This window comes from Nelumbo nucifera, chromosome 3, assembly GCF_055504915.1.
Source record: "Nelumbo nucifera cultivar China Antique chromosome 3, China Antique-T2T, whole genome shotgun sequence".
In the NCBI taxonomy this organism is placed as follows: domain Eukaryota; kingdom Viridiplantae; phylum Streptophyta; class Magnoliopsida; order Proteales; family Nelumbonaceae; genus Nelumbo; species Nelumbo nucifera.
Genome location: NC_142651.1, coordinates 40,186,821 through 40,258,909, shown reverse-complemented (window position 1 = coordinate 40,258,909; position 72,089 = coordinate 40,186,821). Strand labels below are relative to the sequence as shown.

At 36.4% G+C, this 72,089-nt stretch overlaps 5 protein-coding genes and 1 non-coding gene across 8 annotated transcripts in view; 3 read left to right on the top strand and 3 right to left on the bottom strand.

Moving 5' to 3' along the window:
* The first annotated feature begins 14,032 nt into the window (after positions 1 to 14,032).
* On the top strand, positions 14,033 to 19,537 carry LOC104603995 (endoglucanase 19). The gene is made up of 9 exons (XM_010268196.3): positions 14,033 to 14,571; positions 14,993 to 15,205; positions 15,621 to 15,821; positions 16,519 to 16,608; positions 16,734 to 16,898; positions 17,173 to 17,457; positions 17,566 to 17,914; positions 18,019 to 18,093; positions 18,731 to 19,537. The coding sequence occupies exons 1-9, from the start codon at positions 14,359 to 14,361 to the stop codon at positions 19,027 to 19,029; spliced, it is 1,890 nt and encodes a 629-aa protein (XP_010266498.1). The 5' UTR covers positions 14,033 to 14,358; the 3' UTR covers positions 19,030 to 19,537.
* Positions 19,538 to 29,707: 10,170 nt separating this feature from the next.
* LOC104603997 (Leucine-rich repeat (LRR) family protein) lies at positions 29,708 to 38,048 on the top strand. Of its 2 annotated transcripts, XM_088901120.1 has the most exons (7): positions 29,950 to 30,263; positions 30,717 to 30,914; positions 32,863 to 33,017; positions 33,824 to 34,041; positions 35,409 to 36,027; positions 36,910 to 37,431; positions 37,514 to 38,048. In XM_088901120.1, exons 2-7 carry the CDS (start codon positions 30,868 to 30,870, stop codon positions 37,624 to 37,626), a joined length of 1,674 nt encoding a protein of 557 aa, XP_088757246.1. In that variant the 5' UTR covers positions 29,950 to 30,263; positions 30,717 to 30,867; the 3' UTR covers positions 37,627 to 38,048. The 2 variants fall into 2 exon arrangements, with proteins under 2 accessions (XP_010266500.1, XP_088757246.1); XM_010268198.3 differs by lacking the exon at positions 30,717 to 30,914 and having other exon boundaries at positions 29,708 to 30,263.
* Positions 38,049 to 38,863: 815 nt separating this feature from the next.
* On the bottom strand, positions 38,864 to 49,190 carry LOC104603996 (long chain acyl-CoA synthetase 4). The gene is made up of 19 exons (XM_010268197.2): positions 48,798 to 49,190; positions 46,954 to 47,017; positions 46,731 to 46,820; positions 45,471 to 45,527; positions 45,195 to 45,243; positions 44,888 to 44,964; positions 44,276 to 44,315; positions 44,101 to 44,195; positions 43,384 to 43,551; positions 43,191 to 43,301; positions 43,004 to 43,091; positions 42,835 to 42,901; positions 42,044 to 42,119; positions 41,804 to 41,921; positions 40,580 to 40,825; positions 40,357 to 40,496; positions 40,070 to 40,252; positions 39,837 to 39,956; positions 38,864 to 39,165 (listed from the first exon to the last, which is right to left on the bottom strand). The coding sequence occupies exons 1-19, from the start codon at positions 48,956 to 48,958 to the stop codon at positions 39,130 to 39,132; spliced, it is 1,986 nt and encodes a 661-aa protein (XP_010266499.1). The 5' UTR covers positions 48,959 to 49,190; the 3' UTR covers positions 38,864 to 39,129.
* TRNAC-GCA (transfer RNA cysteine (anticodon GCA)) lies at positions 48,240 to 48,311 on the top strand. Its single transcript has one exon. It is a non-coding gene; the product is annotated as a tRNA-Cys (tRNA).
* Positions 49,191 to 52,915: 3,725 nt separating the features above from the next.
* Positions 52,916 to 58,640, bottom strand: LOC104603999 (putative RING-H2 finger protein ATL21A). The gene is made up of 2 exons (XM_010268199.3): positions 57,241 to 58,640; positions 52,916 to 54,023 (listed from the first exon to the last, which is right to left on the bottom strand). Exons 1-2 carry the CDS (start codon positions 58,259 to 58,261, stop codon positions 53,566 to 53,568), a joined length of 1,479 nt encoding a protein of 492 aa, XP_010266501.2. The 5' UTR covers positions 58,262 to 58,640; the 3' UTR covers positions 52,916 to 53,565.
* A 10,599-nt stretch (positions 58,641 to 69,239) lies between these two features.
* Positions 69,240 to 72,089, bottom strand: part of LOC104604000 (putative RING-H2 finger protein ATL21A) — a 4,054-nt gene continuing 1,204 nt past the window's right edge. For both annotated transcript variants that reach the window (XM_010268200.3, XM_010268201.3), the window contains one exon: positions 69,240 to 69,897. In XM_010268200.3, the coding sequence (XP_010266502.1) occupies positions 69,458 to 69,897 (440 nt within the window). In that variant the 3' untranslated portion in view covers positions 69,240 to 69,457. The remainder of the gene's footprint in view (positions 69,898 to 72,089) is intronic.

The window sequence follows — 72,089 nt, the reverse complement described above, 5'->3', positions numbered from 1 at the left end:
CCAAGGTCCAGGGCAATACTGGAATTCCGGTCCAGTTCAGGGTTTCAAGAAAACCCACACTACATGTACCTCAGGTCTCACCCTGGCAGCTGAGACAAGCCACCCCAACCAACTTGACGGCACATTAGTGTCAGCCTTGGCAGGATAAATCTCCACAGATCTATCCAACGGCTATGGAGATTCCAAACTAACACGAGTCTCATATGTGTCTAGTTTAAGGGTGTTACGCAAAAACACACCATAATAACATGAATCAAATATGTACTTTATTCATTTATATTAAATGTCATAAGGTACATCATTCTGATTGGAGCTAAGGGCATACACTGTCTAACACTTGGGTGGGTTGGTTTTGTCTCCAATTCACTCAATTGAAAGTTAAAAGAGAAAAAATTGAGGGAAAGTTTTTGATGAATCAATTTTTCGTGCTAAGTATCTTGTCATTTGGTCTGCTTCCAAGTGGCTGATGACTCAAAGGCTGAAGTGGAGAACTTTTGCTGGATAAGGACCTGGATGCCAGGTTGAGTAGGCCGAGATGGGGGCAGATTAGGTGCCAAGCTGACTGAGCCGAGCTGGGCAGGTTAGGTGCCGAACTGACTGGGTCGAGCTGTATATTAGGTGACGAGCTTATCAGAGAGCCGAACTGCCTATTAGGTGTCGAGCTGACCAGAGTGCCAAGTTGCCTATTTAGGTGCCGAGCTTACCAGAGTGTTGAACTGCCTATTAGCCGAGCTGCCTATTAGTTGTCGAGCTGCCTATTAGTTGCCGAGCTGACTAGATTGTCGAGCTGCCTATTAGGTGCCGAGCTAACCAGAGGGTCAAGCTGCCTATTAGGTGCTGAGCTGACCAAAGGGCCGAGCTGGATTGATTGTTGAGCTTCGTAGTTCTTTAGAGATCTGTAAGGAATCAATGTCAGAAGACCTGGGGTGGCTAACCCGGCGAGGTCTCTCCAATGCTTAAGTCAGTATCCTCATGGTAGACTGCGAGCTAAAAATCATAGAGTATGAGAGATAGAATATGCTTACTTGCCCTCCTATGCCATTGGGGTTGGTGCCTCTATATAGACGTAGTTTGGCGTAGGCTTCACTCACCGCATCCGAGATTTCTGAGAAGTCGTCTAAGTGGTCCGAGATTCCCTGAGGCAACCGCCATGCTTGTTGACCACCCTCCGGATTGTTCGGTACGTGAGCCAACTTCCAAGGATCGTGGGAGTGTTGGGATATGCATGCCGAATTTGTCAGAGAGCACGTCTCGCAGGTCGCCAGGTCGGCGTCTGTGCCAGGTTGCCAGTTCGGCGCCTGTGCCAGGTTGCCAGTTCGGCGCCTGTGCCATGCCGCCAGGTCGGACACCATCATCTTGGCTAAGGCAAGTTGTTGCCTAAGTGGTTCCAGGTGCCACCTAATTGTTCCGAGGTGCCATGTGTCACAATGTGATTGGAGGGCCAAATCTGCCCTCGTCAGTTCTCATTTGATAAGGGCTCAAAATATGAATGAATTAATGTAAATGCAAATTTATTCAAATAAAATAATGCAAATCTGGTTCGATTTTACACCAATAAATTTTCTGTTGTCTTCTTTGTGATGGGTGTGACGTGTGAACATTATTCTCAAGACTGGACCCAACCTATTTTACATTGATCAAGTTAGAATGTAAATTTAGCTTCCAAAACAGTTGAAAAAACAAATGTATCTTCATTTTTCGGTATGAAAACACATTCTTACCAATCATCTGCAAAACCGAATCGGGATACAATGGTTTGACTGTCCGGGTCAATAGGTCATTGACTTATTCAATGGTTTTTGATCATGGATCAGGTTTGGGGTAAAATGAAACCAGTTGTTTAAACGGTTCCCAGGCTGAACAGTCTGACTGTCTAGACCAACCGCGGTTCAAAAACCATGCTATTTTCTATTATTATAATCCAATTTGCCCCAATTTATAACTAAACAAAAGAGACAAACAATATTGATTAAACAAAAATGTTTTTTTCTTGTGTGGTAGTTGTTCATTTCCAACTGATTGATAATTAAGACCTTAAAGAAAGCATCCATGTTGAAATGTTAGTTAATAATCCACAAATTCTGGCACTAAGGAAGATTAAAGCCCTGGAAGAATATTGGTTTACCAAAAGTCCAAATTGCCCATCGACCTAAAAAATAAAGTGTTTGACCTAGAAGGGTTTGCAATCATTGACCACGGCTTCTATCACCTATCTGGCCAAACCGGCTCTTGGTTCTTCTGTGTTCAGGGTTTACATAATTCGAAGTTCAACACCGAATCGGGAGTCGGGAGCCAATACAGTGTTTCATTTAAGAAAATATACTCCTGTTTCTTTGCTTCTTTGTTTGTTATTGTTTCTTTCTGCTGCTGGTTTTTGTGGAGAACTCTAGCTGAGTAGATTACCATTAACCCTCCTTGGTTTGACTAGCAGAACAAAACACTACAATTAGGTAGAGACTTTGGACTTTGGAAATCCAATATCTAAAGGTCAAAAGTGTGTGGATTAATCTTTTTTACAGTCAAAACTATATATTAAATTTAAGTTTCCAATTACCCAGATTTGTTAAAATAATTAAAACAAAAAAGAAAAAACAGCAAGATTTTAAAAATTAATTCAGAAATGGAACCGCTTTGACCATCATTTTTTAGGTTAATGGTTCAATTTAGGTCAAATAGTTTGACCTATAATGTTATAAATAAAATAAAACACAAAAATATTTATTAATACTCAAAATATACTATAAATATGTATAAATAATGAAAAATATCATCAAAATTAAATAAATATAAGGTAATGAGGCAGGAATGCCAGATCGGCTCCAGAGCGATTACCAATTCTTGGGTGGAATGGTCTGACCGTCTGGTCTGATCAGGTTTTCAAAACAGTGGAAGAAAGAATAAATGTTCATATTTAGGCAGCCTAACTCTTAAACTCATGGTTTTCAGAATCGGATTAGACCGGATGGTTGGACCGGAAAAACCAGAAATTGGTCAGGTGACTGATTCTGTTTTACCCCAGAACCGTTATTTCACAAAAAACCATTGATTTGATCAATAAACTTCTGACCCGAGCAATCAAACCATTTAATGATTTTGGCTGTTTTTTATTATTTTATTATTTTATCATTTTTATCAGAATGGGCCATGCATTCGATTTGAACTGTCAGACCATTTGACCAGGAACCGGACCCTGACCAATTCGTTGTCCGATTCTGTAAAACCTTGCTTAAACCAATGAAAACCGAACCCACCACGTATAGCCAGAAGATACCTGAAAGGTGAAGCAAAACCCGGGGATTATGCTATAAACTGGCTGGGAGTTTTCTTCATGTCTTTATTTTCACAAAGTCATTCTCATCTTCGCATGGCAATCTGAAAGGGACTGTTGTATTGCATCAAAAGTCAAGAACTCAAAATGCGTTCTAACCAATCAAGAAGGGAAAGAGTGTAAAGTAAAAGCAGAATTGCATAAACAAACAAACAAGTGCCAGAAAAGGGGGGACTAGTAGGCATAGAAGAGGAACGAACTGTTTCAAATTTCTATCATTTGTTTAGGGCCCCCACTCTGAGTCTCAACTCATTACTCACATTTCAACTACTCTCATTCTTTATTGCACCTTCTCCCAGACCCTTGCTTTCGACACCACCTACAATGTTACTGCCGATAGCCGGTGGCTGTCGCAGTGTGAGCTGCTGAGTGAGAACGCTCAAGAAACGGTCCCAAGCGGTCAGCGCGGGAAAACCCGATAAAATTCGTCTCGTCAATCGTCACATTTCTTTTTTATCTTTTTACTTCTTTTTTCGAGAATTGAGAGTTGAGACTTGAGAGCACTTCTCGCCGCGCAGGCGCAGGCCGTTGATTGCGGTTGGGTATTAAAGGTTGTCGTTAGGCCCTATGTTGGGCAGTAACCAACCTTTTGACTAATAAAGTGAGAATTTCTTCTCTTTCCCAAATACTTTTTAAATTTTAAACCACTATTATTTATTTATTTATTATATTGTTTATTTATATTATTTTCCACCGGGGGAGACGAGACAAGAATACGTGAAAGTAACTAAAACTACTACTACTAGACGAGGAATTACCGATATTACAGGATTTGCCATTGGTTAGAAAGTATATAGTGTTGACTACCCTATCGTAATCTTGTCGGTGGGCTTTCTAGTTTCTATGTATAGAATATATACAAACGATGAAAGTTCTGTAAATTATAATTTATAAAATAGAAAAAGAAATTAATAAATAGCCGTGAGTGGTGCTTGTCGGATTGTCGGGGCTTTTGGAATCTTCACTTGGGGAGCGTTTTTCCACACCGACTCGTCTGTGGGGATCCCTTCCTCCTTAAGTCCTCAGATGTACAGTGGGGTTGTTCGTTGTCCCAACCTCACAGATCACTTGGAACCATGTATTAGAAACATATTCCTATAAATAACAATTTATAAGTATGGAGATATTCTAAATGTGCGGCTCACAGTATTTGTGAGATTGGTGTAAAGCGTGTTTTGTGAGATTGTTTATTGTGCCAGCCTTACAAAGCACTTGGAGCCGTGCATTAGGAATATTTTCCTATGCATAGAAATGTTTTAAATGTTCGCAACAAAATACTCTCAATACTATACCAACTGTCCACTGCAGCTGCACGTTGAGAATATCTCCTTTATTATTCACGAAAATATTCTCAATGTGTAATTGCAATGGCTGATTGGAACATTATTGATACCATATGTTGGTAGTTGACCCGAACTCCCCTTGTCCTCCTCCTTGCACCGAACTCAATATTAGCCTCAAGCTAATATGGTACGTTGAAGCTCTAAGGTGAAAAGCACCTTCAACTAATCAGGTTAAAAATTCCAATACAAAGGTATTCATACGTATATTTTCGCACTAAATTCAGAGTCCCTTGCAATCATACATTGAGAGCATCTCTACCAGATTAACGCATTAGTGTACAGCTGTACAAATAAGCATATGAATCGTGTCTACATTACAAAACAAGACGAAATTTCAGAAGGATAATTTGGTAATTTTAAGAAGAAAAGTTAGTTGTTGGCCTAAAATGATTATCCTTTGCTCACCAGACTTTAAACGTGATTACCTGGACCCCGGCCCAAAGGTAACGAACAACAGATGGAGCCTCTCCTTGATTGATGGAAGAAGTAATAAAGAAATAATGAAATTCCGATATATATATAGAGAGAGAGAGAGAGAGACTAGTGGCTGGCGAGTCTTCATACCTCACATGCTCTAATGTCTCTCAATCTAGGGGATGGGCCGAGCTAATGGGGGCCACCGTTTGTATGCGTTGGAGATGATAAGAGGTGGCCCCCACAGTGATTTTTTGTTTTTTTAGTTTAAACCGGTGCTTTATTTTGTTCCTTGTTCTTTATTCCTGTTTATAATTGTAGGGTTTCACTGTTTCAGCGATAAAAGCGGAGATGATGCCGGAGTCTCAATAACTCTATAAACCCTCTGGTGTGTGAACTCATCAACCACGATAAAATCACACACCCTTCCACCGCTCTTATTTTAATGTCTGAATTATCCATCTGAGTGTTTCTCCTCCTCAGTCCTCCTCACCGTTCACATTTTTATAACTTAGACATGGGTGTGTGGAATCGTTGAGTCAGCGGAATTTGTGGGTTCTTCTCTATCCGACCAAACCTAATATTTATTCGGGCGGTTCGGATTACAGGGTGCGTGTGCCTGCCAACTGTATAGCACATCTTCCCAAAATACGTGTGGTGCCGTATAATATATACGGATATACCTCCTAGTGATCGAGGTGGATTCGGATCGGACCCAGACACATCCAAATTAGCTCAATCCGTATCTAAGGGTTGCAGATTAAATTCTGATTTAATCCGAATTCATTTTATTATTTTTAGATAAAAAGTTAAGGAATTGATTACTTTTTAGCTTATATATGCTGAATAAATTTATATAATATAAAACTTTAAATTACTGATTTATAAACTGCGTATACTGGCCTACGCAGAATTATAGTGGAAAGTGATTCTTATGGCATGGTGAGAGCAATTAATGAACATAAATCTCAGCACCTACTGATATGCTGAAGTATTATTGCATATTACAATTTAGAAAGCATGAATATATTAGGGGTGTTCATTGCACGGTCTAGCCAGTGAAATCAAACTGGATCAAGTTTATATATATATATATATATATTAAATGAAGGTTTTTTTGAGAAGCTGATATTAAAGTAAGGCTTTTAGGCTATAATTTTCTCCGTTCAGATATGTGGTTTTTTAAATTTAGACATATTATATTTTCTGAGAAATTGTTATTAAAACTCACAATCCACTACTACCATTCAGACAAGTGGTCTTGTCATTTTCTAGAAACTAGACATGTTAAAATTTTTGAGAAATTTCTGCTACAACTCTCCACCATTTAGACACATGGCCTTCTCATTTTTCTAAAAAGCTAAACATCTATCATTTTCTGATAAGTTGTTACTAAAGCCCACAACCCTCTACCAACATTTTTAATTCATTCCTAAAAAAATGCAGAAAATGCAAAAGTGTTTATCCACAACCACTTTCAATCCATATTTTAATAATTATTGAAAATCTATTTTTTTAAATAAATATTTCTTACAAATTTAACAATTATTTAAAATATTAATATATACAAATTTAATATGATTGATTCCATAATGTAAATTTAACATTACTGATTCCCCATACTTAATACAAGGTCATTCACTAGTTGATATTGGGTTCTCTAATTAGATCAAACTAATTGTAAAAAACAATTAGATTAAACCTAATAGATTGGCCCACACCGTATTAGAAACTAGACCAATCCATAATAAAACAGTTTGATTGGGCTTAGTTTCTATATAAAAATAGTTTGGTTTGATCTTAAATCTTCTCCAAATTTAACCAAACTGGAATGTGAACACCCTTAGATATGATTGTGTGATAATCTTCCCAAAATTCCAATAGTGTTACTCACAAGGGTTTGCCAAGGGAGATTGTCCACAAACGAAAAAAAAAAACCGTTTATGGATCAATTCCATTCATAATTGTATTTCTCGTGTCATTGAAACAAAAAAAGTATATATAAATATGTGTGACATATAATTAAATAAATGAACATTTCATATAGAATTTAATGAAACTTTTTCTTGTGTTTTAGATATCACCAAGTATCCATAAATATTGCATTGCATTGTAGCATATTACTATTGAAGATCATCAATACTCAAAATATGAGTATTTTGAATATTGATATCATATTAGGGTCCGTTTGGTTGTTGAGAAATAGTGGGATGAGAAAAGAAAATTTTATTTTCTTGTTTTTGGTCACTATGTTTGTTTGCTGAAACCCAATATCCTACAAAATATGTTTCTATCGTTTGGTTGATGAGATCTGGTAAGTCCAAGAGTAGATTGTAGGAGAAGTTCATGTTGTTATGACAAATAAATCATGAAAAAATTAAATTCATGTTAGATCTGTAACAAAACACTTCCGATTTAGTATGTCTATACAATGAGCAGGGGTTTATAGCAACAAAAAATAAAAGGGCATTAGATCCGGCAACCCAACGGCAAAGGGTTAGCAAACGGAGAAGATATGGGAAGAAGATGAGGATGAAACAGAATCCTATCTCCTTGTCATTTGGGAAGATGAAGACAATGTTACATTTGCCGGAGAAGATGAAGACAATATCTTGTCTCCTTGTCGTCTGAGATCTGACATCGAAGTTGATTGAGGAAAAGAAGGGTATTTTCGGTGGAATAAAATACCAAATAGCATGAAAAGGGGATGTGAGTACTTAATAGAGGCCGTAAACCTCGACGGAGATGAAAGATAAGGTGGTCGGAGTTCGGACCGAGGTGGGAGATGAGAATAGTCCACCCTCAACAAAATTTTCTCACACTCATCGCACAACTTTTGTTTTTCATTGGGGTCGCACCTATTTGGTGAGGTCCTGCATCCCTTATTTTGAGAATACTAATCCCATTTCATCGCATCATATCTCTCGAAATAAATATGAGAAAATACAAATATTTAGCAAATATTCCTATTTTTTTCATTCACGTCGTATGAACAAAATGGACTGTTAGTATCTGAAATGCATGGTATCGATATTTTTCTTTTATATCATGCATATCGATATTTAAAACCTTAAACAATACACGTTGTCGAAGATAAGCCCATCCCCACAATGGCACCTCGAAACAACTAGGTGACACCCAGAATCACTTTCGCAACAACTTGCCTTAGCCAAGTTGATGGTGTCCCACCTGGCGGCCTGGCCCTGGCGCGAACAGGTAGCCTGGCACAAGCGCGAGCTGGTAGCTTGGCACTGGCGCAACTTGGCAGCCTGGCCCAGGCGTGAACTGGCGGCCTAGCACAGGCGCTGACCTAGCGACCGGCGAGACGTGCTCGGCAACAAATTCGGCATGCATATCCAAACACTCCCACGATCCTTGGAAGTTGGCCCACGTGCCGAACAATTTGGAGGATGGTCAACGTGCATGGCGGTTACCTCAGGGAATCTCGAACCACTTAGAAATCTCGGATATAGTGCGTGAAGCCCACGCCAAACAATGCCTATATAAAGGCACCAAACCAAATGGCATAGGGGGGCAAGTAAACATATTCTAGCTCTTATACTGTGTGATTTTTAGCTCGCAATCTACTATGAGAGTGCTGACTTAAGCATCGGAGCGACCTCACCGAGTTAGCCACCCCAGGTCCTTTGACATTGATTCCTTGCAGGTTTCTAAAGAACTATTAAGCTCGGCACCTAATAGGCAGCTCGGTACTCTGGTCAGCTCGTCACCTAACCTACCTAGCTCAGCCCAGTCAGTTCGATACCTAACCTACCTAGCTCGGCCTAGTTAACTCGGCACCTAATCTGCCCCGAGCTCGGCCTGATTAGCTCAGCATCCAGGTCCTCATCCAGTAAAAGTTCACTTCGGCCTCTAAGTCATCGGCCACTTGGAACTCAAAGACTATGCAGGAAGTTGATGGCCAAAAGACTAAAGCCTCATCAGTCCTCTTCGTGAGGTACCCTCTACAAAGATGAACTCTTCGTGGCTTTCGCGGGAGTAGGCGGCCAACAGAATGCATGGACGCCCCTGCCGGTCGAGCCTTCCAAGGCTCCCATGCGAGATGGTGACCTAAAGTCAGTAGTGCTGCCCCCGTAGGTCGAGCTCCTAGTAGCTTCTTGTAGGAATGGGTAACTGACGTCATTAATGAGGCTGATGCAGCGCAGCCATTGCTCATAGGCGCGACCTGGCGGCCTGGCACAGGCTCGAACTGGAGGCCTGGCCCAGGCGTGACCTGGCGGCCTGGCCCAGGCACGAACTGGCAGCCTGGCCTTGGTGCGACCTGGCGTCCTGGCCTTGGCGCGACCTGACGGCTTGGCCCAGGTGCTGACCTGGCGGCCTCGACACCACATAAGTCCCAATCGCCTCGGCATGGGCATACAAGTCCCAGCCGCCTCCTCGGCGTGGGCACATAAGACCCAGTTTCCTCTTCGGCATGGGCAAAATCAAAGATCAAGGAGAGTGGACTACGAGTCACTCCCAGAGCCTAAGGGCTAAAGTGCCGAATTGATAAAAGACCTTGGCACTACATAAGACCCAGTCGCCTCTTCGGCATGGGCAAAAATTAAAGATCAAGGAGAGTGGACTACGAGTCGCTCCTAGAGCCTAAGGGCTAAAGTGCCAAACTGGCAAAGACTTCGGTACCACATAAGACCCAGTCGCATCTTCGGCATGGGCAAAATCAAAGACCATGGAGAGTGGAGTACGAGTCGCTCCCAGAGCCTAAGGGATAAAGTGCTGAATTCGCAAAGACTTCGGCTCCACATAAGACCCGGTCATCTCTTTGGCATGGGCAAAATCAATGGTAAGGAGAGTAGACAGCGAGTCTCTTCTAGAGCCTAAGGAATTGAATCGACGCTTACGAGCTCATCGAATTAGTCATTTTAGGGCAAAAGGAGCAAATCTACTCCCTTCGCCGAGTTACTTTCAGCTCGAGAGTGGGGGGCAAATGATGAGGGCGGATTTGACCCTCCAATGACATTGTGACACATGGCACCTCGGAACAACTAGGTGACACTCGAAACCACTTTGGCAACAACTTGCCTTAGCCAAGTTGATGGTGTCCCCCTTGGCGGTCTGGCCCAGGCGCGACCTGGCCCTGGCGCGAACTAGCAGCCTGGCACAGGCGCGAGCTGGCAGCCTGGCCTTGGCGTGACCTGGCGGCCTGGCACAGGCGCCAACCTAGCGACCTGCGAGAGGTGCTCGGTGACAAATTTGGCATGCATATCCAAACACTCCCACGACCCTTGGAAGTTGGCCCATGTGCCGAATGATCCGGAGGGTGGTCAACGTGCATGGCGAATACCTTAGGGAATCTCAGACCACTTAGACGACTTCTCAGAAATCTTGGAAATGGTGCATGAAACCCACACCAAACAATGCCTATATAAAGGCACCAACCCCAATGGCATAGGGGGACAAGTAAGCATATTCTAGCTCTAATACTTTGTGATTTTTAATTCGCAGTCTACTATGAGAGTACTGACTTAAGCATCGGGGCGACCTCGTCAGATTAGCCACCCCGGTTCCTCTGACATTGATTCCTTGTAGGTCTCTAAAGAACTACGAAACTCAACACCTAATAGGCAGGTCGACACTCTGGTCAACTCGTCACTTAACCTGCCTAGCTTGGCCCAGTCAACTCGTCACCTAACCTGCCTAGCTCGGCCCAGTCAGTTTGACACCTAACCTACCTAGCTTGGCCCAATTAACTCAGCAGCTAATCTACCCCTAGCTCGACTTGGTTTGCTCGGCATCTAGATCCTCATCCAGCAAAAATTCACTTCGGCCATTGAGTCATCGACCACTTAAAAACAAACTGAGATACTTAGTACAAAAAATTGATTCATCAATACGATTCAATCCCGAGTCTCTTAATCCCGTCTCAACTACAACCCATCAGTAAAGCTTACCAATTAGCCAAATGGCGCTTTGTTAGATTGGATTGAAGTTGCATGCAATCATATATCGAAGGGTACAAAGTTCATTAAACTCTGAATCTAATAAATTATATAAAAACATCATCCAAATCCAAAATAATCAGATATGATCAATATCAAACAAGTCTGCCCATCATCCACGAGGCCATGACTGTACTTATACATGCTTTAGGCTCACAAGATCCATTATAGATCTAATGTGTATGGTTGAAATGGGAGAAGAAATCTTAGTGACTGTCGGAAAATCCTTACCTGCTGGAATTTTTGCCCACACATCAAAGCATCACACTCAGTCACATAGGATATGGTTGCCTTTTGGCCTTTTCCTAGTGCTGACCAAATGATTCCAATCGCGTGGCTATTAAGCTCTCCGCTGATTTTGTTTTTCATCTACAACTTTGCAATACACCTATTGAAGTCCGGAGCTACTGGGTAGGGGTTTTCTATTCCGAGTCTTCCATTCCATACAAGTTGGTACAAGAAGAGGAAGCTTATTGGATCTTGTAGCCCTTGGAATGCAAATACGAGGCACGAAAATGTTAAATCCGATGATCTTGATATACACAATATTTCGAAATCGGAATCCTAGTATTTGTCATGGTTCTGAGAAACAGCTTAGCACTTCTCCCTATGAAATTCGCTGTTTACAAGTTGTCAACGCACAGTGGACTATATGTACTTGTCTCCTTTTGTATAATCTAATATATTAGAGCTCATAAAAGGGATTAACATAGGCAAGATCTAAAGGAGTACAAGTTGTTTGATAAAATGCCCGAGTGAAGCAAGAGACAAATAACGCACAGTGAGAAATATATAAAATATAAACAAATGAAAGAAGCAAAGATAGAAAGGTCACCATCCTCTACATATAATACGAATCACTGGTCCGTTTTTATAATATTTTGCGTATATAGTATTTTGTCTCCTTTTCATCATCTGGTACTTGTAATCTTGCATTTTAAGCCAGTGTTTGTTTGTGGGGTTCCAGAGAATAATCCAAAGGTGAAAAAAAAGAGGTAAAGGGCAAAAGTGCGAGATCTCTATCCTCACCCCTCCGTATCTTGTTCCAATCGCTTTGCGAGAGCAACTTCCATTTTTCAATTTTGATACGCTCTCGCGTGAAATATCTTATGCACCGCCTTCCGTTTTTCCGTTGCCGGCAACGGACTAGATGATGGATGGCAGAGAGATCATCTAAATGACCGGTCGGGCAACTGCAAATTTTGCACTCACCCTCGTGTTAGGGGTGCTCACGGTTAGATTAACTGAATTGTGGGTTTATTATTGAAACCGAACCGATATTATTGATTTTCTCGAAACTGATAATTAAAATCGAATCGAAGCCAATCATTTAATCGATAATTGACTGGTTTAATTAACTGTCAGTATGATTTATCAGTTTTTTGTTTTTTTGTTTTATATTTATAATATATTATAAATAATTATATAAATATATAATAAAAGTAAAAATACATATAAAACATTATATTTTAAATAATAAATAATAAATAATATATTATATATTTTAAACATATTTTTATATAATATATATTTATTAATTTATAATATGTGAATAATATAAAATATAATATACATAAATATATATAATGTATAGAAATATGTATATATACCAATTGGTTCAATTAACCATCGATTTTTTATATTGGTTAACTGAAACTGAACCGATTACCTTTAATTTTTTAAAAATATTGAATCAAAATTAAATCGGCTGATTCAATTAATCAGAAATTTCAATTCGATTTTTCTTGTTCACCCCTAAATTGTTCAATATGTCACCTTCTATCGTTATAAGTATCTAACCACAACTAACAGCACCCACCAAATGGTAGCAATTAAGAAAGAAAATCTCACCTGAACACCTGGTTAGCTAACTCTTTCTGTCTGCTGCTCCTCCAGTCAAAAGATAAAACTTTATTTCGAGTGGTTGTGGGGGTGCCCACATCCAACAGAGGGAATACCGAATACCCAAGTCTAGTGTTGTTTACTTTCATTTTTAAAAGTATCTTCTGAATAATCCAAGCAATTGGGATTGTTACCTGGAAGCTTCCACTTTCCATAGCATCTTCCTTGTGTTTTTGAAAAAAATTATGCCCCCTCTTACGGTACGAAACAAACATAGCCTTAGCAAAAATCATGGCGTGATTGAATTTACAGATGACTTATAGGTCAGCATATGCATGAACAGAGCGCATACCATCACAACCAGTGGTCCTCTAAACTGTAAGGTCTAGGGCAAGTAACAAGTTTACTCCACGAACCGAGCTCCTGTTTAGGCGCTATATGTACACGTGGCCAATCTAATTGTTTAAATTTGCCACGTGGCAAATCAGAAAAGCTTAGCTTCTGTTGCTGAGTCCCAGCCTTCCGGGTAATCTATTATCTACAGGGCTAATGACTCTAGTGCAGTGAGTCCACACGATCCAAGGGTCCAACTCCAAGGACATGTTTGGAGTAGTTTGGTTTGGTTTATTCTTATTCGAAAGTGGTTTCCCTCCCTCCGCTCGGAGTCGTAGATGTCGGGAGTCGGGACCACCAAAAAAGCAAAAAACGAAAAAAAATGTGTGAAAGAGAGACGGTTTCTCTGGCCTTCTTAACTCCATGGCCGCTGCCACGCTTCCCCTTTCCTGTTTTAGTAAATTTGTAACTTCGACAGTCAGTTAAAAGCTGCAAAGTGTTTCTCAGTTCCAAACCTGTAATTAATATATTTTTCGTTAATAGTAAGAAACAGTAAATTCTCAGCTACAAAATTAATTAAAACCCCACCGACCCTTTTCAGTAAATGCAGAAACCAAACACATGACACAGTACTTTCTCTCAAGTCTCAACTGTTTTTGGTCCAAACAAAAAAATTTTATAAAATAGAACAATTTCATTTACGAGGCAAATTTAATAAAAAGAAATACATTTATTATTCTCTGCCAAGTTTCTGAGCTATTGGGACCTTCCTTTCCCCCTCCATATATAGAGGATTGTGTTCCTCCACATTTCTCCCAACTATCTCTCTCTCTCTCCCTCTGCTTCTTTTCGTCCGAGACTCTGTTCTATCTCTGGGTTCTTTATTGGTTTATCAGAAGTTTTAGCTGATAAACCATAACAGCATTTGCATTTCCCCATTCCATCCACCATTTCGTGGTGCTTGTGAGGAGAAGGATTCATAGGTTCCTCACTTGAGTTTTAGATCCATTTTGTTTGTAGTGTTCGTCGCGGAACAGATCTGACTCTCTTGTTTGTTTACAGATCAGATCAAGTTCCTGGACTTGATTCTTCTTTTTATTTTTCTCTGTTGAAAGTACTCTTGTGTATTTTGGTTTATATGGAGAAGTTTCGCAGACCCATTGCCATGGCTCCCCTGTTTCTGCACGCCATACTTGTTTGGCTTCCTCTTGCTTTTGCTGGCCATGATTACGGCCAGGCTTTGAGTAAGGGCATTCTCTTCTTTGAAGCTCAGAGGTCTGGTTACCTCCCCGGGAACCAGAGAATCCAGTGGAGAGCCGATTCTGGTCTGCAAGACGGAAAGGCCAGTGGCGTAAGTTCTTTTTTCACTCCAACCCATTGATCTTTCTTTTGCTTTTCTCCCTTTTCACTACTTCCTCTTTTAGCTTTTTGTTTGACATTAATCCAGATGAGTATGATTTTAACCTGATCTTTCCCTTGTATTCTCCGTCCCCTTTTCATTTCTTCGAAACTGGGTTTTGCTGGAAATGGTTTGCTATAGTAATCAGCATCCACTGTAAATAAATTATTCAAGTCCAGTGGGGTAGTGGGAGAAATTTACTTTACCCTGTTCTTCCTTATTCGACTGGAATTCATTCATTGTTTCCAGTAACTTAAAAGAACTGGTCTCCTTGGATCTCTGTCTAATTTTCACTCATTTTCTTTCTTCTATAAGATGTGGGATATGAAATGTGCACCAAGTAGTAATTTCTTCATCCGCTTTTGTGTTTCAGGTTGATCTGGTAGGAGGGTACTATGATGCAGGAGACAATGTAAAGTTTGGCCTCCCAATGGCCTTCACCATTACCATGATGTCATGGAGCATCATCGAGTATGGAAAACAAATGGCTGCAACCGGAGAACTCGGACATGCCATGGATGCAGTGAAGTGGGGCACCGACTACCTCATTAAAGCTCACCCACAACCATATGTCCTCTACGGAGAGGTATTATCAAAGCCCTGTTTGGTTGGCTTCACATTTTAACTTTGTTGAAAGTTTTCTATTCTCTCCCCATTTTTTACCAATCACCATCAGAAAATACGAAAAATCCATAATGGTTGAAATAAAGCAGAAAGGAAATTCTGTCTATTCTCCTTGGAACCTGGTGTCTTTATTCTGATTTCTGAATATATTTAGTTCTCATTGGTTCTTCTTTCTGGTCCTATTCCCTCTGTCAACTTCGTTTCTTGCCGGGTTTTAATTTAACAACCACTAACCCAAAGTTCTAATAATTATAATTATTAGTTCTTAATTGGTGATTCAGATTGATTTATAACTAAAACTAGTGTGTCGTTTTCTCGAATCTTAACGAACTAATTCTGTTTAGCGATAACTGAGAACTTTTTGTTTGTTTGATTAGGTGGGTGATGGTAACACTGACCATTACTGCTGGCAACGGCCGGAGGACATGACGACCGACCGCCGGGCTTACAAGATCGACGCCAATAACCCGGGATCCGACCTCGCAGGGGAGACTGCAGCGGCAATGGCAGCAGCCTCTCTCGTCTTCCGGCACCATAATCCGTCTTACGCCAATGAACTGCTTTCCCATGCCAAGCAGGTTTGGCTTTCTCCTCCGTTTCATTTATGCAATTATGCTTCCCGCTTCGTATCAGTAACACAGTTGTATGGCGCATATTAGTACAGTCTAACGTGCGCTATGAATATTCTATTGTTATAACCGGGGCTAATAAAAAATCTGGTCAGTGTGGACTGCGCACTGCGGAGTTTTTCCGGCGAACGCCGGCTTTCGAGGTAGGGATCTGCGACCAAGAAAACGCTCCCAATAGATCTGCAGCCGCACATTGGGAATATCTCCCTTGTCATTCACGGGAGATGCTTCCGATATACGGCTGTAATTGCAGGTTGGGACGATGTTGGGACTGTGTGTGAGCTGATCCGGGCTTGGGAATCTATTTTGTCATTTTTTCTCTTAAAAAAAAGAAAACATCATGGATCGTGAATATTGACCGTCCAGTTCAGATCTGTACTTAAATCTATACCGTCTGTTTACGATCCGTCAAAAGCGCGATACGTTGGTTGTACCACGTGGTGATCTGTCGGTGCTAGAGTACGGCAGTCATAACTGCCTTCTTTGGTCTGGGAACATTTTATTTTACAATAATACCCTCACGTAATTTGTGAAATTTCTTAGGTTAAAAAGAAGATGAAACATGAAATCAAAGGCTCAAAGCACAGCTCAAGCTGCAACTGCTAGCTTGTATTCTTATGATCTTATCTTCATTTTTATTTTTCAGCTTTTCGATTTCGCGGACAAATACAGAGGCAAATATGACAGCAGCATTACGGTGGCGCAGAAGTACTATCAGTCTGTCAGCGGCTACGGGGTAAGAAATATCGTCTTCTCTCCTGTCTTCTATATTCATACATCCAAAGTGTTTGATCTATGGTCTCAACGACAGCAACAACATATGAAAGTTAAAATTTGAATTTCGATGTTTTTCTCTTCAAGGATGAATTGTTGTGGGCAGCCGCATGGATGTATCAGGCAACCAACGATGAGTATTACCTCAACTATCTTGGTAATAATGGTGATTCTTTGGGTGGGACTGGTTGGGCTATGACTGAATTTGGCTGGGACGTAAAGTATGCCGGAGCCCAAGTTCTTGTTTCCAAGGTGGGTAAAGCCCCAATAGACAGATTAATATTTCATTGGATTTACATGGCATCTTATGCATATCAGCGCATACTCTATGATAATTTCTGCAGAATTTCAAAATATTTTCTAGTCTTTGCCCATTGCGACCATTTTAACTTTGGCAATTTGAACCATTGAATCCCACGATTTCAAAATATTTTCTTCATGATTGGTTTACAATTAGTTGGTGACCCGAGTTCCCACATTCATTTCTCAGTACCCGTCTAAGGCCTTTTCACTTCACTTTTTGCAGTTACTCATGCAAGGAAAGGGAGGCCACTACTCGTCGGTCTTCGAGAGGTACCAACAGAAGGCCGAGTACTTCATGTGCTCTTGCCTCGGAAAGGGAACACGAAATGTTCAGAGGACCCCAGGAGGCCTTCTCTTCCGCCAAAGATGGAACAACTTGCAGTTCGTCACCAGTGCCTCTTTCTTACTAACTGTTTACTCTGATTATCTCTCTTCCGCTGGAAGAAACGTCAAGTGTGCTGCTGGCACTGTCTACCCATCTGAACTTCTTGGTTTTGCCAAGTCTCAGGTACTCAATTGATTTTTACTGAAGTATCTCTACTTAAAGCTAAAGCTTGTAGCATTCAAGTGTTTCTTTGAATGAGTTGATTGATTTCGATATTTTGTTAATTCTTAGGTGGACTACCTACTTGGGGACAACCCAAGAGCTACGAGTTATATGGTTGGCTATGGCAGCAATTATCCACGACAAGTCCACCACAGAGCATCCTCGATTGTCTCCATCAAGGTCGACTCTAAATTTGTTAGTTGCCGAGGGGGTTATGACACTTGGTTTAGCCGAAAAGCCAGTGACCCCAACCTCCTAACTGGTGCTGTCGTTGGTGGCCCTGATGCTTATGACAACTTTGCTGATCAGAGGGACAACTACGAGCAAACAGAGCCTGCCACCTACAACAATGCTCCCCTGCTTGGTGTGTTGGCACGGCTGGGCGGAGGCCATGGTGGCTATAATCAGCTCTTACCAGGTTCAGAAAACAATCTCTTCTTATAAATTTACAAAGTATAAGTTAGAAAGATTATCAATAGTTTTGTTTTAATCATTATTGACGAGCATTTTCATGTTTCACAGTGGTACTCCCGGCTCCTAAACCAGTGGTTAACCAACCAAGTCCAGCACCACAAGCCAAACCAACCCCTGCTCCAGGTATATACATCAAGTTTTCTTGTTATGGTTGTTTTGCTTTTATTTCTCTCTTACTATTCCTCTTTCCATGGAAATTAGAGTCATCTAGCTCTGATGTAACCAATGCCCGGGTTTACATACACAGGAGAGCAGGGAGACAACATTTCACTAAAGAGACTTTGATATTGAATACCAGTAATCTGTAAATTGCAGCTAAAAATTCTTTGACTTCAACATAAAATGGGGTGGAACTTTCTCAGGCTGAAATATTTCAGCTATACTTTTTGTTCATTATGACAGAAACATTGTTTTCTGAATAATTAACAGAGAAGCAAATTAAAATGGGTGGAAATAGTGGCTGAAATATTTTAGCATGAATTATGAAAGACTTCAGGAAAGAGGGTAAAAAATTCATTCCTCCCCCTGATTGCACATGGGTTTTTGTCTTTCCAAAATCATGATGTAGATAGGACCAGTTGGGTCATTCAGTTGGGTTGACCTTGAGATATTATGGGTGGGGCTTGGCAAAGGCATGCTGTAAAGACCTCCATGTGATTATGTCTCTCTCCTCGATTCCTTGGAAATGAGCAACTTGTGAAGATCCGGTTTTGGTTAAACAGGTAAACTAAACTCTGTAAGCTTATCTCGTCTTTGGCAGCTAAATCCTCAACTCCAATTGCAATTGAGCAAAAAGCAACAACCTCGTGGAACGCCAAGGGGAAAACTTACTACAGATATTCAACCATAGTGAAAAACAACTCTGGGAAAACTGTGAAGGACCTCAAGCTTTCAATATCCAAGCTATATGGTCCTCTCTGGGGCCTCACAAAGTCTGGTGAAGCTTATGGTTTTCCATCCTGGATCACGTATTTACCTGCTGGAAAAAGTCTTGAATTCGTTTACATTCATTCAGCCTCTCCTGCCGACATCGCAGTCTCAAGCTACACTTTATCTTGAGTGTATAGACAACTGGAACACGGAGAAGAGAAGGTTTGCTTGGTTTTTAGGGGGTTTGAAATGTAACAATTGTGCAGCTATAGTGCCATACGAAGTGAAGTCCAGAAAGGATCTTTTTTTATCCTTTATGTGGGTTCTGGGTGGGGTATTAGCTAAAACTTAGGCTCAATAAGATGAGAGTTTGGGGGAGAAAGGTGTGAAGAGACAAAGAAAAAGAGTGCTCATCCTCTTTCCCCTCCACTCTATTGTAGTTACATATTGCCGGAGGTTTGATAGTTTTAAGACATGGAAAGATGTGAGAGAGAGAGAGAGAGAGAGAGAGTTGGGAGGGTGATTGAGGCTCCTCTCAACTGATTTGAAGTCTTCTGTTTCTTTGTATTTAAGCGACTTTTGATGGGTTCTTTACTTCTTTTTGTGTACTGAGGTTGTATGCTCTGCAGCTTTGTTCTTTCCAATATGAATATAGTTTGTGCGAAGAACTGCATCTCTTCGCTTCTGATCTCTGTAAGAGAATGGTGTTACTCATTGCACTCCTATTTGTTTTGATTTGTGAATGACTGATGGTGCCAATGTCATGTAGATGTATGCAAGGTTCAAAATATCAATATAGTCTGATATCGGACAGTATCGGTTGTTGCTCTCCCTTTTTTTTTTTAGTTTTATTTCAGAGGGGTCAATTTAAGGCCGTCTACTGGGTTAGACCCCAAAACACTCTAAAGAGAGACGTATGGAAAGCTCCTACTACGATATGTATTGGCTGATGCAGCTTTATACGTATCAAAATTTCGAACCTCGGATGTATGCATTTTAAGGGGTCTTGGGGATACTGCTAAATGCTCCCTCTCTGGTGAGAAAAAGACAATATTGGTTTCATTGCCCACTTGCGACTCCATGGATTTTTCTATGGCTGTCTTTGTTTGCAGTGTAAATACTCCATCTGTGTTATTTTATATTTTGGTCTTGTTTCATACATGTTTCAATGAAGTATAAATGATAATCGAGAATTGATGTAATGCAGATCGAGTATTACATCGATAATCGAGAATTCTAATAAAAATTTTATAAAATTTTATCCATATTCTCCACTCTCCGGTTCCTATCAATTTTTTTAAACCAATCCGTGCAGAACTCCACTGGTCCGGTATTTACATCTTTTTCAAACGCAGCCAAATTGAGATTATTTTCAAAAATTTCCATGAAATTAGGGTCGATACATGATACAGAGTTCACTTTTGCTACGAATCATAACCTTTGATACATTGCTGTAATGCAGTGGCCTTACCATAACGTAACTTCATCTAATTCATGGTGAAAATGTTGTTGTGGTAAAAGTAGGAAACACAAGAAATTATCATCACGGTGTAAAAGCCAAAACGAATTTGAGACATTACGAATGGGAGTAAATAGCTATGGAGCATACATCTATCCACAGACAATGAAGTGCCTATGAATATGAATATCAATTATGAACCTGGACCAGACGGAAACAAGCAGGCCAAACAGATTTTTTTTTGGAATGCCCAGTTCTCAAAAATGTTCATTTGGTCAAAATGGTTTCGTACTAGGATGATTGTGTATCATGCATGGTTTTCGAACCGTCGTTCATCCGAACGGTCAGACTGTTCAGCCTGGGAACTGTCAAGGCAACTAGTTCCGTTTTACCCCAAATCTAACCCTTGAGCCCTAGCCAAAAATCATTAAATTGGTCAACGACCTGTTGATCTGAGTGATTGAACTGTCAATCTGTTTAATATTTTTCTGGCCATTTTTTTGGTTATTATTATTATTTTAATTTTTAAAATTTTGTCAGAATGGACCATCCATTCAAATAGAAGTCAAACTGTCAACCTAAAAACCAATGGCCAGAACAGTTCCAATTCCCAATCATTTTTAAAACATTGATATAATATAAGTGATGCAACTTGGGTCAGATCGAGTTGAGAATTTGTTAAATTTTTAATGGGCCTGAAACCTAACCGGAGCCCAATATAGTTGAAATGCTTCCCAATTTACAAATTAGTAATGATCAGAAAAATGAAAAAGGATCACCACGACTCCACGAGAGCTACAACCCCGTAGAAATCCGTTTCTTTCTGGGCCTAAGGTTAAGGTTAGTATTTAGCCCGGCGGTCCATATGCCAGATTGATGCAGGAATAAGCCGGGCTATGCGTGCCCACTTGAATCCCATGCTAAAAGCTTTTTTTTGTTCCCTTCTTTTCTTTTTTATTTATAATTTCATGTTCATGCTAAAAGATAGAACAGACAAGGCAGTTTAGTGCCATTTCATTTACAAATAGCAATTAGTCAATTTTTTTTGCACATTAAATTGGGGGTGTTCTATAACATAAATGTTTTTGTTTTCATTTATTTTTTGAATTGCCACATCAGAAAAAAAAAAAAGGGGCGGGGCTCTCCCCATCACTGCAGGGATCCCCATTTCTCATGATTTTTTATAATGTTAACCATTTTGTTTTTATTTTTTATTTTATTTAAAAAAATAAAATTAAAATAGTTAAAATTTACAATCCTATTAGAAAAGATTCAATCATACATTTAAAAATATTAATATATAGATGTATGTGTACATATATACATATATAACATATGCATATCTCCCACGGGGATTGGGGAAATGGGGAAAATTGCCATCCCTATCAAGTAAAGATATGGTATGAGAAGAGTTTTGACCAATCAAAACCCATCCATGAATTTTGATAAATAACACCTTATTTGCTACCACGTTTATGATTATAATTCATTGGTCAATTGTTTTTCCAATATCATATCTTTTCTATATCATATTCGAATTAGAGGTGTAAAACGGGCCGTACTGGGCCAGCACGATACAACCCATGTGTGGCCCACGCAAAGTGCAGGCCGGGTGGAACCCTCCCTTGGGATATTTTGATGGCTCGGCCCGCATGGGCCCGTGCCATGCCACGAGCCGGGCTAAAGCTACTTATTTAAAAAAATTGAAAAAATCTTAAAATGTTGATGCATATAATTGTTTATATACAATAATTAAATAAAATAGTATAATGAAATTGAAAACAATTATTTATTTTATTAATATATTATATACTATATTGTTATATAATTATAATCTATATAATATATATGTATAAATATATAATGTATAAATATTATATAAATATATAAATATATATGGGTCGTGCCAAGCCGGCCCACAGACCTGAAACCCCAAGAACTGCATGGCCCATACAATCGTGACGGGCCACGGCATGGTTCGTGACCATTGGGCCAGGCCGGTCCGGGCCATGGCAGGCCGAAGGCGTCACGCCCGATTTACACCTCTAAGTGGAACCCAGAAAATAAAATCACGTTCTTGAACTCTGTTTTTGTTTTAAGGGAAAAATAAGTTGGTTTTGTTTTAATAAATAATACATGTTTTTGGAACCAATAAAATATTGGTTTTTAAAACAAAAACAAATTTTCTAATACAGAAATTATATGATTTATGGAACATGATGTTCAATAATCAAATGATAACATGTTTTTTAAACCAGATTCAATAACTGTTTCAGGTTTCAGTTTTGAAAACAAAAACACATACACAAAAAATAACATGTTTCTTGTGTTTTTGTTTCAAGAAACAACTTGTTTTCAAACAAGATGGTTTTGATTTGTTTTTGGAATCGCTACATCAGCAAAACAAAATCTTGAACTCTAATTTTGTTTTCAAAGGAAAAACAAGTTGGTTTTATTAAAAAAAAAAGAATACATGTTTTTGAAACCAACAAAATATTAATTTTTAAAACAAGAACAAATTTTCTAGTATAGAAATTATATGATTTATAAAACATGATGTTGAATAATCAGATGAAAACATGTTTTTGAAACCAGATTCAAGAACATGCTTTTGGTTTTAGTTTTGAAAATAAAAACACATACACAACCAAGAGCATGTTTCTTATGTTTTAATAACAATTTTTTTCAAACAAAATGGTTTTGATTTGCTTTTGAAATCAGCAACAAGGAAAAAAATCAATATATTGTAGACCACCCACCTATAAGGGTTTGACTCAAATCAGGTTTTTGGTCGAGTCAACCAAACTCAACTTGAGAATAAGTCCGATTGCGATGATTGAAGGTTGGACTAGACTTACAATTGAAAAATATTAACCTGACCCAATCTAAATTTACCATGTTTTTAAATTTAAATATGTAAATATTTTTAAACAAGAAAATGATGTGGGAGTAGAAGAGGTAGGCTGTGTAGGTAAATGGTGTGAGAAGGTTTGGGTTTATTATAGATTTTTTTTAAAGAAAAAGTAAAAAAAGTTTTTAATTTGGGGAATTGGAGGAGCATTAGAGAATGATTCTTAAACATTTTAGTTCAAGTTTGGGGGGCCTAGTAAATATATATAAATATTGATTTAACAAAAAGTTTGGAGGGGGGGGAACCCTGCCAATATACTTGGCGATGCCGCTTGATTGGTTACTACTTTTATGATACTGATTGATTGATTACAAGTTATTTTAGTATGATACCCATAATGCCATAAAGTCATGATACCCAAAAGAATTATAACTAATCAACAACATCATAAAAAGTGGTAACCAATCAGGTGATTTTTTTTTATCAAAATTGATAGCGGCTTTGATCAATCTGGTATCACATCTTTCTAGCATTATAGATTTGGATAGTTTTAAATAGGAAAAAAAAAAGATTTTTGTAGTGTAGCATAAATATAATACTCATAATGTTTACTATTAAACAAGAAGAAAAACAAGAAACATCCTAAAAAGATGGAGGGGAAAACCAAACCACCTCCTGATCAAAAGATTTATGTTGTGTTTATTTGCACAGTACAAATGTATAGGAGTGTAAATGAAAAAAAATGTAAATTTTGGTTTAATTTTGTTTTGGATTTTACTTTATTCTGCTTTAGGTCTTATTTTATTTTATTTTTAATGCAATCAAAAACTTGCAGCCAAATCATTTGCACTATCATAGTTTTTGCATCAGTGCAAATTCATTTGCACTGCAACCAAACACTTACAAGCTATAGAGTGCAGTAATCTATTAAAATTAATGACCTATATCACAAATCTATAAAAACAAACTTAGAAGAAAGAAAAGAAAGATCATCCAAAAAAACGTAGAAGTCCAAGGCCAAGAAGAAGAAGCCCCATTTAAGGCTAGAACTGTCATCAAAGAGTCAGACTTAACAACAATAGAGTCATAAGTCAGATCCAAAGCCAATTGTATGTAAAGCACACCTGCTGGCAACCAAAAACATCAGTAATAGTTCCACACTGTCAAAAAAAAAGAAAAAGAAAAAGAAAAACTATAGAATCATCCAGCTGAAGAGGAACACAGGAGGGGTAGCTACAAGAGTTTGGAGTAATCGGAAAAGGAAAAGAGCAAAAATTCAGAACAGAAACACAGTCGGCAAAGATCTCTTAGGCTATGTTTGATTTGAAGGAAAAGGAAGGGAAAAACAGAGAAACCTATACAAGGTTTATAAAGGTTTTCCTACCTTTCCCTTTTCTTTTCCCTACTTTTTCCTTCAAACCAAACATAGCCTTAATTTTAAAAATGTGCTTATTTAAATCTATAGATTCATTTCTAAACAAATAACAATTCTTAATAGCCGATCATGATAACATATAATGGCTAACCAAGAAGGAAAACAAAATCCTTCTATTCTCATCCTTAGATTGAAAAAGCAACAAGTTTGCCAAAATTATATCTGGAACCGAAAAGGAAATATTTACATCAAACCTAAGGCTAAGACTGTGAGGAGAAGCAAACCAAACGGCTTGAATAGAAGGACATGAAAAAACAAAGATGAACTAGAGACTCTTCCCCCTATAAATAAAACACAAAATTTCTAGGAAATTCTAAAACCTCTATTAATCATAATAGAAGAAACAGAAGGAGCCTAAGAAGAAGTTTCAGCCTTCAAACCTGTCTAATTGAAGCTTTAATGTGAGGTGAAAGATGGTTGCCTCGAAGAGCCCAAAGAGTATTAATAGCAGCCTTAACTGAGAAAAAACCAGTTCTAGACTAGTCTAAACAAACGGAACACTGGGAACAGTTGTATATACATAAGTATTTAGAATGATATCAGCCCAATAATCAATATAACACTCCCCTGACTTTACCAACACCCTAGGAAGGCAGGAACCATCATTCTGCAACAAATCTTTAATAACTAAGCCACTATGACTTACATCTACAGGACCAACATTTGCTTGTAATGAAACTTTATAACCTAGGCTACATGAATTGAAAGGTCCTTAATATATATACAATTAGACTTCCAGATCATAGAGGAGCTTTTGTTTTATAGGAAAGGGAATATGCTTCTGAGACAAATTAATATGTAGCCCTATGGATTCTAACCCATAAAGCTAAGCCCCTATTAAAAAATAACCAAGTTAACTTCGACTAAAGATCTTTATTCACTTCAGTAGCCTTCCTAATTTCTAAACCACCCTCAGATTTATGAGAGCACAAATTGTCCCAACTAGTCCATTTAAAAGGAACTAATTTGAACAATTCGATCAATTGACCTGTTCACTGAAGTGGGTGTTTGGAATAAGGACATTGCATAATTGGGCACAACCTGGTAACACAGACTAAGGAGGAAAATGTAAGGAAAGGAAAGATAGAGAAACCAATACAAGGTTTGTAAAGGTTTCTTTACTTTTTCTTTCCTTTCCCTACATTTTCCTTCAAACCAAACATAGCCTAAAGAACTAATTTTCCTTCCTAGGACAAATTTGAAACTCTCCAACCATTAAGTTTAGTCTTCAAATTTTTCAATATATAAGACTAAGAATGGGCTTTATTTCAAGTCCAAAACAAAGGAACTCCTAAATATTTAGATTGACAATCCAGATTGCCCATCCTTATCCTTAACTACCTTTTCAAAAGTTTTTCACCTTATGACTAATATCCTACTATAAAAAATAGTAAAAACTATACTGCACTCCACCTCAGAATTCTAAATTCCACAGACCTACAACAATTCAAAATTTCAAATACCCCCACCTATAACATCAATACCGTCCCTTGTATTGGCATCAATTCCGAGCTGGCACCTACCCCAATTGTACGATGGCGATAAGATTTGTTGAGGTGGACTGAATAATAAAAACTTGTTACAATTAATTAGCTGTCCTAACATAGATTGAAACAACTCTATTGCATCTAACAAATTAGCAACATCCTCCCTAAAGGCTTTAAGAAAAAGAAACACATCATCAGCAAAAAATAAATGAGAAATAAATGGAGGATCTCGACAAACCTTGTTCCCATGAATAATGCCAGAGTTTTCAACTCGAACAAGAAGCCTAGAAATACAAATAAGGGGAAAGTGGATCCCCTACCTCAGCCCATAAGAAGGAGCAAAACTCTCCCGAGGTAAACCATTCACAAGAATAGAAAAAAAAGAAAAGAAAAATACAAACATAAATCAAATCATACCAGACATGAGAAAAACCTAGGGCCCTAAAAATGGCCAAAATATAATCCCATTCAATCCTATCATAGGCTTTCTTCCACAAATAAATGCTATTAATTAGATCCATGTCCAAAACTTTTAACAATATAAACCCATATATTTTAAAACTTACTAAAAAACAAAACCATTCTTTACCCAAACTAAGCAATTCAACCATCTGAATCAAATTGGTCAACCCACCATAGTTCAATAATAAAATTTTTAAATAGAAATAAATAAATATAGAAAATTATAAAAATGTAGAAAAAATAGACACATTTATGATATTTTATTAATCAAATTAAAAGATAAGTGTAATAAACAAAAATTATTTTTATTGATGATGAAAATGAAACACATAATCTAAAACTAACCAAAAAATTAAATTATTTTCCTGTTTAATGAAGATTAATAGTTCATAATAAAAATAATAATAATTAAATGTTGATAATTGATTATGTGATATGTTCCCGTGCTGAAGTAATAAAACATAAAAAAACACAAAAATGAAAAAAATACATAAATTTTACAAAAAAAAAACATTTGGACACGTACAATATCTTGTCATATTAAACAAAAAATAAGTGTACATAACAGTATTATTTTTACACACATAGAAATAAAAAAAAATGCACACATCTATAACTCCATATTTACACTGTTACTAAAAATATGAATAAGATTGTAGAACTTTCTTTTGACTAAAATACCCATTTTCAAATTTAATCACTATTTAATTATGAGGTTTAAAATATAGTTTGAAGTACAATTTTCATATCATTCAATTCCCTCTCTTTAAATCTTACATTTTTTTTTTTATAATTGAACAATAAAAATACACTAGTTAAAAAGATAAAACATTACAAAAAGAAGAATCCGCCAAGTAGGTAGGCTGTGAATGATACTCAAAACTTTGCAGCCCAATATGAGGTGCTTACATAATCAGATTCGGATTTTGCAATCTGCATCCAATTAATAGTGAAAAACAAAAAAAAAGTAAAAATTAAAAAATACATGAATTTTATAAAAAAAATTGGATACATTATCACTATCATTATCATTATCTAGAATTTCCACGTGCAAAGCACATGCATACGTACTAGTGTTTCATAAAATAAAGAATTTTCTGGGTAATTATAACATTATCCATAATAGATCTACCGGAAATAAAAGCATTCTAAAATGGAGAAATGCACTTATCCAATAAAGATTTCAATCTACTAGCTAAAATTTTAGTTATTACCTTATAGATCACATTACAACCACTAATATGTCTAAAATCCTTGACCTGAACTGCATATTCTTCTTAGGGATTAGAGAAATAAAAGTTCTATTAAACTTTCTCAAAAATTGATGATTGACAAAAAAAAAGATCTTACACATTATATAATATCATCTTTCATTTCATCACATCATAGTTAAAAAAAAACATTGGTTCAAGAGCCTTTAAATTAACATATGAAGAAAAGAATAGATTTAATGATCCTCCATAGGAATGAAAATAAGCCTATCATTTTCTTCATCATAAATCTATACTATTATAAAAAGTACCAATATGGTCTAAGATTTCTGGATTGTTTTTTTGGATTAAAATACCCATTTTTTAAATAGGATCCCTATCTATTATGAGGGCAGAAAGTGTAATTTGAATACTATTATTCATTGCATTCAATTCTCTCTCATTGAATTCCATTGAAGGTATTAACTCTCATTCACCCTCATTTAACCATATATTTAAGGCATTTTTGTTTTTTTAGTTTCTAAATTTCACTAATTAAATCCATACATATATAATTCTAATAACATAAAAACTTGTACTTTTGAAATTGACTTGGAAAAGCAGTATTTTTATGTGGTGGTAAGAAATTAAACAATTTAGGGTCAAATAGGCCACCCATGTCATTGTTGCCACAATTAAATAATAAAAAATTAAAACTTGATAAAATGCAAAAAAAAATATAGAAATTAAAGTACAAATAGGGTCTAAGATTTTTGGAATTTTTTGGACTAAAATACCCTTTTTTGAAATACGGTCCCTATCTATTATGAGGGCAAAAAAAGTAATTTGAATACTATTATTCATTGCATTCAATTCCCTCACATTAAATTCCATTTAAGGTATTAACTCTCATTCACTCTCATTTAACCATACATTTAAGGCATTTTTGTTTCTTTTAATTACTCTATTCCACCAACTAAATCCATGCCTAAATATTTCTAATAACATAAAAAAACTTGTGCTTTTGAAATTGATTTGTAAAAGCAGTATTTTTATGTGGTGGTAAGAAATTAAACAATTTTGGGTCAAATAGGCCAACCCATGCTACATTGTTGCCACAATTAAATAAACAAATTAAAACATGATAAAATGCAAAAAATATAGAAATTAAAGAAAATTTTGGGAACATCTTTAATATCATATATTTGTCATACTAGACAAGAATAAGTATGATAAATAAGAAATACTTTAATTAATGATGGAAATGGAATATAAAATTTAAAACCAATTGAAAATAAAATTATTTTCCTATTCTCTCTCATTAAGTCTCATATCTAAGGTATATATTTAAGATATATTTTTTCTCAGCATTAAATTCTATTAATTAAATCCACAACATTGATTTTAATAATATAAAAATAAATATTTTGAAAATAAAACCATTTTCTTCCCTCCCACTGGATAAGCAATTCAACCATTTGGGTTAAATGGGTTAATCAATAATGCCATAATCAAATAATAAAAATCAAAATAAATAATATATAAAAATATAAAAAAAGGAATTGGGCATATCTCTAATATTATATATTCATTATACTAAATAAAATTAAGTATGAAATGTAAGACATATTTTTATTAACGATGAATAATAAATATTTAAAAAAGATAGAACACAAAAAATGAAAAGTATACAATTTTATTGAAAACATTTGGGGACATTTCTAATGTTATATATTCACTATATTAAATAAAAATTATTTTTATTTATGATGAAAATAGAATACAAAATTAAACAACAACAGCAACAACAACAACAATAATAATAATATTAATAATTGTCATTGTAACTTAAAATTTCAACGTGCTTTACTAGTAATTGAAATTGGACCAAAAAGATCAGTCTTTCTAAATTATGACATCCCTTAGATTGGTATAATTTCTTAAAAGATCCACTATAATACTTAAATTCTGCTACTAATTATTTGTCCAGTTACCCTGATCATCCTTAGGACAATCAATTCTATTTCTCCCTTCTGACTGAGACTGCAAAAATGAAGCAATTGGACCAACACAGCCTAAACCCAACCTAAGCTCAATTTGATGTGTCATATGGGGCTCAACAACTCGTTAGGTTTGGTTTGCCACTTCACGGGCTCTCAGACAGTCGGGTGTCAGAGGCTCTGAAAAAAATTGTAATAAATTAATGATTCTTGCTGGAGAAGAAAAATGAGAAAAGAAAAGAAAAGAAGAAACCCGGTCGGCGATTCACTCGGCATAAAGGGTGTTGAGGTCGGAGTAGCTCTGTAGATCATCCTCGTTCATTCACGGCTGAAAGCAAGAGCCGAAACATGGCCAACGAAGGTATTGAGATTGAGAGCGGTCTCGTTCGTCTCTGCATCGAGGTTGCCAGCGAAAACGGAGAGAGTGTAGATAAGTGGCGGAGACAGCGAAGAACTCTCGAACGAATGCCCTCCCACCTCGCGGAAGCTCTTTTCCATCGTCTACTCCGTCGTCGGCTCCTCTATCCTTCCCTTCTTGAGTAGGATCTAATTCTTTTGTTTTGCTTTTTCCTGCTTAATTTCATATGTTACTCCTCAAAACAAGATTTACTTTCAGTTTGTTTCCGTTGAATTCGGATGTTTGTGGACCATTTGATTGGAAAAACCCCTCGGCTTGATTGGTATATTAGGATTTTTTTTTTCAGTTGGTGGAAAACCATAAATTAGAAATTCAAAGTTTCTCTTGTAATTGATTGACACTAAAGAAGTGGTTATTCTAATGTTAAATTAAGCGTCAAAGTGATAATTCCATGCCTATACTAGAAGCTTTTATTTCTTAATTGTAGTTAAGGTTCTGATGCGTGATATAGATGTTATTAGTTAGTTCGGTCGTCTGATGCAAATGACCGAATACAAATTTCTGAGAAACAAACCCAAATTTTGTATCATTCTTGGGAAAACCATTTACCATGGTACCGCACACTGTTCTGCAGAACTTCAGTCAATATCATTTTGTATTCAGCGTGACAGAGGTGATGGAGGCTTGGCTCGTATACCGAATATCAAGCACTTATTACTTGTTTTCGGAGATGGATTGCTATATTTTGGGACTTTAGGAAATCTCATTGGTGGCTAGACTAAATTATGTTTCTAATGGTTTCATCTTCGTGTTTCTTACAAGCACAAATCAGGTACTTCGAAATAGGCTACCCTTTTTGCTTTATTTTCTTATTAAACACGTACTAAAATTACACAAGTGGGACACTTAGATAGGGAATCACCTGTCTGATCCTTAATTGCATAAGTGAGATATGGGTCATCTCAACACGAGTGGTTATCCTGAATAATCCACTGTATTCTCCAAAATGGAGCTTTTTGAAATGGAAACCTTGTTAATTTGGGTGTTTCATCGACATATATGTGACTTTATATTGGGTTAATCAGGCAGCCCTAGTCACCTATAGCATAGTGTTAACCTAGGTGACCAAAGCTTATTTTGACAACTCATCTAATGTCTAAAATGAGTTGGTAGGTGTTATGACCCAGCCTTGCCTCTCCACATGACTTAAGTTGTTCTAGGTGACTGAACTGAATGAAGCCTTCATTAACAATTTGGGGGTTGGCTACACAAGTCCTATGTTTGTGTTCCACTCTAGAAAGGACCATATTACTTCGTTGAATTGTCATCTATTAGGCTTTTTCTCCCTACTTCAACCACACCCTTTTCAGCCTCCCTAGCTTTTTTTTTGGAACCATTAACTAGAAAATTGGCATAAATGACTAAAAGTCTTATAATTCATAGTTGTCAAGGCATTGCCTAGGCAACTAGGCGCCCTTGTTTGGGTGCCTCGCCCAAATGCCTTGACTTTTAGCAACTAGGCGCCTGCCTAGGCGACAAAAATGACAAGGCGGGCACCTTTTATAATATCATTTATGTTGCTGTATCTTATTAATGTATGTGTTAATACATTTTATTATATGCTATATATATCAATTATACTTTGTTTTAATGTTTTACTATTGAAATTTAAAAGATCAAAGGGTTTTGAGAAGAGAAAAATAAAGAAAGAAAAGAAAGAGGAAAGAAAGAATAGAATAATAAAGTTATTTTTTCTATTCTCTCTCTCTAATTAAATAAAACAGAAACTCCATCCTTGTTTTTTTTTTTCTATTTTTCTTTCTATCTTGAATATTTATCATATAAAGTTGATAACCATCCTTAGCTGCTAATTAATATGAATTTTCTCTATTAAATACTTATTATAGTAGTATTATTTTTGAAAATAATGAAATTAATATATGTAAAAGATTTTTATCTTTTAGATGTGATGATTTTCCACATTTTTGGAGGAAATTTAATGTTCTTAATAAAGAGAATTGCTATTTTTTCAATTAACATACATGCTGAATGGTATATAAAACTAGGAAACTAGCCAAAAGCCAGATTTTTATATTATAAAATTTTTATCGCCTAGGCGCCCACCTAGACGACTAGGTGACTAGGTGCCCCCGTGTCGCCCAGAATCGCCTAGACGCCTTGAAAACTATGCTTATAATGTTTTGTTTCCCAAATGTCCTAACAATGTAATTTCATCTAGATAGTTCTTTTATTATGATTTTTAACCTTGAATGAGTAGTGCCCTAAATTGGTCTTAGGGAGATCACTGATCATTTAGAATCCTTGTCCCAGGTTCTCATTCGTAGGTAACCAGGCAGTCAGCTTCTGATGAAGATTGTTGGACACAGAATATATCCTAAGTTGTTCATAGGTGCCTTGTATCTACCAATTTAGGTGATTTTAAATTGCTAATTACTTGATAAGGAATTTAGATGAACTTTGTGTCCACATATCATTTTTGATGAAAACTTACACTTTGAGATGGATTGCCAGGTGACTGGGTTGTAGCGTCAATGAGTTCATGGCATGGATAAACTGACTGGATATATTGTTCATATGTATTTTAAAACAGTTCCATCTTTTTTGCTTCATATTTGAATTGTTGTATTAATTATATGTAAGTTTGGGCTGTTCTTTTGTTACTCATAGAGTTCTGCATTCTTTCTTAGAGTGGGTTTGGTTTCTGTCTGTTCTTTTTCCATCTGTGATCTGATCTTTTATTATCTTATTTTCTTTTATAGAGTTTTCCAACATTGTATAGAGGATATTGATTTGAAAGGTGAACATTTGGTGGACGCTGAGTGGATGGCATACTTGGGTGCATTTCGTCACCTTCGGTCTTTAAATATTGCAGATTGCCGGGCTATCAATAGCTCTGCTTTATGGGCTATCACTGGTATGTACCTTACTAAGTTTTCTATTCCAATGAGTTTTTTGGGATATGAAGAATTTGTGCTGCATTCTCTTTAGTGGGTTGGATGGTCTTCTTAGTTCATATTTGTTTCTGGTGCAATGAACAATCTGAAGATACACGATATTCAATCTAAGAAATTCATAAAGGCATCAAAAGTGATTCTTCCTCATTCTATACCCTTTACACATCACCCAATGATTGATCTGTCTCTTAGTCAATAGGCAGTACTTTGAATAGGGCATGGCCCTGAAAAAAATACTGGTTTAGTGCTGAGAAGAGTGATCTTAACCCTTCCATTCTGTTACAAGTATTTGGATGGCTGTATGTCAATGAAATTGACTGTAAGGAAGAAGGTCTATTATCATCTGGTTGATTACATGTTCCGTCTTCCATCAAATAAAACATATCCACTTGGTCTGGTTCCTTTTTGATTCCTCATTGGATAGCATATCAATGAGTGATATGTGTGATGATTGAGCATCTTTGATTCTCCCAGACAGCACATAATGTGACATGTTTATTTTTTCATATGCATGTGCCTGCAGTAGATCAAGAAGGACATGGGTTGAAATAGTTGGGATAAGTCTTGGATGATGATGGTGATGAATTTAACAATGGATATAGCACTAAACGGAATGTTAAAAGTGGATTCATGTAGCCGACCTCATATAGTTGGGATAAAGCTTAGGTCATGATGATGATGCATGTGCCTATGGTTTGAAGATGTTTAATGTTCAGTGCTTGGAAGGAATTACCTACTTATCTTTTTCTGTTTTTTCTGGTTTTAGGGATGACTAGTTTGAAGGAGATTGACCTTTCTAGATGCATAAGGGTTACTGATGCTGGTATTGTGCATCTTCTATCAATTCCAAATTTGGAGAAATTATGTGTCTCAGAAACAGGTCTCACTGCTGATGGAATTACAAGGATTTCTGCCCTTAAGAATCTGTCTATGTTGGATTTGGGAGGTCTACCTGTCACTGATCTGGCATTGAGTTCACTCCAGGTATGCTGTTTCTATTCTTTGAATTCACTACTCTTGGACTCTTCGCATGCCCTTCTTGGGCTGGTTGATTTGGAGCTTTGCTTTTGTCTTTCACTTGGTGGATGTTTATCATGAATTTCTCTCTATTGTTAGTCAATGATAAACATTGGGCTTATAGATTTGTGCTAATTGTAAACTAAATAAACCTTAAAAGATGTAGATAGTAATATAGTTTTGACTTTTGACCTATAGTGTGTTTACTCTGCTATGGTGTTGGGGGAAGGGGGATTGTCAACCATCTATTTCTTTCTTTTTTTTTGATAATTAACCATCTATTTCTTTCTTGTCCCTACTCATCTATGGTGTGGACTGTGGAATCATTTTTTCACCTTTTTCGGGTATTTGGTCCAGCCTGACTAACACATAGGAGCTGTTCAGTGACCATATTTGACCTCTAAATACTAAAAGGGGAAGAATTTTGTGGTCATGCACTAGAGCAGCTGTGTGGGAAAGGAATGCAAGAGTCTTTGATAACAAATCAAGAGATGGGCACAATATAATAGAGAATACTGGGGTGAAGACAACTCATGGTGCTAACTACCAAGGAGTTAAAAAGACTAAAACCTGGTGATATATTACGATGTTGGGTGAAAGTGGCTAGATTCTCCCTTATAACCATATTTAGAGTACATGATCTGCACCAGAGATGGGGAAACTGAAACTCAACTTTGATGGGTGCAGTCTAGGAAACCTGGGACCCTCAGGCATAGGTGTGGCAAGAAGCCATCATGAAAATATCATGATGAGTTTTACAGGGTCAATTTGTATAAGGAACTCATTAAAGGCTGAGATATATGCACTTCAACAAGAATTAAAATTAGCCCAACCACTGGGATGGTCTAATCTGATGATTGAAAGGGACTGCAAGGTGGTTTCTGATGGCTGATGAACAAAAATGAGGATCCTTGGAAGCTTTGATAGGACCCTTATTGCTTTGGCATCCAATCTGAACTGCTTGTTTAGATAGGCTCCTCGATCGGCTAATTCAATAGCTGATGATTTGGCTAAGACTGGAGTGACTAGGAGCAGTTTCTATTGGGAACACCAGGTCCACTGGTCCAGGCATTGCTTTTAATCTGAATTAATGAAAACTCTTCCCTTGGTTCCTCAGCTTCATGATGCTTGTACAGTCTCCTTATATCTTTCTTGATGCATTGATGTTCTGAGTTAATACAGATATTTATTATTAGCAAGAAATTATACCAAAAAGCAACAATTTAGTGCTATTTAAAACCTGTTTCTTTCCAATATATACTGTTATTTTCAACTAAAACTCTAATTTGAATTCAGTACCGAGGTTCATAATACTTTCATTTTTTGCTTGTTAGGTATTGACAAAACTGGCATACCTTGATTTGTGGGGAAGCAAAATATCCAACAAAGGAATTTCTGTTCTTGAAATGTTCCCGAAGTTGAGTTTCTTGAATCTAGCTTGGACCAATGTTACTAAATTGCCAAATATACCTTCTCTTAGATGCCTAAACATGAGTAACTGTACAATCCATTCTATATTTGAAGTGGGAAACAGTGAAGTTAAAGTTCCTCTTCTAAGAAAGCTTCTTCTCACTGGGGCGACATTAGTTGATGTTGATGAGGCATTCTCTCATATTGAAACGAATTACCTGTCCTTCTTGGATTTATCACAGTCTTTGCTTGACAAGTTTCAGTTTTTGGCTGGTATGGGTTCTTTGGAACATTTGGAACTCAGCTTTAGCAGGATGGGAGACGATTCTATTGAACTGGTTGCACATGTTGGAGCAAATCTTAGATATCTGAATCTCAGCAACACAAGAATTAGCTCAGCAGGGGTAGAGATTTTAGCTGGACATGTTCCAAACCTTGAGAGCTTATCGTTATCTCAGACAGCTATTGATGATGTTGCCCTCTCATACATCAGCATGATGCCTTCTTTGAAGGTTATCAATTTAAGCAACACAAATATTAAAGGTATAACCTTTTTAGTGGATAAATGTCACAAGTTTTTCTTTTCCACATCCGCAACATGTTGACGTAACGGAGGGGTGTCTATAGGTCATCCTTTTTCATGAGGATCAGTCAAGTGGGTTGATTGTAGCTGTCAGATGCATTTACTGTTTCTAGGTCAAAAAAGCACTACATTTCTCACAGGGAAATTCTGGGTGCTGGGTTATGATGTGTAGACTACCAGCAATATACTAGCTTACTTGGCACTGGTACATGTACAATGGTGCGAGCGAGGAGTAGGAGAGGCTTGCCATTTTGTGAGTCAATCTTGAAGTCCTCCTATATGAAAGACCAACCTAACTGGTATTAATTGCATGATTGTGGAGAGTCATGAATGACGTGGACAATGTTCATTAGAGAAAGTGAATGGGAGCAATAAACAGTTGTTCTGCATCCCTGAAACTATGGGATTCAGCCCTCCTCATTTTATTCATGCTTCAATTAGCAGGTTTTTTCATTATTAAGGCATTGGTGCAAATGGAAACTCCTTATGTAGGAGTGAATTATCCCATATGTGATGTTTATAAGCATTCTATATTACTTATGCCAAATATAGATTATAGAATAACCACTCCCAGAGGCCACACTTCCATCAATTTATATTAAAACAAGGACATATATGAAATGGGAATGGTGTGCCGTCCTCGCAATCTACCTAAATACAATCCCAAAATTTGCACATTCAAAATAGTGATGATGTTTATGGATGTGAATTCCTGGGCAGGGCCATCATCAGAATAGGTGAATCCATGTACAATGTGTAGGGTAGGGTGCTTTTACAAACATTATCCTCTTCTAACCACACAAAACTGATGATTCATTCTTGTTTATGTTGTGCTATATCAGGCTTCAATTACAGCACAAGCACTGAGCTGGATCGGGTTCCCTCACTGATAGCATTGCAGAATCTCAAACATTTAGCAAGGTTGAATTTGGAAGATACCCAACTCAAGGATGCATCTTTATATCCTTTGTCCACTTTCCAAGAGTTGAATCATTTGGCTCTGAAAAGTGATTTCCTTTCAGACATCTCTTTGCACAATCTGTCATCTATCCCAAAGTTGAATTTTCTCGGGATTCGTGGTGCTGTATTAACCAATGCTGGACTCGATTCATTCAGACCATCAAAAATGCTGGAGACACTGGATCTGAGGGAATGCTGGCTTTTAACACAGGATGCTATCACATCATTTCAGGAAAATTACCCTCAAATTGAACTGGTTCATGAACTTGCTAAAGCTCCCTCTTGGGACCAGAGTACCTATGATCGTTCGACTACATCACAAGGAAACGCCAAAACTTTACAATTGAGACAGAAGGGCAAAACACTGCTGACCCAACATAGATTCCAGAAGGAAAGATTCATAGGTAGGAATTACTTTTACCATTATTTCCCTGAATCACCACCAGCCTATTTTACTTTCTTTCTGATTGCATTTTTCTGGAATAGATGAAAGGCTGAAATATAGCAGAGAGGAACTACTGGAGTTGCAGTTCTCACTTTTGTCTTGCATTCCTCTTGAAGGCAGTGGTGTTATGCTTCCAAAGATGCTACTGAAGTAAATTGGAGGTTCAACCATTAATTCTAATCTGGGCACCCAGCCACCCATCTATACATTACATATCTTGTTCTTTCAACAGGAAGATGTGGCAAGTAAATTTATGTACATTATTTTAGATCATCATCATCGTCCAGCCTTATCCCAATTGTATGAGGTTGGTTACATGATTCCTGTTTCACCATTCTGTTCTGCCACATCTATTGTTAAATTATGAGTGCTTAAATCATTTTATTTTCTACTTCAACCCATGTCTTTTTTGGTTTGGTATAGATAAGGTACATTATCTTAGATGATCATATTTGTCTTGTATTCAAAAATGACCAGAAAGTCTCCATATTGTGCGCAGGAGGCCTTTGTGTTATTATTAGCTTGTTACATCTCAGTTGATTTATTAATATGACATTTTTGGAACGCTTTTTGGAATTTTGTCAAGGCATTACTGATGCATCCTTTTTGGAAGAAAGAACAGTCTCATCTGACATTATGATTGTGCCCAATTGAGTTCTATACATCAAAAGATTGTTTCGAATCCTGAATTGATCCAATAATATTGACCTTAAATAAAAATTGTTTTAGAGAAGTGCCGCAACTAGTTTAGAGAAAAATCTGATGATCGAAATTATTTTGCTTAAAGGAAATTTAGCAAAATACTTGTTCAAACCCACACCATTGCTGAGGTTGAGCAGTATACCTTCTAGGCTTCTATCTTACCTCCAAGGAAGATGAGGATAGGTTGATAGCATGCTTACCCCACAAACCGTAATACGAGGGTGCTGAGCAGTATAGCTACCTGTCTCTAACTTGGAAGTTGGAACACTTGTATCGTATCAATTACCATAATATTAGACAGAAGTTGATCGGCTTAGTGTGACTGGATTGCTTATGGTCTATATTTTGTACCAAGTACGATATAGTTATCCCAACAGTCGAAAAATACAATGTTATTCTAGCTCACTGAGCTGGGTGCTTGCTCTGTTTCTCATCATGCTAATTCCCAATTTTCTGAGAACAGATGCTCCTGGTTGATTGGGACAGTAAACTGATGGACCACTCCACACGTATATATAAAGTTTTGTTGATCACAGGAAGCCTGGAACTCAAGTCGTATGGCATACAACAAAAGCCTAGATATTGGAGGCCTTGAACAGTTGAACACTAGAGGTCGAAGTTGAGTTAACAATGTGCAGACAGATTGAATGATCTTGGAGTGTTGTCAAATCATGAAACACATAGCTAACTTTGGAGGTAAATGTATGAATGTATCTTCATTGGTTGTATGATCAGGAAACTACATCGTTTCATGGTCCAATACAGACATGTTGGATGTTACAGAAAACAGATTCAGTGGTTTACACATACTAAAGTAGGCACTGACATATTGAACATTTTAACCTTATATATCAAGAAACCAAAGGAAAAGAAAATTAGACAGCTATGAAATGAATATGGTATGAGGAGGCCTTGAAGCTCCTAAACCCAGCAAGGGTTTTGTTCCAGGATCAAATTACTTCACACTTTTGTACATGCTGTCGATGACATTCTGAGACAAAAGTTATTCGGTCAATAAAGCTAGGCATAATGTATGGTTGTACATAACAGGCACAAACATATAAAACACTTTGGAAATATAAATTTGCAAGTTGTTGTGAATGATGAATGAAGACAGAATTTTCTCTTCTCTACAGTGATCACTCCATCTCTTCCTCTTTTCTTATACATGCATCTTACCTTAAAAGTAAACAATTCAATCCAAGGGCTTCTTCAATGGGAAAGAATTAAACAAACCATGTAACAAATAACAATTAGATGATCCAAGCCCTTTTCCTGCGGTGTTCTTCTTTGGTTTTAAACCCCCCATTTAGTGAATTTTTGTTTTATGTCCATCCAAGCAAGAGTTGATGGTTTGCCAGTTCCAGCATGACTCCTATGGTTCCATGAACACTATAGTGTATAGTCATTTTTTTCTCCAATTTTCTTTTTCAGGGGGAAGGAGGGTTTGACATTAAATAAGAGGGAAGTCATATAGACCCAATCAAATGAAAGCACACATGTTGGGTACAAATTCAGAGCAGCTAAGGAAAAAGCATGCAGAATTGCAGAGATAGAGAAGATTTGAAATGAGCCATCTATTAGCAGGAAAACTCTGGGCGGATCTCCCATCAATTTAGAATCAGGGGCACGTTTTGGAATTCCAAGGGGCAAGAAACTAACCTGGTAGTACTTGAGTAATTGAGGCCTCTTCTTCTTGTATGTTGGGGTGAGAAGATCACGCTCCATGTCAAATGGCACAGGTTCTAGGTGAACAGCTTTGATAAACTCAAAACCCTTTAGCTGCCAAGAACAATGACAAGTCAGGACCACCTAAATTTAAGTAGCAGGAGCTCTCATGTTCCAAATGAAAGTAAAGTCTTCAGAGCTAGTGAAGGAAAAAAAAAAAAAGAAACCTTCTTTTCTTTGGCAATCTTGGTGAGTTCTCCAAGGATGTATTCTTTTGCCATGGGATTCTCGCATAGAGAACTAAAGTCCCCAGTTATTCCGTTCTCTTCAGCCCAACACTCTAGGGCTTCTTTGTTGGGGTTGACAACGGCTACGAGGAAGGACTGAAAGCTGTTCCCATGAATCCATATCTGAAACAGATAGAAGGCAGATTACTCTCTCGACAAGCCAAAAGCGAGGCACATCTACAGTGGTTGAAACTTGAAACGTGAAAGAGATAAACTCTATCCATTACCAAGTCAATATCAGGAACAAGACCATAAACATTTTCCAGGTTCTCAACAGCAACATATTCTCCCTGTGAGAGTTTAAAGATATTCTTCTTTCGGTCAATAATTTTCATACTTCCATCTGGTTGCCACTCGCCAATGTCTCCTGCATACAACTTGATAGATGAGACTTGGGAGCAAGGCTGACGAACTAGCCAATTTTTCTTTGCTGAGAGGTCTTGAGCAAACCTGTGTGGAACCATCCATTAACCATAACCTCCTTGGTGAGATCTTCGCGTTTGTAGTATCCTGAGAATAATGTTTTGCCACGTATGCAGATTTCTCCACGTGGCGTACTGGAAAGAGCATCATATCCCATTTCTGGGACAGATTCCAAGCATACATCCACATTTGGTATTGGAGGTCCCACTGTACCAAGCATGGCTAGTTGGTTTGGCAGTGAGACAAAAGACCCCGCACAGGTTTCTGTCAAGCCTATATACCAATGAAATATAGCCAAATCTTGTTAAGTACAGTATTAATGTAAGCACCATACTTGTTGTGTAGCAGCTTACAGGGAAGATGAGATGCATTGCTTCTATGAAATATTCTATGCAATTGCCTCTGAGCATACAACCACTTAGGCTATGTTTGGTTTGAAGGAAAAGGAAGGGAAACATAGGGAAACCTATACGAGGTTTATAAAGGGTTTCCTACATTTTCCTTCCTTTCCCTACTTTTTCCTTCAAACCAAACACTGCCTTATTGATGATTTTGTGCACTACTCCTTTGTGGCTATGCAAAAGAATGTGGTTTTATGGCTACAAATACTGTCATCTGATGATGGGATTCATTTTGGTCCTAGATATCATTTGCCAAGAATTTAAGAGATCAACTTGGCATAAACATCACAAACGAGAAAGCCAAGGAAAATAAATATATACGTATGTATTTGACTGTGAAGACATGGGTGAATCCTATTCAATCCAATTCTCAAGTTCTAATAGTTCTCTATGCATTAAGTGGATGTGAAATAACACATATAATCTGCATACTCAGTTAGGGCAACCTATAGGAAAGATACAATGGTGCCTTGTTGTTAGTCCATTTGGTCACCTCTGCAGTCTAAACTACAATCTTTGGACTATGATTCTTTTAAAGGGTTTAATTTAACAATCATGGGCATGGTTGTCAATGACAGGTGAATCTGTTGTAGAGACTAGAGAGCTTTTCATTTAGTACATAGGTCTATTGATTTCATTGATAAAATAATAGATAAATCTGATTGCAGCTTGAGCTACAGTTTCTACTTCAAGACATGGCCAAAACTAAAAAGGACACTACAGAAATAACAAGTTTGAACATAGCATCCAGTCTCGAATTGGTTGAGAAAACACTTTTTGCAATCGTTTCTGGTAAATTAAAGCACAATCGAATACATATTATTAGTTTCTACTTCAAGAGACTGCATACCATATCCCTGTAGAACATGGGAACATGTCACCACTCGTAGGAAAGCTTCTACATGTCTAGCAAGAGGTGCTGCACCTGAAAGAATAAGTCGAACTCTCCCTCCCAACCCTTGCTTTATCTGGGGATTTGCAAAACGATTACTAAAGCAAAAAGTAGGCCATAACCTACGGCTTCCATTCCATGTTTTCAGAAAAGAGAGAAAAAAAGCTAGGGAATCTGCTATCAATATACACCCTTTACCTGACTAAAAATAAGCTTGTCAAGAGTTGGAGCTGCTTCTACATGTTTATGCCCTCTACTCATGTTAAATAGCTTGCTGCATCATTTCCAAATTGTAAATTAAAACCATAAAGTAACCAGAATATTGAAAAATAGAATCTGAAGGCATATGCTAAGGCTGTGTTTGGTTGCAGTGCAATTTTATTTGCATTATTAGTACAAATGCATAGGAATACAAATGAAAATAATGCACATTCTGATTTAATTTTGTTTTGGGTTTTACTTTATTTTGCTTCATTTGTACTGCAATCAAATAAAGTAAGATACATTTTAAAATAAAAATAAATCGTAATTTGCACTACCATGATTTTACATCAGTACAAATAAATTTGCATTGCAACCAAACACAGCCAAAGGAGTAAATATATGAAAGAAAATGGAGGAAATAGACATTAGCCACCAATAATGAAGTTCCTCTTGGTGGTTAGCTTTACCAAATTTTTTTCACTGAAATTGGTTGGTTCATCACTTGGTTGTTGCCTGAATGATCTGAGATCAGTAACATTCCATGTGTCTAGTATACAGAGGATTGGGTCCAAAAACTGAATAAGATTTGCTTGCAAGATAAAATTAGCTGGGTTAACATTCTAATGCCTTCTTTTTGTAAGATTTCCACCCTCTGTAGGAATTGGAATAAGATGAATGGTTGAGATGATCTAATATTCTCTTATGGCTTTTAACTCTTATGATGTCTTGGATAAGCCCCATTAAGTCCATTATTATACATGAGAATTAGGTTTAGTAGAACTTACTAGTTGTATGCAATATTAAACAGTGTGTGCTTCAAGAAACCACCTGAAGAGATTTTCTCTATCAAACCTGAAAATGTATATAATGGCCAATGCAACTAATTAGTACACCCATTCTTTTATAACCTGCAAGAGAACAAAAGTCCAGTGCAAAATGCATTCCAAATTGTACCTGAATAGATCCTATCCAACACACGTGGAACAGCGCAAAAAATAGTTGGTCTTAGCTCCCTAATGTCCTCTACCAAAAGTTTGACATCCTGATCATGAATATGCAATCAAGAAGCCAGTTGATTTATATTCAGACTCTTAATGAAGCTCTCAATATTAAAAGGGTATGCAGTGAATTAACTAATTACCCCACACCAAAATCCTATTGAGGCACCATGAGAAATAAACAATTCCTCCATCGCACGATCAAAGATATGAGCCAGAGGTAGATAAGACAGATAAACATCCACAGATTGCAACTGTAAAATTTATCCCATCAATAAAAGTGTATTAGAAATAGAGTTGGAAAGCTGAAATGAGTACATATATACGAATTCGCACCTCTTCCTTGGTGAGTTCTAGCTGCAACTTCACACCAGCTATAAGAGTAATAATGCTTTCATTGGAAATCATAACTCCCTTGGGGTCACCTGTTGTGCCACTTGTATACATTATTGTGCAAATATCGGATTTCTTTATCACTGGAGTATCAAAATGTTTATTATTTCCCTGCATATGAACCAAAAGTGTGTAAAATTTGACGTCAGAATAATTTACTTTAAATATTGTTTCAGAATTTTGACATACCTTTCATTCTTTCATGTTTTGAGCTTATAGAACTTTGTATTATATATTATAACAATTAAGCTAGGAGAACAACAAGATTACAATATTTGATTGTTATTTTCAGAACTTAAATGATTAATTTTGGGCCTAAATATAAGGAAGCAAGTTCTCTAATTCTTGGACTTGATTGCATAGGTGTTTAGACAACAACTCTGTTTCTCAATGGTATGATGGATCAGTCATCAACTATCACTACCTAATCTCACAATTTTATGATTGATCACCAATCCTAATTAAATTTACTAGAGCCTAGTCGGTAAACTAATTCATAAGAAATAGATGAAGATGCAAAACCATTCAAAATAAAATGATCAAAACAATTTTAAACTTTCATGAAATATTACAAGAAAAGTAAAACTCTTCCAACAGCATTCACCATGATTTTGAGAAGCAATTACAACTGAGATCCAAATACCAAATTGATTAGCCTACCAGTTGTAAGAATTCATCCCAAGAATATATTGCCAGACCAAACTTTTTCACCTCTGCCTTTTGTTCAGGTGTGACCATGCCAAAGCTCACAAGAGCTGCAACACAATCAAATTGTCAATGTCTGATATTTTTCATGCACCAAGCAAAGGAAAGAAATGGACAAAGTCGAATTTACTTTTCAAATACTTCGTTGTGTTAGGAAATGTTTTCAACACCTGAGAAATAAAAGGAAAAGAAAAAGATCACCACTAAATATAGAAAGAAGTTGCCAGCTAATTGTTTAAATATAACAAAATAATACTTTCTGTCAAATGATAGATTAGCTATGATTGAAGTTCAGACTTTGTAATTCAGGCTGCGTTTGGAAACAATGCAAATAAGTGTGAATGCAAATATGTAAAGTGTGAAAGGGTCCATATAAATTAGTTTTGCACTGACAAATTTACCTTCTTATCAAACGGACTTTTAGTTGTAATAGATGCAAACATGAATTCCAATAGAGCATATGTCTTTTTTTTTTATCAAAAGCTCACTTGAATGCAAATTTACTTCTTTTATATTTATGTACTTTTACATCTTATTATCAATGTAAATATGTATTGAAAAATACATTTTTTGTCATTTGTCAATGCATAAATGTAATGTTGCCAAACACAGGTAAAAAGTGAACCAGAGTGCAAATTTACCTTGAATCAAGATTTACACTCTATTTACATCATTTCCAAACGCAACCTCAGCAAATAATTGGCTCCTACAAAGAAAATGCAAATATAGAAGCATCATATACCTCAGGAATCTTTTTTTCCTCTACAAAAGCAATTGACACCTCTGCATGACATATAATAAATTCCACAGCACCAGCACCTACAATCATAAAAGAATAGTTAAACTTTCATCAATTACTATGTTTATCAGTAATTACAAGCATACCAATCAACAAGGCTTTACACCAGAAAATGTCTCTACCATAGTTTATCAAATCTCGATATGGTTGGAAGGCATTACATCCATATATTGCTAGATAAAACACATGAGCCAAGATTATTGATAATCAAATGCTTATACAAATTCATTGATGCCTTGAAAATACATACCAAGGGTGTCATATAGAGGAACACAATAAATCCCATGGGCATTGCAAGCCTACAAATATTTTGTAGCATTAGGTCAAGAATACCAAATAGAGGTTAGTAATGGTAGACTAAAGAAAACATGAATAACAAACTAAGATTAACCTATAAGACCATTAAATAGGATTTGACAAGTGACATTGAATAAGAGTTGCCTAAACCTGTAACTCAAGGGATAAATTGGCATCAGCTCTTAAATTAAACAATAGAAATTTCATATAATATCAAACTAGCTAATACCTCCATACTCATAACCCATTCTGGACAATTTGCACCATAGATACCGCATCTTCCTCCCTAGAAATGTCAAAAGAGCAATAACCCAGCTATCAAAAACCAAGTACATAAAAAAATCTCAAATAACTCACTACTACCAATTGACAAGTCATCGGATAATTAGCTGCAACGAGATCGGCTTTAGTCAGTGCAAGGCCCGTTTGAGCAGCCTTTACAGTCATGGGGAAATATTCCTAATGCAAGGCCATAAAGGCTGTTCGAACGGGCCTTGCACTGATTGAAGCCGAGCTCGGCTCAGTGGCAGACCCAGGACCTTTGATCAGTGGGGACACATCTATGGCCTCATTCTTAGGCCTTTTAAAACCATGAAAAAAAGACAGTCAAATTTTATTTAGCCCCTACTGTTTTATTTGAGTGGGGGCAATTGTAAAAAGGTAAATAAATTTCTTCATATACATCTAAAACATTTTCAAATCTTAGTGTGGGCAATTGCCCACACTGGCTTTTACATAGATCTGCCACTAGTTCAGCTGAAACCAAAGGAAAAACAATTGCAACATGAAAATACTTAATTTTCCCATTTGAATGAAAAGATTTTTTTTTCTCTCTTTTTTATGAACTAGTAAATATGTACGTGCATTGTACGTGATGGTATCTCCAAGACAAAATTATGTACAATTCATGGACAGTTTTTGAACAGTTATAAGTGAGCAGTTTCTTAACTGTTATAAGTGGACAATGGACAATTTTTAGAGTGTGAATAAAAGACATATATGCCCGTTATATGCTGCTTAGATAAAGGATAAAAAATGTCCAATGAAAATTCCATAGAAAAAGGACATTTACTCTTTTATAGGTAGTATAAATATAGATAGATATAGATTATTTTCTTTCTTTTTTTATTTGTGTTTCCATTTTCTCCTCTTTCTTTATGGAAGTATCACTTATACATCCGTCATCAAAGAATCTAAAACAATGACAAAAATAAATAAAATCATTGTCTTCCCCATGAGAGCAGTGTGACCCAATAAAATACTGCAATTCAGAAATTGTTATCAAGGTTGAGAATGAAAGGTGGGAGGCTTAACAGTCATTATGATGAATGGAAATTGATTATTAACAGATCAGGGCTTAGGCTGCCTGTGACGGGACCTTAGGCCAGAATGGGCTCAACAGATCAAAAAACTAATAAAGGAATATAATTGTTGCTCCAGGCTCTTATATTGAAATTGAACAATTACATTAGAACAGACAGAAACTTACTTTCAAAACACCACAACTACGGATGGAAAGCCCAACTTTGGTCACAGTGTCATACACTTCTTCATAAGTTTGCCACACATATTTACCTGGCTGCAGAGAGACAACAAGTAGTAGTTATGAAACAACTATCAAGCCTTTAATTTGCTAAATGCATGGAGAAAGGATTGATTTATGTGAAGAAAGCAGAAAACAACAAAATTAAATCATCGCAAAGAAGACGTACCTTCCCATTCACAATCTCACGACCACCAAGCATTGGGTTCGTAGGATACTTCTCAACGGCAGTGCTGTAACAGAATCGAAATGTCAACCATTTTCATGACATTTAAAAGGTGATTCAACATAACATGGAGATGTGCTTCCAGTTATGGAAGGATTTTAACCAAATAGAATTCAAATGCATGCCATATACAAGGTTTTGCGTTTTAAATCATCTCACTTGCAAATCTAAACCAATAAAGCCCACGGAAAAGAAATAAATTTACGTTCATTTGTATTAATGGGTCCTATTGAAAGAAAGAAAAAACGATTTTCGTGCACTAGAGAAGTAATACTCTACTTAGACTTGGATATATTATTTATCCATGTGATGGGATAGTTTGTCGTTTCAATAATGTCACTTTTTTAGATAAATCGATTATTATGTACACCTTTACTAAAAACTTACTCGGGTAAATGCATTTTCCCAAGTAAGTTATTTATTGAGGTGGGAACTAGGTCTAAATATAAGGCCAAATTTAGTAAAGTATCCCTAAGTTTTAGGAAATTGATTTACTCTATCCCTACTATTCAAAAATTGCCTTACGGGTATCCCTAGGTTTTTTGATAATTGACTAAATCCACCAGTTCCGTTAACATTTCATCAAAATCCATTCACATGTGACACCACGTGACAGAGAGAATTTTTAAATCCCATTATCCTTTTATCATCGATTTTGCCTCCATTATTCTTCATATTTTTGAAATAAAACTCAGTATATTCAAATATTCACCAACACCTCTACTTATACATCGTCTCTAATAACTACTGCATCTTCCTTTTCATAGATGCCAATTTTTCCGATGAAACCATCACACATCTGAGTGGCAAAATCGAATCTCTGGCTCTCCGGTTCAACACCAATAGAGGAGTTCTTGAATAGAGACGTGACTAGTCGTTGAGAATCCATGAACATAATCAACAATCAACACTTAAGCAAGCCGTAAACAAAAGATACATAGAATCGTGGACTGTTTAAACACTGCAGGTTTATTTGATCAAAATGTTTCATTTTGAAAATTTAAAGAAGAATGATGGATAAAATAGCATTTTAATTATTTTCTATCTTTTTATTTACAAACTCTATTGGTAGAGGGTATTTAGTCAATTTTTAGAAAATTTGGGGGCAAATTAAGGCGATTTCTAAACATTGGGATAGGCTAAGGGTATTTTGACAGATTTGCCTTAAATATAATAAATTCACATTTGTTGCTTAGAATAGGTTAGTAAAGTAAGAGAATAGATGTCTTGGGTCCATAGCTCAGTGGCAGAGCATTTGACTGCAGATCAAGAGGTCGCCGGTTCGAACCCGGCTGGGCCCTAATGTTTCCTTTTTCTGATAGAATAATAAAATAACCAACAGATTTTTCTTTTTGTGTTTTCTATAGCTAGCTAATTTTCTAACAGAATGAACTACGAACACGTGGAGGTGGAGCTGCACGGGGGTCGCTAAATTGTGCTGCGAGTGTGGTCGCAGGTAATGTTTTGTCGCACTGCACGTACATGCTGCCTCTTTATGATCCAACGATGTCTCTTGTCTTGAGACCAATAGAGAGAGATTTTACGCAGTTATCAGAGCACAGGGGAAGATAGCAATCTAAAAGAAAAACAAAATATTCACGAGTCACGACGCGCTAAAGTTTCAAACCTCACGCGTTGATTTGTGGTTGTGGAGTGAGGAAAAACAAAGATTTGATCATTTGAATTCTCGAGTAGAAAGGAATTCAAGCACCCAATTCAAGAAAAAATGAATCCAATAATGCGTTGAAATGCAAACCAAATTCAAGTGAAGAACTGAAACAACCCACCGGAAAACATCCCAGCAGCTCTCCATTCCTTCGACCTGCGGTGGAAACCCATCCTTAGCGAACACACTGCGATAAACGGGACCCGTCGAAGGCCGCCCATCGGTCGCTTCCTTGGCCGCATCGACCTCAACTACGAACCTCTTATGCTGCAGCTGCACCATTGATATCTTGATCTTTGCGTCTCGTCGATGGGGCTAATTTCTCCCTTTCCCAGAGTTAACGGTGGTGAAGAAACTCAAATTCAGAGCTCAATATTTGAAGAAAAGGAAAATGGGATAAAAAGTCGCAAGTTAAATAAGACATTTTAAATGCTTTTGGTGACCAAATATCTCCATTGGATGGGATCATGGGAGTTGGGAGTTGGGACTTGCAGAGCTCCCACTCCCTCTCCCTGAATGCCATTATGCCAACGCTCTTGTTGACTTCTACACCAGAAAGATAAACGAAAGAGTTAAAAAAAAATCAAACAGGGTAGGTTGGCATTTGGTCATCCACTTATAGAACGACTCTGGACCGCCCGATCTTGGACCCCGCAACCTGTGTGGCACTATCAGCAGCTACAATATACTACGGAATGCAATATCTGCTTACGTAACCTCAATTTTTTCAGGGATTCTTTTTCAAGTTAGATATAACTAACGAAAATTAAAAATATATTATAATTCAGAGAAAATTCCCGATTACCCTTCGGGCTTAGTGTCAGTTTGGTATCCAAGCTTTTAACATGTGTCAATTCAGTAACTGTCATTAATCAATCGATTAAATAGCTACTAAGTAATATTTGAAAAGACAACATCTAATTTTCTTTATCAATCATTCACATGTTGATAAAAAATGAATGGTCTCAAACCCTTACCTCTTCTGCTTAAGAAAGTTGGAGTCACTAATGCCTACTGAAACATAACCCCAACGTTCTTGAATAGAAGAGGCAAGGATTTGAGATTATTCATTTTTTATCAACGTTGGATGGTTTATAAAAAGAATTAGATAACGCTCGAAGGGTATTTGTGCCTTTTCAAATGGCATTTAATGGCTGGTTAATGGCATGTATTAGATTGACACGTTTTGAAAGCTTGGGCACTAAATTGTCACATTTTAAAGTTAAGGACCCAAAGTGGCATTAGACGAGTATTAATCTAGATTTTTTCCTATAATTTATACAAGAAGAGTTAGGTTGGAAGATTCACATGCATATGCACCCCACAGCACCCAATGGCATGGTTGGGATGTACTATGCCCCACAGCACATCCCAACCGTGTATTGAAAATATCTCCCGATGATGTGGGGTGCTAATGTAAACTCCCCTCTATGGGGTGCAGATGTGAATTCTGATTGAAAGTAGACCTATTCATGTGAATTCACATTTCTGCCCCACTGCACATCTCAACCATGTACTGGATGCATCTCCCAATAACAAGTACAGAAAATATCCAATGCACGGTTTGAGATGTACCGTGGGGAACAGATGTGAACTCTGTTCATGTGCGGGTAGCCCAAACGGACCAGCCCGGCTCTGCCTATTTTTTGTTGCCTTTAAGCATGTTTTTAAGCCCATAGACTTGGGCTCGGTTACAAAACAATATGTTCGACTCTTTTCAGGCTGGGCTCGGATTTTTTTTGGGTCTGAGGTTTTTAAAAAAGTTGAAGTCAGATCTGATAATAATTTATATAATATTTTTTCATTTCAAGCAATAGTAAGATCTTTTAAATGAGGGTCAGTCTCAGAATTGGGCCTGATCATATTCTATTAAAGTATTAATATAAGAGGTAAAGCGCGACCCAAACCCAACACAGCCTGACCCATTAACAGGTGTAATTGTAAGTTTCCACAATATTATGCCTTTCTTGTATCATAGTGGATGATGCTCATGAAAATCTCAATTAAATTGAAAAATTCGGGTATCTGATTAATCGGTTTGGTTTTAAGATATTTGATTTCAATTAACTTGGAAATCGAAAAAAAATCATGATTAACCATATTAATACATTTATATGGTATATACTTTTATTAATTATATATTATAAATATTATAAATTTCAAAATAACGGATTGAACACTAGTGCAGCACTAATGCGTATCAGTTTTCTTGCTGCTAGCAACAAGCAATGGCTTTCGTATATCAACGCTCATGGAATTGCTTGTCCCATTATCATGCATGTAACGGAGCTATGGAATTGGTTAAAGATTTTTGTTTCTTTTTTGTTTTATTTTCTTATATATGTTTGTTATATTATACCAATTCTAATTTGTATTATCTTAACCCCCCCTCTCTTTGCAAAATTATCATTCTTGACCAAGGAATTGTGTGTTATATATGTCTATTATTTAATAAGTTGAATATAATATAGTTTTTGACAATATTTTAGATGATTTCGAATTGTGTGTTTAATTTAGAGTCCATTTGGCGTGTCTTTTTGAGAACATCTTCTTTTTGCTCTGACAATCAAAAGACACATTGAGCTTTTGATATAAGATCAGGGCAGCCCGAAGGCAGTTTGGCAGACGTGCACCTTTCTGTGTGTCTATTCATGTTTTTTCGCGCGAGATTAAAACGCGAAAGACGCGAGAAGCTTTCTGAAATCAGCCTGAAATGGGCTTTTCGTGTCTTTTTGGTGCACCGTCTTTTGGTGGCTAGATTTTCCACAAGCAAAACGGGAATAGACTAAAAATCAGTCTTCCCAGCTTGTAAACAACTGAAAGATCACGTAGAAAGATGCGCCAAACAAGCCCTTATTAAAACATGTGAGCATTGAACTTAGTATATTTTTTTTAAATTAGTTGTATTTAGACAAATTATTTAAATGCTATTGTAATTTTTTTTTTGTTGGTGATGAAATAATAGTTGATTGTTTACTTTAATTTAGGGAATGAAGAGAATTTACTGTATAAAATCAATTCAAAAATAGGAAAAAAACTGATCAACCGATTGATCAACTAGTTATTTAGTTCAGTTAGGAAATATACTCATAATTCGGTTAGTGGAACCTTTTTTTGGGTAGTACATTTTTTGAAGTTTGAATGAGAGAATAAAGGTGGGAACAAAGCAATGTGCATGTGAGGCCCATTAACCATGGAGATGGTGCAATTTTGTGGATTTGATCATATGCCTGATCATCTAAGGATTCTTGCACGTGAAAAACTGCTATAGGCCCAAAGCTATTATTTGCATTCCAACCACGATAATAGCATGAAATTTAAAATACTAATAACCAATCAATCAAGTATGTATGTATGTATGTATGTATATTTGGTAAAAATCAACCAGTATCATATATTGATAAAGTATCGGTGTGTATCACATGCATATTGAAGGTTGGAAACACAATGGTGGAATTTTTTAGACTTTCTTAACCCTTTTAACTCCTTCAGCACAACTCTTATAAGATAACACTTATTTAAGTAAGTGCATTTATCCATGTTCTTTTATTTCCCAGGTAAATAAGATAATGACCATTTTAACCATGAAAAGTCATTATTAAAAGGGGCAATTTTGTCTTGTCCAAGTGTTGGCAATTTTCCCTCAATTTGAGAATTGAAATTTTTATTTTCCCACTTAGGAGGGTAAGTGATACCCATGAAAAATAAATTTCCAATAGACCCATATAAATCTGAAAAAAGAAGATTGGTATCTCCCCCCTCTCAACCAAATAGTCCTCACCTAGCTAGCAGCTTGTTGAATGGTTATTTTGGTAAAAGTTTTGTTGTGCAATTTTATGAGAATCAATTCCTCCTACCAAAGGCCTTTTACCTACCATGTACACGGAGGGTCTAAACATGAAAAATAAATAATCCAAATACTAGATAAATGAAAATTATTGTACACGTACTATTGGCAGAGGACCATGCATGCATGCATCCGTAAGTCAATCTTACAATTCAATTAAAGACTGTTTGGCAAGAAAAATGTAGGGAAAGGAAGGAAAAGATAAAGAAACCTTTATAAAACTTGTATGGGTTTTCCTATCTTTCCCTACCTTTCCCTTCTTTTCCCTATCTTTTTTATCAAACCAAACATAACCTTAATGTAATGTGTGAATTTTATGATCTGCGTAGCTAACAATTTGTTTTGTTATTGACAGATCCAAATTCATTAATGTGAAAGCATATTGACATTGAGAAACTGGACAAAAATATCCAAACTCATGTAAAGTCTACAAAGCATTGGAAAGAAAAACTATCAAAAGCTCCCAAGAAGATATGAGGTCGGAGCTAGGTAATACTAAACAATTAGATTATAACAAAGAGAAAAAAAAAAGGTAAATTGTTGAAATCTTCCTTGACATTTTGGGTTATTGTTGAAACTCTCCCTAAAATTTGGTAATTGCAATCACCTCCCATGAATTTTTTGACATAGTTGCAAGTAGATCTTTGTTGTTTGAATCTTCAAAAAAGAAAAAAAAAAGAACGGAAACACGAAAATATCCAAAATATCCATGCAGTTAGCTTTGACCAAAATGCTTCTTTCCAAGTTTTCTCTACATATGAAAGGCTACCCCAAATCCTTCCCATCTCTTTTCTGAAATTGATTTATCTTCTAAATTTTCCCATTATATCAATCATTCAGAGATAAAGATGCAAATTTAAATACTCTTTTTTTCTTGTTTTAATAAAGTTTATATATATATTGTCAAACCAGCCTCAATAGTTTTTGGATATTTTCGGGCCTCTTTTTAGAAGATTTTAACAATAGTCCAAAGCATAGGTAAGATTTCAACAATTTGCCACCCAAAATGGCGAAAGATGAAGAAATGTGAACATGAATGTAATTACGCAAAACGAACAGGAGACGGGGAATTTCGACAGAGAGGGCAAGTAGCGTTGAGTCGCAGCCACTCGTCGATGCAATCAGCGTGAAAGCAATGCTGACACTCGGGTATGCATCTCAGTGTCTCCTTCGGCCGGTACTCCGACAGGCATATCGAGCAAACACGGTCGTTGGGTCCGGGAAGGCGTCGACTCTCACCCAGAATCAGTTTCTTGTAGGATTGTATGATGGACTCATCCAAACCAGTAAATATAATCACGGGTTGTGGCGGGATCACAGCATCAGCAGCCTCCTGAGGCAGGTGGTTGTCGGACTCGGGTCCAACAACGTTCCACATCCACTTTTTTGCTGCACACAAGTAACTGGCGATACAGATGGAGAGCATCATCAAGGGTATCAATATGCCTAGTGCAATTCTTTTGAAGACTCGAAACCCCTTGGGTGAATGATTTGTACTGCCTGAAACATGTTAGTCACTTAGCATCAAGCCATATATAACATATTACAGGAACGAAGCTCCCTCTAACTCCCAATCCATACCTTCTTAAAATCTGTAATAGGCTGGATTTTTCAGAATCTAAAACTTTTAGACTGTGTTTGGAAATAATGTAAATAAGTGTGAATGCAAATATGTAGATTGTAAAATGATTTGTATAAATTGTAAAATTGGATTAATTTTGCACTGACAAATTTATCTTCTTACCAAACAGACTTTTAGCTATAATGGATGCAAACATGAATTCCAATAAAGCATATGCCTTTCTTTTCTTTCTTTTTTTTTTTATCAAAAGCCCACTTGAATGCACATTTACTTCTTTTATATACTTATACATCTTATTATCAACTTAAATATGCATGTGTCTGTCATTTGTCAATGCATAAATGTAATGTTGCCAAACACAAGCAAAAGTGAACCAGAGTGCAAATTGGGATTTACACTCCATTTGCATTGTTTCCAAACGCAGCCTTAGGTTGTGTTTGGTTGCAATGTAAATTTATTTGTACCGATGCAAAATTATGGAAGTACAAATGATTTGGATGCAAATTCTGATTTATTTTTATTTCAAAGTTTACCTTATTTTGTTTGATTGCAATACAAATAAAGTAAAATAAGATATGGCGCACAATAAAGTAAAAAACCAAAACAAAATTAAATCAGAAATTGCATTCTTTTCATTTGCACTTCTAAGCATTTGTACTAATGCAAATAAAATTGCACTGCACCCAAATACAACATTTACATGAAAATGCAAAACTCTCTCTGAGCCTACCTACCACATTTGAGGGTGAGGTGAGTCAGATTGGCCAATTGGATCCAGCATCCACATCTAATTTCCAATTATTTTTCTATTATTTGCAAGTAATAAGCAATTTCCAATTATTTTTCTATTATTTGCAAGTAATAAGCAGGTAACATATAGCATGAACAAAGATCAAAATTTGTACTTATTTAATTAAACATGTCAAAAACACAAACTATCAAATAATCTTCATGTAACATTCAAAATATTATTATATTCATATGCCATCCAATAATATCTGAGTTGGGGGGAGGGAGGGTTGGGTTTAGCACCTGTACCCACATGGGTAATTATGAAATCTCAAAACTCGTCCCTGAGCCCTCCCCTTAGGGGGGAGTAGGAGCGAGTATCCGCTGAATAAGGTAGAAATTACCATTTCTAATTATTACTTAGATATAAATTGTAAAATCCAAATCTGATTTTATTAATTTCGAATATCAACATAATGGATTACATGCTGCAGCCTTTGAGGAATTTTAATCTAGAGTTAGAAATGGTAGAAGCCATTGAAGGGAATTCCCGCAATGGCCGAGGTGACCTAGATGATGGTTGACATGGACAAGGCTGAGGGATAGGCTGGCTCCTGTTAACCATATGTTTATGGTGTTTGTCTTCTAGTGTTAAAATATTAAGGAGTTGGTACTATTTGTCCCTACCCTCTTGACTTTCAAACGAATGGAAGGCCTCCTTTGGATGCATGCTTTATGCTACTGCACCAGATAAGATCTCTTCTTTCTTTTTTACCTTACCATGGCCACATGGCCATAAGTAACAAGTTAGCAACTGTCCGATATCCCAAACAAAGGGTTGGAATCAAATGTTTGGTTTAAAAGATGATGCACACATGTAAAGTTATATTCATTATTTATTTAAACCGATTAATGGAATATTGTAACTTCTTATAATTCTTTTCATTTCTTCTTAGTTTTGATTGTCAAATGTCTATTATAGGGCAAATCAATGTATGTGAAAGGGGTAATATAAAAATTAAAAATAATGAGAAAATATTCACCTCCGCAATAAACTAAACCGTCATGATATATATAGTATCATATATGAGAGTATGTTGGATTGTCGGACCTATATTATAATTTCAAACTTAGCAAGCGAGAAAGGAAATGGATTGACAAGTTGTGTCTCCACTCCAGAACATCTCTAGTTTCTTCCATCGTTAAGTAACAAGGGTCCCCATGTGATCAGGAAAGGAAACCCTCCTTCCCCGCAACTTGGTCTCTCCTTTTTACCATTCTCTTACCTCTTTTGCAGGTCACTCACTACACCAAAAGGTAGGTTCAAGTGACAACACGATGATTGATATGCATGCATGGTTGTCTTGGCACATCAAATTGTCTGAAAAATAGCCATGTGGGCAGCGCCCTTCTCTCTCTCTCGATGCTTCCTATTTGAAGGAATGACGTAAGTCTCCAAAATTTTCCGCTTTAAACTCTTAGGCCGCGTTTGGTTTGCGGGAATAAGAGTCTGAAATCCGAATAGGAATGAACTATTCCAATTCCAACTGTTTGGTTGGGCAGAATTAAAATTCCATTCTCATTCCTGCTGAAATGATATTCTCTCATTTGAGGGAATGGCCATTCTCTACTCCTCTCTTGGGAATGAAATTTCATTTCTGCTGATTTTAATTCTCATTCTCATTCCTGTCTGAACCAAATAGATTATGGGAATGGACCATTCCAATTCTGACTGTAAACCAAATGGATCCCGAGTCCATTTGGTCCATAATCATTACTGGAATTGAAATCAAAGTCTATCGGACTCGGAATTGAAATAGTGTATTCCCCTTATTTTGTTCATACAGGAATCAGAATGGATTAGTTGGAATGGGATTTTATTTTCAAGCAAGGAGAGAAAATGATCATTCCCTAAAATAAGGAAATATAATTTTAAGGAAAATGAAAATAGGATTTCAATTCCATTCAACCAAACAGTTAAAAATTAGAATAGAAATGGGCAATGGCCCATTACAATTTCAGACCCTATTCCCATGAACCAAACAGTTAATACAATATAAATAATGCTGGTTACGGGGTGGTCGGAGTTCAAACAGTTCTGCATTTCTCTTGAATATTCTGAGCCTCAAATTTGTTTTTCAAATAACCTGAATGCAGTAAATAGGAATCTTGTTCCACCATTGCATATACAGATTGTCTATTGTGGCCGTAATTTGCCACATGGCAAAGAGTTTGACCTGGTGGAATTGTGGAAACCATAAAAACCAATTTTGTTTTGCCACATTGACTGCCACTCGTTATACGTTATAGATTTAAGAGGTGCTCTGAGATTTAAGAACTCTTCGTAATACAAACTTACCGAGTTGAATTGATATTATAACGATAACAATAAGAAATGGATTTTACCTCTATCGAAACATCCGACAGTGGAGTTGGTGGTGAATGAGCATATACCGCCCCGTGCTTCGCAGTCTCCACAGCTGGGCGTCTCCCATGTCAGACGAAGGACATCGCCGAGCTCAGATGAAAACCCAGATTCAAAAGGAGGCGGCCTTGAAACTGGAATCGAAACATTCCTCATGATCTCGCACAGTGTGCTTAACATGCTAGCGAGACTCACAGAGGCGATAGCCAGAACGCTGCGCGTAGAGTTGCTCAGGCAAGGGATGGGTCTGAACCGGGATGCAGTAAATTCCGACGAGCAACTAAGGAACGTGTAGTTCTGATAGCGGAAGCCCGTGAAAGGGGAACCCGAAAGATCGAGCTCCATAAGCCTTTTAGGCAGGCACCCGGACGAGTCGTGAAGCTGTATCTCCTGCGAGACATAATTGATGTTGTCGACGAGAAACGCTCCCGAAGACGGCAAGTCGAGAGTTGTTCTGCTCGAATCGTCGCAACTGAGTTCGAAACCGGGATACCCACAACGCTGGGGCTGGACATCTGGTAATCGGAAAGGGAATCGAATGATCGGATCAAGTTTACTGCACATGGAAACAGGGCAGTCACCTCCGACGAGTGCAAAAACCTTGGAAGCGAAGAGGAGGAAGAAAAAGAATAAAGGGATGAAGTGTAAGAAATGGGTAACCATCTCCTCGATCGTGAGAAAACCAATGAGTCGATCGCGTTGAAGTTGTTGTTGTTGTCGTTGTGAGACTTCACTGAATTGTGTCGTAGGCCAGACTGCAGCTTCGGTAAGAAGTCTAAGCTTATAGATCATAAATAGTGTGTATAAGAAAAAGACGTATCTGTAGATAGTAGATCTTGTAACGGACAACCAGCCAACCAGGGGTTTAGACTTAATTAGATTACGGATTACCACGTAGAAGGTTGCAGCAGAAAAAATAAAATAAAATAAAATAAAATAAAGCCAAGGGTGTGCTAACGGAGTCCGGATCTCCTGACCACAAGAACTCTGATAACATCTCATCCTCTAACTTCCTAATTGGTTATGCACGGAGAATTATTTCGAGTTCGGCTTCAGTCAGTACAAGGCCTGTTCGAACGCCATTCAACAGTTTACAGCCCTACATCGGGAATATCTCTGCACTGGAAGGCTGTAATGATTGTTTGAATAGGCTTTGCGCTAACTGAATCCGGTTTTAATTATTTTTAATGCATGGACATATAGTTATGTGGATAGATGTGGAAAGAGTTTTTGTGGTCAGGATATCTAGAATTGTGCTAATGCTAGTCACAAAAAAGGTACCATGAAGATGATCTTATTTTAGGCTTAAACTTTCAAATGTATCGCTTTAGTATCTAAATTTCTATAAATATATATCTTTGAGTTGAATTCCATTAAATTAATATTCAATTCTTTTTTTTTATTATTATTCATCTTTTTCTACCTATCGACTTAGGCAAATCCATGGAGATGAAATCTGCACCCCACAGAGGATGCCTACAAATGCACCACATGCACATTTCAGCGTGCATTGAGAATATCTCCCCAAAATTGTTAGTGAGAGATGTTCCAAATACACATTTGGGATGAGATTGGCTTCAGTCAATTCAAACAGCTTTTACAACTGTACATTGGGAACATCTCCGTATTTCTATGTTTTATTTCATGGAGAGATATTTTCAATGCAAGGCTATAAAGACTGTTCTAATGGGGCTTGCACTGATTGAATCCAATTTCATTTAGGATAGACTGTGGCTGTGGAGCTTTTGTGGGGCACAGATGTGAATTCAAATCCATGACAATAAAGCGAGTTTGAGCCATTTGTGACTTGTGTGTAATCTAAGTTTTGACACGTAGGGGGACATGCAATCAATAAAACACTATTACACTACCAAATCCATCCTAACAAGCCACTTGACGGGTAGTAACATCTCAGTTGTTATCCATAGGAATCTGGATCACTTGCTAACAAAGTATGTTCCAACACCCTCCCAAGATCATCTGACACTATACATCTTATACATGGCTACTGCAACGGCTGATTGAAAAGTTGTTGGCACCAAGCGTTTGTAACTGATTCTAGCTCCCTTTGGGTGCTTACTTTGTCAATGCTAATTTGTGTTCAAAGAGTCCAGATCTCCTGCGCACGTTTATCCATATAAATAAACAGATGTTCCCCCATATATTGAGGAGTGCATCGACTTCTCTTTGAAAATCTTTATTACAGATACAGATGGGGACCTGTAAACGGCCAAACACTTTCCACGTATTTTATCGGGATAAACAGTCACTCTCCTACCTGTCTGTTTATTTTGCCTAATATATTTGAGACAAGGGTCAGGATTCAACGCGGGTCGCGGGGACCCACTCATGGTAGAATTTAATATATATATATATATATATCCCACAAACCCACGTCCATTTGTAATTGAATTTTACTCAAAAGAAAAATTTCTCTCCATTATCTTCTCTCTTTCAATGTCTAGAAATCATCCATCTTTAGTTCTCAAGCTTCCATTCTTCCAAAATGTAACTATATTTTCCCTCTTTTCTGCTCATTCTCACGAAAATGAACTTTCCCTCTTTTCAATCTTAATCATCAAGGGTCTGCTCAGCTCAGGAATCCATTCCAATTTGCAATGAATCCAATCCATCTTGCTGTCTTGCTGTCAAAAGGTTTGCTTAAGGAAGAAACATACACTTCTACTTTCGTGCTTTCTTTCTTCATTTTCGTTAGGCTGCAAGGAGTGAGAACTCAAAATTTGCTTCTTTGCAAAAGGATTACAATGAATATGAGTAAGTAAAAGTGGTCACCAGGATTAAGAGAAAATATAAAATGTAGTACCAGTTCAATCTTTTGAATGAATTCTGAAATTGATTATTTCTTTAGAAAAGAATTGTAAGAAAACATAAAAATTTTGGATTACAATAAATAGCTTACTCTTTTCAATGAAGTCAACTCAGAAACTGAAATAATGTAATGACCCTACTTCTCCTATAAATGCAGAAGAAATAGAGAATATCAACAAGAGGAGAAAATCAGAAATTCAACCTCAGATCTCCGCCATTTAAATCTACAGCTCCACGTTTTACTTGGATGTCTTTGGTTGACGTCCAAAATGAACAGGAGAGGTAAGCATTAAACAGACTTAGACTTGACTACATCACTGAATTCATCGATTCCACTTTAAATTGACTTTTAATCCAATCCCACAAGTTTCTGCGTTTTGCCTTGAGGTTGATTTTGGTGAGAGAGTCCAACTCAGAAACTGTAGAATTTTAGGCAATCAACCAAGCTTTTTGGCATGCTTCTTTTGGAATTATGATTCCATCATTTGAAATGCATTATTTCTCTGTTTGTTTTTTAATCCAATCCAATCGTAGAACATGTACTCTTTAATATTACTTACTACTAACCACTCAGATGTGAATGTTGTTTTATGATCTCATCATATTGGATTCATTACCAACTATATATTTTTCACACTAGATGTTAAAATTTATTTCCATGTTATTATTCTCATCTTTGTTTTAATTTTCCCTATTTCTTTGGTTAGTTATTAGTTGAATTATCTTTTTATGTTTTATTTTTCCACTTTGACTGTATAAACAAGGGGTTATAATTCCCCAGCTAGATTTGACCAACCGTTGCACTCAAACACCCAATCTATAGGTTTCTAAAACTTGCTACTATCAAACTCAACAAGGTTTCTTCAGAGTTCATCAAACACCATGAAATTCCTGTCCTATCAGATGAAAAATGGTTTACAAATAGAAATGTATTTAGATTAGACCCCTTTTTTTGGTGGTTAGGTGCTGCTGCTCATTTGGGCAATGAGGAGAGCTGATTAATCGATATCTCATATCGGTTGTTGGTGGAAAGATAAGGCATAATATAATTTCTCTAGAAAGAAATGTTTGGAAAAAACACAAAGCCCAAAATTGCAATTAATTATATAGTCATTCAAGCAGCTCTTTCTTAAAGTTTATTTGCTGGCTTCTTGAGTAGCTTTAGCTAATATTATTTTATTTATAATATAGTGAAATTCAAATAAAATAATATTACTATAAAAACAGAAAAACTAAAATGATACATACGTGTGATTGCTCTATATTTACTACATGGTCATTTCTTAGATAAAATATGGTAACTCAAGTCTTTAATATAAATGATTTAAAAAAATGAAAATTTGAAATAGCTCATATTATTGGCCCTGTACTTAGTACAGGGGTCATGCCTAGTTTGAAAACAAAATAGTAACATCACAAGTAGGAACGGTCATTGGATCAGAATCTCGTTCTTTGACTCGTCGGGTTGAAGCGCGTGGAGTGCAATTTTTTTTTTTTTTTTTTAACGCCTATTCATTCATAATTGCTCAACTTACAAATAAAAAAATTAATAGCAATGAAAAACATGAAAAAAAGTTTGGCTAAATGCATCTAACAGAGATGAAGCCAGCAAGTGTGTCTCTCTAGCAAATGAGTCCGGATTAACTATTTTTCTTACCAATAAATTATATCAATTATATTTATATCCAATATTTTTAACAACATAAAACCCTTGTTTTCTAAAGCTGACCCAAAAATGAAACTTTTCTTCTATTCTAATGGTAGGTAAATAATTCAATCATGTAGGTCAAATGGTTCAACCCATAATGTCATAGTTAAATAATAAAACATAAAAAAAAAAACACAAATATATATAATTAAGCACACCTATAATATTTTAAATTAAAGAAAAATAAATATGATAACATATAATTTTTTAATTCATCTTGGGAATGAAGTACAAATTTTAAAACCAATCCAAAATGAAATTGTTTTTTTATTTGACAATGGGCCAACAATTATATATGGTATATACCACCAAATTGCACTGAACCAAACTAAAATTGGTCTAAGAATTCCTTAGACTGTAATTTTTCAGTTTGATCTTCTTTTCTAAATTTTAGAAACCAAACCAAACCATAAATCGTATTAAATCAAATCATTAATAATATATTTATTATGTATAATATATGAATATATATATATATATATATATATATATATATATCTAAATATATGTTTGTATGTATACATTCATTTAACATTTCAAATATTATTATTGTTTTTTTTATTTTAACTTGTAATTCAATTTTCAATGAGTTGTTTTTGTTTGAGAAAGTGTATATGTAATTTATATAATAGTAATAGGTGTCACTTGTTAACATTTTAATTTGATATTTGAATTATATTTGTTATTTATGTAGGTATAAATGTTATTTGGGCTTTCTAATTAGGTTAATTCCAATAAAATGATTCAAACTGTATTAAAAACTAGACCAAACCATAATTTATTAAAACGGTTTGATTTGATCTAAAAATTTCTTAAACCATAACTTACTTGTTTGGTCTGATATCTTCTCCAAACCAAACCAGGAGCACCACTAAGCTTCTCTATAAACATGGTTCATTAACAAATGGTCCTTGCCAACTCTCTTAGTATCACCAACACCAAGTACATACCACAAATACCATGGACAAGCAATCTTTCTAAGCATGATATCCACAAGCACCTTGGAATGAGACATGATAGCTAATTTATGATATCCCATATGATTCGCCAATTTGATCCAATCCTTTAACGTCATATAGTTCCAGCATACATACTAGACTGGTTACCATATAAATGAGAAAACCCAACTATAAATTGCAAGGAGCACCATCAATGGAATTAGTTTTTATTGATCATGGAGATAAAATAAAAAAAAAATTAAAATCAACCAAAAATGGAATTATTTTCCTATTTGGTGTTGGGTCACAGTTAACCTTTTGGATTAAATGTATTAGCCTCTGATATTATAATTAAATATTAAAAATTAAAAATACAAAAAAAGATTGTAAAAAACATTTGGCCACATCTCCAATATCATATATTCATCCTATTAAACAAAAACAATTGTTGTTATCAAAAATACAAAAATAAGCATGATAAATAAAAGTTTTGGTTATACATGATGAGGGGTGATTTGGCCCGACCAGCTAAATAGGCGACCTGCTAATTGGATTGTGACTCAGCATCTTCTACCACATCACCATTCCTTGTCACTTCAGTGAGTCAGATCACCTCGGGTGTCTCAAGGACCTCAGCAAGGACCAAGGTCTGAATAACTCAGGATAGCCTAACCAACTAAGGTGAACATAGCAAACTTCTAGGAGCATGCCAGTTGTCTCCAAGCTCTTCGAAATCACACCACACGACCGTAGGCCTTATCCTTATCCCACCTAGATTGGACAGACCTGATAAGCCTTATTAACTAGCACGTTATCCACCTCCCAGGGTGGAACGGATTCCTAACGGCACGAGCCAAGGATCTCAGAGGTGTTTCATGAGACCCACGGCAGTTCATCTATATAAAGCACCAGCCCCTGAGACCCTGGTACGTGCGATTTAGTGCATTCTAGATCTCATAATTGTCAAGCTTTTAGCTTGCACATAGTCAAATACTAACTTAAGCATCAGAGTTACCATGCAGGGCTAGCCACCCCAGGTTCTCTGATTCTACCTATCTTGCAATTCGACCGGCTTTCTACGCAACTAATGTCCACGCTGCCATCTAGCTAGAAGCAACCAGATCGCGCACCATCAACACACATACAAATATAAAAATTTGTAAAATAAAAAATTGAAAACATATTATTATGATCATCATCATAATCAACATTTAAAATTGCCACATGCAAAAATGTACACATTTGCTACTTATACTGTAAATGAAAAAATTAATCATCTAAATCTCAAATTTCACTTAGATCAAGTAATATCCTGTAAAAAGAGAGAGAGATCATGTAATGTCCAAATTCAATCCAACTAATAAAACATCATTATCTAATTTAAAGGTATCCGATTTGGATTAAATCCAATTCAATTGCAGCCCTACCGTTAATTTAGAGCTACTACTAAAACTTAGAAACACTTTCTAGTCGTCTATATCTGTCTTCTGTATTCTCTATATAAATGGTGTTTTCGCATTTTATTGAGGGGTCTCCAAATTATCCTACGACCACATTGGCAGGAAGTGTGAGCTCTCACAGCAAATACAACTTGCAAGCTCCCTTTAGTAATACAACATTAAAATGCATAAACAAACAATGATCAGCCATATAACCTGTCTCAAGCTCCAGTCCAACACAAGATAAAGCCCAAGCAATGAAGCAACTGGCCCAAGCCTATCAAAATTATTTGGACCCAAATACAACATAAGTTGAGCAGGCCTTGACTAGGTGCTTCCCTCTTCACGTTTTTGTACTTTGTTTGCAGTCCAAATCTGAACCAGATTGGTTTATTTTTGCATCTATTTGTTTGTAACTATATTTTGCACTCTTAGCTGACATAAGTATTATACTTTTTGTTTCATTTGCATTCACTGGAAATGCAAATTTTACATCGAAAAACTGACAAATTTTGCACCATCCTCCTACCTTGATTTGCTTCTTATCTCACTCCCAAAATCAAATTAGAAATAACCCTCCTAGCTCCATTCTCTTTCATATAAGGTGGGAAAACCAGTCAAATGTGAAGTGCATTTAGACAATTTGGAGCTTTTTATTTGTTTTGGACTATACAATCCAGTTTATGAAATGAAATTAAGAGAGAGAGAGAACTTTCATGAAATAGTAAGTACAAATACAGTTAGTGAAGAAGGGTGAACAACAAAAGGTGTACTCTTGATATCCTTTACTGATGTGGCAAATTTCTGCAGCCACAAAAACTCTTCACCCGTGGTCAAAATGAAGGGTTCCTCTTTAGCAAGTTTAATATTAGAATATTGAAACTTTCAACAGTCAATCAAACTTTCCATAAGTTTGATATGGAAATCATGTATGAGATGTATAAATTATAGCTAAAGTTGGAAGCTTTGTTGGTAGCATATATTTTGTAGCAAATTCGGACTCAAGGAAGGCATTAATAAAATATGGACCGTAGTCTGATGTGGATAGAAAGATTACACAGGTGGCAAAGCGCAAAGCCCCTACTTCACAAATGACTCGGATTGACCACGTCACCCTCCATATAGTAGAAACAATATCAAACTTATGTTATATAATCATACCGACAATTATCCACTTGAAAATACATAGATACCTACCCATTCCAGTGGAAACCAGATTCAGTCGGTGCAAGGCCCGTTTAAACAGTCTTTATAACCTTGCATTGTGAATATCTCTTCATGAAATAAAATACATGAGTATGGAGATATTCCCAATGTAAGGCTGTAAAGGTTGTTCGAATAGGTCTTGCATTGATTGAAGCCGATCTCAATCCAGTGGCAGGGTAATATGGATCGAGTGACCCATTAGGTATTAGGGTTAGGAAACAGGATTCAATCAGAGCAAAGTCCATTCAAACAGCCATTATAACCTTGCATTGGGAATATCTCCCCATGAAATAAAGCATAGAAGTATGGAGATATTCGCGATGCAAGGCTAGTGTTCGAATGGACTTTGCTCTGACTGAAGCCGATCTCAAGGGAAAAGGGTCAAGATGGGGTTGGGTCAAGGGTACTGATTGGGTTATAACAGTTGAGGACTTAGTTCAAATGAGGGAAAGGGTTTAGGGTTTGCATAGATCACTGTTTTCAAAATTGGATCGGATCGGACGTTCGGACTGAAAAAACCGGGAACCAGTCACTTGACCGGTTCTGTTTTCCTCCAAAACCGTTGATTTTGGTCAGTAAACCGCTGAACCGATCGGTTAACCGTTCGAACCGTTTTGACCATTTTCTAATTTTTTTTTATTTTTTTGTCAGAACGGGCCAGCCGTTCGAGTCCAATGGTCGGACCGTTCAAACCATTAACCAAACCCCTGATCGATTCGGTCACCGGTTCGTTTTTAAAACCCATGGCATAGATAGAAACTGAGAATTGGGAGATGCAGTGATGGCCGACAATTGGCTGATTCTCCGAGGGGAAAAGCAGGGGATTGACGGACTACCAAACTAAGGTTCGAAAAGCATTCTATTTTTTCCACCATTGCAACGATGGCCAATGACTGGGGTTTGATTTGTTCCTCACTGGAATGCAAACTTGTATTCACACCATATCTGGGTTCGCGAAACAGAGCTAACTATGGTCATTTTGATTCCCATCATCGGTTGGTGAAGAAAGAGAAAGTGGACTTTTTAAGGAGAAATCAGTAGAACTTCGCTGCTATTTGTAGGATTTTCAAGGTTCCTTGTAAATGATTTCTTTTTGGAAAATCTGGAATCACTGTTGTGTGATTGTTTGGTTGAAAATACACCATGCCATGGCAGAATATGTGTTCTGTACTATAGTAAAAAATTGGTAGCCTAAATCAGATCACACCAATATAGGCATTTTATAAGGTGTGGTGTGGTTCAGGCCACAACCAATATTTTGATTTTGTATATCTCATACACAATGTGAGGTGATCTATGCCGTCGATCAAGAGTAATGTTTTTTTGGTATTTTTAAGCAAAATGTAAATTAATTATACAAATTAATTTAGCATGTGATCAATTATTAACCATAACTAATATGAACTAATAAAAATTAGAATATGAATTGAAAAGATTGATATTGACTACAAAATTAAAAGTAATATAAAATATAAAATACATATAAAAGAGAACTAATACTAATGATAAATAATTACGAAAAATTTAATCTAAAAATATGTAAAAACGTATAAAATGAAATTTAAAAAGATAAATATTATTAATTATTACATACAAGACATAATTTAAAAAGATTTTGTGTGAAATAATAATAAATATTGATAAAATAAAAGTAATTAACTATGATTTTAAATATTAAAAATACGTGTGATGTACAGGAAAGGAAGATGGAACTATAGTCCCTATAGCATGGTTCAATGTGGTTGATATTTTGAGCATGGTGTGGTTGGTACCACAAGATAATGGGTTTCGAACCACACCACACCATAACTTAACGTGTCAAAGGTGGTGTTGTGTGGTTCAAAACCCACTATCTTGTGGTTCAACTATACTTCTAAACACCACCTTTGTGTGTTCTTTTCTAATTTTATTAGATCTGAAACATTTTAAACATTAGACTTTTTTGAATTTTTTTGATGTTTTCTTTTTTTTTTGGAAAAATTCTATTCATTTCTGCAACTTTTCTACATTTTTACTTTTTGTTTTTTTTTCTCTACAATTTATACACTTTTTTGTATTTTCTTGTTATTTATTTGCATTTTGTTGCTTTTCTATATTTTTATTTTTATGCAGTTTTTTTCTGCTTTTTTATATTTTTTTCAATTTTATATTTTCCTATAATTTCTATTTTTGCAATTTATGTTTTCTGGAATTTATGCTTTTTCCTTTTTTGTTATTTTTTTGCAATTTCTGCGCTTTTCTATATTTTTGTTGTTTTTTCTACAATATCTATTTTTTTCATTTTTTATATTTTCTGCATCTTTTTTTTCATTTTCCTGTATTTTCTGCTCTTTCATTTAAATCTTTATTATTTCCTATTTTTTCTGCAATTTCTGATGTCTTATATGAAATACATATTTTTACCAATTTCTTGTGTTTTATTATTTTCTTAATTGTAAAAAAAATGAACTTTATATATATTTTTAGTTGAAATATATAATTCTATGTTTTATACAATTAAAAAAAGTAAAAAAAAAATCTAATTTGAATTAAATGGTCAAATGGGTGGATTAGGATACAACGCACTCTGACCCACTAACATGAGTGTCAAATGGGTTAGTGAGTCAATGGGTGGGTTGAGGACCACCCTGCATCATATGCTCAATGCCAAAAAAGAGTACTCAATAAGCTTCATGACTTCTTCCATTTCCTTTTTACTTTTTTATGAAATCTATTGTATATTATATTCCTTTTTCTTGACCGAATTTTTTATCGTATTTTTTACTCTTGAGACTGAATTGCATACAAACTTTCCTTTATTATAATTTTTATCGTATTTACTAGTGATGATGCACCTAAAAGGTCTGTACTGCTGAAGGATTCTCATTAAACATATTCATGAATCATGATTACCCTGGCATCATTCAGTGACCCACTCTATAAAATTAGTAGGTAAAGTCAGTTTCCTTATTTCCAAGTTGCCAATGGGCCCAGTTAACTTGGTGGGCTTTAACTTTTTTGTAAGCATCAGTTTATTAGACTACCAACTGGGCAATTATTATGCTCAGTATAAGCCAATGGGCTTCATGACACTTTTACCAGGAATTCAGTTCCCAAGCGTTCGTATAAGCTAATGTTTTTGAACCGTCGTTAACTCAGACGGTTCGACTGTTTCGCCTTGAAATCGTTCAAGATTCTGTTTTATTTTTTATCTGTTCTTAGGTTAAAAATTGTTGATTTTGTCAGAAAACCATTGATTCAAACAGTCAAACCGTCGATTTGTTTGAAGAAATTGCAGAGAGGGGAGAAACTGAGAGTCTGAATCTGAGACACGAACTCAGATCTGATATCCAAAGAGAGAAAAGAAGAAGAAGAAGAAAAAGAAGTTGCAGAGAAATCGATCTCAAATCTAATATCTAAGAAAAAATGAAAAATCGATCTCAGATCTGAGACCCGAGAACTCATATCTCAGATCTCAAATCTGTCATCTGCATTGTTACCGCCATCGCCATCTCGCTGTCGCCGCTGAAAGTTGAATCATTCTCCTCCTTGTCCTTCTTCTTCCCTCCTTCCCTCTTTCTTTCCTTTCTCTCCTTTTCCTTTTTTTCCTTTCTCCTTCCTTTCTTTCTTTCCTTCTTTTCTTCTTTCTCAGCCAACAATAGTTTCTTGACTCTCTTCTCCAGTTCTCTTTCTCATATACAAGTATATAACTATTTGCTATTTCGCCCTAATGCAAACTGTTCGAACCATTCGATTCGAACGATCAAATCATTAACCCAGAAACTGATAGCTATAATGGTTTCGTTTCTGAGTCAGTTTTTAAAACCTTGGTATAAACTCAATTTACCAAAATAAAACGGCAGTGCTTCTGAAGAAAGAGATTCATAAATTGAAACCTGAGGATGAAATAGGACTGGTTCCATATTCTCCGTCCCCTGTGGATTCAAATTCCGCTATTATCACTTACTTCGTTAATGTGTTGTGTTAAATACCAAAAAAAAAATACTGAGATTAAAAAAAAAAAAAGAAACATAAAAACAAGTATTACTAAAGTTACAAATATTCCTGCATATACTACTACATGAGCGATCATACACTATCAGGGAGGAGGAAGTGGTGGTGGTGGTGGCAATGGGCCAGGCGAATTTCGACACAGAGGGCAAGTAGCGTTGATCTTAAGCCACTCATCGATACAATCGGCGTGGAAACAATGCTTACATTCAGGTATGCTACGTAATGTCTCATTTGGCCGGTACTCAGACAGACATATCGGGCAAGAATTGTCGTCGGGCTTGGGCAGGCGCCGGCTCTCACCGAGGACCAGCTTTGGGTAGGATTCTATGGTGGCTCCATCAAGACCCATCACAACGATGGTGGGTTGTGGTGTGACGGTTGATGAGGCCGAATCCCTGTTGGCGTTGCGCCTCCCACCGTAATACTTGACCTTGCTGCAGACATAGCATGCCATCCCAACAGCGCACATCATTGCTGGCATGCCCACGCCTATGGAAATGGCGTATCGAATGCTTCTTGGAAGACCTGAAACCCAAATCACATAATCAAATTCCAAAAGTTCTGGTTCAATGACAAATGGTTTAGTGTTCAATAATTAGTTAAATTTAACATGAGGTATTAGTGGACCTGTATTTATTCACCCTTCAATCCAATAAACTTTTATATAAAAGGGCAAGTTAGATAATAAAAAACTATTTAGAAATTTCACCTAACAGTTGAAAGCCTTAAACTTAAACTTGGGGACCTATTATTTGATGAATCCATTGGTTTCAGACTCTATTGGAAATCGACGCTCAATACACATATCTATCAAGAAAACAACACTCAAAGCATCATCATTGTTTTCATTCCATAGGCCCATTGTGCGTGTTTAATCTCTTCGGGCCACAGAAAATTCAATCAAATTCAAACGTATGAGTTGATGACGATCGTGGTTGAAAGAGGACAGAGGACTGGACTTGACTCGTCTCTGCCCCACCAGAATGAACATGCCAATTCTATACGGTACCCTGGACTTTTTCAACACGGTTTACTGTTTATATTTCGCCTGCGTCAATGGCTAATTGGCTGTAGCAGTATTTTCAGTCTTCTTGAAATGGGGGACATTCAATTCAATCCATTAAATTGAAAGGGGTCCACTTCTAACCAAGGTTCAAACTATCGGTCGTATCGTATTGGTATTTAAAAACGGCCAAAATTTTACTTTTTTTTTTCATATTTTGGATTTTTTAGAAAATTTTTTATTATTAAAAAAATTGAGGGTCCAAAACCGTATCTTTTTCAAAAGATACAATACGATACATTCGATACTTTAAACCATGCTTCTAACGCTGACTCATCTTCATCTAATTAAAATTAAACCAGTGTTTTTGAACCACGGTTATGGACAATCAATCTGTCGACACGGAAACCCGGTTTTAAAAACCTTGAATTAAACTATGATACTGATATATTGTTGTGTCTGTGTTTGTAGCACATCAGGAGTCCCCTAAGACATGTTAATTAACTTCAACCAATGCCTAGCTAACTGATTATTGTTAGCTAAAGAAAAAAGAGCTTAACTGAAGGCAGAATCTTTTGAAATACCCATCTTTCAAATGGATGAATAACTTTATCACATGAGGAGAAATTTTACAAAACATAGTCTATTCTAACAATATCTTGTTATGGGTTAAAAGGTAAAAAACAGTTATTGTATAATTTAATTGGGAATCAAAAGAACATAGACAAATAAACTTGGATAAATGATCTCGTGAAAAACAAACAGGGCCTTGCACGTGCACTAATGAATATGAACATGTATAACCCATTAGCTTGGATGAGATCTTTCTTTTTGTTCTCTTGCCATCTTAATGGTCACTCTTGTAATTTGATTTGAAGCAATGAACCCTTCGTTTAAAAGCCTAACTGATTAGGAATCATGATTTATTTATGTATTTTTGATAAATAAATTGTTGCTGCTCAACCACCTTACCTAAAAGATACTGAATAAACTTTAGAAATTTATTGCATAAAAGATTTATAATTAAAGAACTCCATTACTCCAAGTTCAACCGTTGTTTTTCTGGTACTTGCATGTCATTAAATTTGATATATTTTCCTGGTATAATTTTTTATGTGAGAATGATTAAAACGCTATGATCCCCTCCAACAATGGTATTCATTCTTGTGAAATTAGTCATATTAAATTTGAGCCAGGCAAGTCTACCAATTAATATTCCTCCAAACCCAATTCTCGTTTCTGACTTTCTGTATAATCGAATAAATATTAGAAAAAATTCTCAATTAATATCTTATACTTTGGGTCTAGTCTCATTTTGGTCCCTGAATTTTAAAATGTGATAATTCAGTATTTGAACTTTCAAAACGTGTCAATCTAATACCTACCGCTAACTAGCTACTAACCAGTCATTAAGTAGCATTTGAAAAAGATACAAATGCCATTCGAATGTTATCTAATTTTCTTTATAAATCATTTAAACTTGACAAAGAATTTACAGTCCCAAATCTTTCCCTCTTCTATTCAAGACAGTTGAAGTCACAATGCCCACTGACACATGACCCAAACTTTCTTGAATAGAAAAGGTAAGAATTTGGGATTGTTAATTTTTGGTCAAATTTAAATGATTTATAAAAAAAAATTGGATGACATTGAAAGGGCATTTGTGTCTCTTTCTAATGCAGTTATTGTAAACAGCTAGTTGACACTAGGCTCA

Bases quoted from the DNA above. Each gene is read 5' to 3' on its own strand.
- LOC104603995 (XM_010268196.3), top strand. From the start codon at position 14,359: ATGGAGAAGTTTCGCAGACCCATTGCCATGGCTCCCCTGTTTCTGCAC. The intron at 15,822-16,518 runs GTTTGGCTTTCT...TTTATTTTTCAG, and splicing joins TGCTTTCCCATGCCAAGCAG to CTTTTCGATTTCGCGGACAA. The intron at 17,915-18,018 runs GTTCAGAAAACA...CATGTTTCACAG, and splicing joins CTATAATCAGCTCTTACCAG to TGGTACTCCCGGCTCCTAAA.
- LOC104603996 (XM_010268197.2), bottom strand. From the start codon at position 48,958: ATGGTGCAGCTGCAGCATAAGAGGTTCGTAGTTGAGGTCGATGCGGCC. The intron at 47,018-48,797 runs GTGGGTTGTTTC...ATTCTGTTACAG, and splicing joins AGCTGCTGGGATGTTTTCCG to CACTGCCGTTGAGAAGTATC. The intron at 39,957-40,069 runs GTTTCTTTTTTT...TGTTCTTGGCAG, and splicing joins AGATTGCCAAAGAAAAGAAG to CTAAAGGGTTTTGAGTTTAT.
- LOC104603999 (XM_010268199.3), bottom strand. From the start codon at position 58,261: ATGAGATGTTATCAGAGTTCTTGTGGTCAGGAGATCCGGACTCCGTTA. The intron at 54,024-57,240 runs GTAAAATCCATT...AACATGTTTCAG, and splicing joins TGTCGGATGTTTCGATAGAG to GCAGTACAAATCATTCACCC.
- LOC104603997 (XM_010268198.3), top strand. From the start codon at position 30,073: ATGGCCAACGAAGGTATTGAGATTGAGAGCGGTCTCGTTCGTCTCTGC. The intron at 30,264-32,862 runs GTAGGATCTAAT...TTTCTTTTATAG, and splicing joins CTCTATCCTTCCCTTCTTGA to AGTTTTCCAACATTGTATAG. The intron at 33,018-33,823 runs GTATGTACCTTA...TTCTGGTTTTAG, and splicing joins TGCTTTATGGGCTATCACTG to GGATGACTAGTTTGAAGGAG.